General features: G+C 38.7%; 1 protein-coding gene across 1 annotated transcript; it reads left to right on the top strand.

Moving 5' to 3' along the window:
* Positions 1–31,615: 31,615 nt before the first annotated feature.
* On the top strand, positions 31,616–55,167 carry RAB32 (RAB32, member RAS oncogene family). Its single transcript, XM_039230906.1, has 3 exons — positions 31,616–32,043; positions 48,480–48,757; positions 52,748–55,167. Exons 1-3 carry the CDS (start codon positions 31,794–31,796, stop codon positions 52,895–52,897), a joined length of 678 nt encoding a protein of 225 aa, XP_039086837.1. The 5' UTR covers positions 31,616–31,793; the 3' UTR covers positions 52,898–55,167.
* The last annotated feature ends 16,922 nt before the right edge of the window (positions 55,168–72,089 follow it).

Here is a 72,089-nt window from a genome sequence, read left to right as displayed (position 1 = left end):
TGTCTTTCCTGAAGCTTTGACCTATTTGAGTTTCAATACAGTTTGCTTCTCGAAAGTAGAGAGATAGCTTATTCACTTTGGTATCTCCAACATCTTTGACAGTGACTGGCATGTGGAAAGTTCTCATAAACGTCTGCTGAACAAAAATGAATATTATTACCTTTGGAGCTACACTCTATAAAGTGAATCTCTTATCCACAGTCAGTTTTTCAAATATGGGAACAATGTTATATATAGAGAGAGGTCTACATCAATCTTGTCTGCCATAGTCTGGGTCTTCCCAGTTCCTTAAATCATTTTTCATTTGAGAAGCAGTGTGCCTGGCACAGAGGAAGCACTTGATAAATATTTGTCTGTTAAGAATTTATCCATATTTAACTTAAAATGGCAAATATGGATATGAAAATTTAATGTTAAATATAGTTTCAAAGAAATAGACTTTACTAGAGAGTATTGGTAAACAAAAAATAATGGTCAAAATGATCATTATATCCCCTAACAATATATACTATGCTAACTGTTCCATGAAAAGGAGACTTAACTGAATATATATTGCCAAAATCTTTTGAAAATCCATGTGTGTGTACACATACTCAAATATGCCCACAATATGAGATATTTTCATTTTGAAATACATTTCTCTAATTTTTGTGTTATGTTTAAAAATAATTAACAATGCTCCAGTCTTATTACTTGCCAACATGAAGTGTTTAGGTATAATTGGCCTCAGCATTTAACATGTCACAGGAGAGGATCCAGTACTCTTTCTTTATGAAGCCCATTTTTTTCCATTTTCTATTGAAATAGTTAGCAAGAGGAATAATTATACCATCCATTATTTTTACATAGAGATCTATAGAGGAAGAAATAAAGAAGGAGGAGAAACCAATGATTCTATGCAAGAATTAGAAGAAAAACCATGCTAGAAAATGGTAAAGTGAACATCTAAGTGCTAGATACACCTTAGTTAGGTTATTAAAAAGGGAGGTCATTATCAACATATCTTCAAAATTGCATACTATCTTTCAGCTCACTTACCAAACTGAACAGTATATTTGATCATCTATAGCCAGTAGAAAAACTAAGATTTTTTTTTACTACTAAATTATTATTTTTGAACCAGAAACCTTTGAAGTGGGATGAGAAACTTAACACTTTTCTTCCTCTTATTTAGAACCCATGTCAGTTGCTAAGATGGTATATTGACATGTTCGTTATTTAAATCTGACTTGAGGTTGTATAACAGTCTGTCATTTCTTTTTTTTAATTAATTAATTTTGCATGCACACACACATGAGAGAGTGGAGAAAGGGCAGAGAGAGAGGGAGAATCCTAAGCAGCCTCCAGAACTGTCAGTCAGTGCAGAGCCTGACATGGGGCTCAATCCCACCAACTGTGAGATCATGACCTGAACTGAAACCAGGAGTTGGACGTTCAACTGACTGAGCCACCTAGGTGCCCCTATCGTCTAACATTTTTATTGTTTAAGCAATATGAGTCAGGTGGGAGGAGAAACAATTTACTCTTCATTAAAATATTCATGTGGCCACACTACCAAACCATGACTAGAACGTTCAGGCATAATTCAATGGATGGGAAATGAAGGGGATTCCTCTCAGCAATATTCCCTAAAGGAAGCATGTATTCGTCGCATAAATAGAGGAAATTGCTAAAGAAATTTGGTTGCATCTTGGCTGTAGTCAAAGGGTTTATTATTAAAGACAAGAGTTTCTGAATAGAAAGCTCTGGTTTAGAGTGTGAGTGTGGGTGTAGACGGGTGGGTGGGTGTATTTACCCAGAGAAGGAGAGGACAAAAGGAGAGGGGGATTTCATCCATTGTCATGCTGGTGTCAAACCATATAATAGCTTAGCTCTTATACTGAGTTATACTGAGTTTCTGCACCACATGAAGTTGTTTCTATCTTTGTCTAAACATTTGCTATAACAAAGTGCCATAGACTGTGTGGCTTATAACGATGAAATTGATTTCTCACACTTCTGTAGGCTGGGAAGTCCAAGATCAAGGTGTCAGCAGATTGGGTATCTCGTGAGAACCTACTTCCTGGTTCCTCAACAAGTATCTTCTCTGATGTGTCCTCACCTGGTGGAAATAGGTGAGAGAGCTCTCTGGGGCCTCTTTATAAGGGCACTAATCACCTCCCAAAGGCCCTGTCTCCTAACTCATCACATTGAGGGTTAGGTTTTAACACATGAACAGCAGGGGAGACATAAACACTTGGTTCATAACAGTCTTTTCCCCAGAAAACCACAACAGCCAGCATGTGTCAGATTGTAGGGGCATCTCTAGGTTCTGGCTGCAGAGCATATGTTTATCTTCCCTAAGGGACTGAACATCAGTCTCCTTGCCCCTGTCCTCTCTGTCACCCTCATATTGGCTCTGCTCCACTTGTTATTCTTTTTCTTTTTCTCATAAAATGTTTACTTATTTATTTTGGAAGAGAGAGTGTGTGTGTTTGTGAATGTGTGTGTGTGCATGAGCAGGGGAGGGGCAGAGAGAGAGAGAGAATCCCAAGCAGGCTCTGTGCTATCAGCATAGAGCCTGACGTGGAGCTTGATCTTATGAATTGGGAGATCATGACCAGGAAATCAAGAGTTGGATGCTTAACTGACTGAGCCACTCGGGTGCGCCTCTCCTTTTTCTTAGATAGAAGATTTGAGCGGAATCCCTATAGTAGATTATAATAGGTTGCCAGAGAAAATGCTTCTATTTTAAAAGAAAAAGAAGATTCAGTTGGCTCTATGATACTCCTCCTAACAAACTGATGCTTAGAAGGCAAATCTATGGCTCCTGCCACCTGCCAGAGTATCTGGAAGACAGTTGTCGGAGAAAACCCCTGTACTGAAGATTTTTCTTTGCTAAAGGTACAGCGTGTGAGGAGTGGTCAACCTCCCATAAGAAAAAGAAGATGAGGGGTCTTCCCAGAACATTCTTGGGAAGAGACAGATTGGGGGTCCAGTTAAAGAGAAGATAAGAAGCCCTGCAGGCCATATGTCACAAATGATGGTGAGATTGAATTGCCTTCCTCTCATCTGACTCTCTCATGCAGTGTCAGAACCAGGAAGCCTGAGACACTTTGGAGTTTTATTTATTTGAATTGTAGCATTGGTTCAAACAATATCCCTAAACCCCTGACTGAGCTACTAAAAATAGCATGACTCCTGAGACAAATAATGAGTAATATCCTTACCACAGCCATAAGAGATAAAGGAGAATGCTTCCAGCTGAGATTTGAAAAAGAAGAATCAGTGATGGAAAGAGATTCAAAATGACTGCCAGAGCGGAGAGAAAAGATACTCAGGTCCTGTTCAGCTGTCTTGTTCTGTCTGCTCCCACAGACAAAACAAATGAGTTTCAGAAACACTCAAAGATATTAAAGACATCCTTTGAGAGTTGTCCTTGGATAGTTGAAGAACTAAATGAAATGATTCTCAAAACAAAAACATCATATCTAGAAGAGATGTACATGACCTTCTTGATTAAACCACAATTTATTCTTGTAAATCAGAAACACATTAATTGCAAAAGGCTTAGTTCTAATTCAAACAATTTGATAATGTCACTGCCATAAAAAACATGCACAAAAGTTTACCCTGGGACCTAGTTTCACACTTTTGGAGAAGCAGGGACAATCTAATCCCACCTCAGCCTATATTCTTCTGAGCACAGAGCCATGAAACAAAGCCCTTGGCTTTTCATCACATTGGGACAGTTGAAAAACTCTAGTATCTCCCTTATGTTCCTTTTGTGTAATTCTAAATTAAGTTCTAAATAAAGAACACGAACCATTGTTAATCTGGCACACCTCAAATCAGTTAAAATAGATGGGTTTATTTTGGCAACTGGCATAAAATGTTAGATCCTTAAGCTGAGGGTGCCTTGGTTACCAATTCCTAAATTCTTCCACAGTGACTAATTCAGATGATACTATACCAAATGATTTTTGAAGTTAATGTAATTCAGATGATTTTGCAAGTTAAAATAATCTTCATAAAAAGTTAATTTAATTTTTATAGTTCAGAAAAGTAAAGGAAAAAAGCAGTCTTTTCCACCCAAGTGAACAACAATGACTTTGAGGCCATTGTCTTCAGTCTTCAAAACGTAAGGATAAGAGCCTCCCATCCCCACCCCATAAATCAACTGTTATCTTATGCCTTAAAGCTTTCTCACCAAAAACCTACTATTTACTTGGCAGCTCTCCCAGAACATTCTATAAAGATTTATTAATTCCTTTTTATATTGTATTGAGATTGAAATTTGATATAATTATAGGAATTCTGCCTTTAATTTCAAATGATACTCATGAATCACCTCTCCAACACTGTTATTATTACTATTTACAGACAGGAGAGACGTACATTTCCCCAAACATTAAAGACTGATTTTTAAATCAATGCTCTACTGGTAAGGAAGTGATGAATACCTCTATCCAAGTATCAAGTGAGTGTTTCAAAGATCATCACGGAGCAATAAATGATGGACAGAATTTGATGGCCTCATCGAAATGTAGTCACCTCTACAATCTCATTTCAACAGTTGACTTGGGTTACAAACAGGTTGAGAAGGCTCTCTGTTAAAAGTTAAGTTTTAGGAAAAAGCCTATTTTCTATACAGTCCAAGATGACCTTCTCATGAATTCTGGTAACAAGAGAAGGCTAACTCTGACATAATCTAGAGCACCTGTCTAAAGCAATGATATTAAATTCTGTTTAATGGTGAATCCAGTGAGAATTTTTTCCATTTAAAAATAACCTAATTCTCCCTAAAATTGTGGCCTATGAGATAAGAGTTGTCTTATCTCCTAATCTCTAGTTGTCTTTCACCTAATCTCTAGATTACTTAAGATTTGGAGCTTGGCTCCCAACAGTTATACCTGCTGTGGGACACAAGGTCAAAATTAAAAGACCAAAAGTTTATCAAAATGTATCCAGATATTCTGGTAAGAAAATGTGGATCTCTGGATGAGGATTCTCAGTGCCTCTGAGACACACCAGTGACTTCTAGTGGATCTGCAGGAGAAGAAATGGGTTATTTTTTGCTTGGGCTGGAATACAAATCAGAATAAAATTAGACTCTATGGTCCATTGTGCCAAAATAGATGGGAAGGAAGGAAGGAAGGAAGGAAGGAAGGAAGGAAGGAAGGAAGGAAGGAAGGAAGGAGGAAAGAAAAAAAGGGAGGGAAGGAAGAAGAGAGGGAGGGATAAGAGAAAGAAATCAGATGGAGCAAATGTATATTCTAGAATTAATTTCAGCACCTCTTTAAAAGAGGCTAACCCAATTTTATGCTACAAACCTCTTAAGCACCTGAGCTGTATACTGTGGTAAGCTGAGAAGCAGAAAGAGCAAGGGCATGAAAAGAATAATAACTTAAATCTATCAATATTTAACAAGTGGAACATCAGGGAGGTGCTGTAGGAAACACCCTCTGTGGAGCCTGAGCCCCTGATGGGCCATGTAATGACCCCCCTTTCACAGGAACACAGGAGGTGAACAGGTACTGCCCACATGCCCCCTCTGGGAGCAGCCTGCCCATCTGCAGTGAGGGAAGAAAAAGGAACGTTTGCAACACTATGTAAAGATCTTCTGTTGAGAAATCATGCCTGCTGGTGCTTACAATTTTTTTTTAATATTAAAGAAAAGCTTGTTTCTCTGTAACTCAAATCAAGCAATAGGAAATTATAATTGTGTGTTACCAAGGATGCCAGACTCTATCCAGGGGAGGGTAAATACAAGTGAGGAGAAACCCTCTCTCTGCTGGAACTTCTAATGCGCTTCCTTGTGGGATTTAGCTGCAGAGTAGGGACAAAGCAACGCTGCATTTTCCAAAGCAGCTCCACCCGCTTTGAGGTCCCAGAAGCCTAGGAACCCTGAAGAATCCCACCTGGGGGGGGCTGCAAACATGGCGAGGACTAGCTGTGTGGTATTTAGCATTGTGGTTAAAGAGTAATAAAGGGAGAGCATAACCCTTCTATATTTTGCCTTTAATGTCCCACAATTTCTGTCTCATCGAAATTCAGAAGAATCAGGGGTGCCTGGGTGGCTCAGTCGGTTGAGTGTCCCACTTCAGCTCAGGTTGGGATCTCACGGTTCGTAGGTTCGAGCCCCGCATCAGGCTCTGTGCTGACAGCTCGGAGCCTGGAGCCTGTTTTGGATTCTGTGTCTCCCTCTCTCTCTCTGACCCTCCCCTGCTCATGCTGTCTCTCTCTCTCTCTCTCTCTCTCTCTCTCTCTCTCTCAGAAATAAATAAAACAAACAAACAAACAAAAAAAGATTCAAAAGAATCCAGGGATGGTCTCACCCACAGGCAGCACTTACAATGATGGAGTGTCTTCTAGGATTAGGGATTTACAGAATTCAGTCCTTGTCCTTAAAGGTGCTTCTTTTCAGGGATAAAGTCAATAAACATCTAACAGTAAGGCTGATAGATACCTAAGAGCTGAAAATCTAGTAATTAGTAATAGTCATATTTGATCACTGTTAATAAAAAGGAAAAAAAGGAAAGAAGCACACCATGTTATTAGAAGAAAAAGAAAAGAGAAATTATTTCTCAGACATTTGAAGGATAATCAATGATCACTGGATATTGAAATTAAGATTTTTTTGGTCAATACTTACATATTACCAAGAGAAGTGCAAAAACTAGGAATGAGATTCTAAAAGGGAAATAAAAACAAAATAAACTAGTCTGGTTATATTCTAGCTACATCTTAGTGAATAACTGAGTAAGCTTTAGTACACTCATCTGTAAGCCCAACATACAATGGGAAATAAGCCGGAAATAACCATTTCCTTCCTATTTAATGGAAAATCTTATAAGGATGTCTGAATTGATCCCAACATGATGGTTTGATCTCTTCAGCAGAAAAAGAGACAAATTGTATTATTGTAAACAAGGTGCTTAAGGGGGCACTAACACACACTGAATACTATATTACACTGGGCTGTGTATCTGAGATAAGAAAAGAGATGACTCTAGGGGTGCCTGGGTGGCTCAGTTGGTTAAGCGCCCAGCTTCGGCTCAGGTCATGATCTCACAGTTCGTGGGTTCGAGCCCCATGTCAGGCTCTGTGCTGACAGCCAGCTCAGAGTCTGGAGCCTGTTTCAGATTCTGTGTTTCCCTCTCTCTCTGACACACACACACACACACACACACACTCTCTCTCTCTCTCTCAGAAATAATTAAAACGTTAAAAAAAAAAAAGAAAAGAGATGACTCTAATGTATCCTGCTTCACATGAACAAGTTTGTGTTATGTGAGATTCTAGAATCTTTGGAAGTTTAAAATATGCTTTATAGAAGTCATAATACTTAAAGACTATTTTCTTAATGTCAACAGACAAAATTATGAGATGTTTCACTATAAGAAGACATTAGGTTAGGTGCTAGAGGTATAACAATAAGGAAGATATTTCTTATCCTCAAGGAGCCAACAAAAATCAAGTAAAGTCACAAGCTAGTTAATACAGTTAGATTCTGTAGAAGACATATGTACAGTGGGTATAATGGCAGAGAAGAAAAAGCAACTGAAACCATCAAAGCATTCAGAAAAGAGTTGACCAAGAAGGCGATATTGGAACTTAATCACACAGACAGATTTGCAGTTAAGGGGACAGAGCAAGGGCAGACCAAGCATAGGAAAAGACATGTAAATGTTCAGATCTATCAAAGAAGACACAGGGTGGTAAAATGTTCTACGCGGCTGGAGCTGAGGAAGGGATGAGTCGGGTAGTGGTAGCTAAATCAGGTCCCAGTGTTCTTATTGCATGGATACTCTGTCTTTTATTTAAATTATTTTTTTTTCAGGATCGCTAAGTCATCTTTTTTTTTTTCTGAAAAGATCTGTATATGGACTCCTTTAAACCATGACTTCTCAAGTGCTCTCACTTTCTGCTGGATTGGTGTCCTATGAAGCTCACTATCTAAGGATCAAAGTACATGTAGTTGTTTCCTCTATATATAGTTCACTTGACTTCATTGTTTATCCACATGCCTAATTTTGAGGTGATTAATTTGACACAGAGCCACAAACCACTGAATGCTGATAACTTGTCCCACCTGCCAGGGGCTTTGTAACTGACTATTTCAGACTCTCTGTTTTTTTTTTTTTGTTTTTTTTTTTAAATGTTCTATTTATTTCTAGGAGAGAGAGAGAGAGACAGCGTGAGCAGGGGAGGGTCAGAGAGAGAGGGAGTCACAGACTGAAACAGGCTCCAGGCTCTGAGCTGGCAGTCAGCACAGAGCCCGACGCGGGGCTCGAACCCACGAACCGCGAGACCATGACCTAAGCGAAAGTCGGACGCTTAACCGACTAAGCCACCCAGGCGCCCCTCAGACTCTCTGTTTAAGAGTTTAGCAAATATAGATACTAGTCACAACGAAGAGATGGGTACTTAATTTTCAGACTTGAAAGTTTTCACTTAATTTGGATAGAACAGAATGTGAATGAGGTCACAGGAAGCTCGACTCTCCTGCCCCAGAGCAGCAAAGGGCACTCAAATCTACAATCAGCTGGCTCACAAACATAAACCTTTCATCAAAAGGACTCTATATCAACACACTTGGAAATTAACAAATTATAAAATTCCAAGACTGAAGATAATTCAATAAATATTTACTGAGTGCATAATCTTTTCTGGGCACTGCTGTAGGAGACAAAGATACAGCAGTGAGCAAAATGAAGTTCTAGCCTTCATAGGTTTAGCTTTTAGATGGAAGAGACTGGCAAGATGTACGTACAGACGCATATATCAAACGGAAGGGGAATAGAGAGTGATGATATCAGTGCTATTGTATGTTGAAGATCAGGAAGCCCTCCACAGCCAGTTGATATTTTAGAGATCTCCAGTGTAGGAATATGCTAAGCCTCAAGAACTAAGGTCACATGTGGTGAGCTGTTTAGAATGTTTGGGAAATAGCAAGGAGGCTGGTGTGGCTACAGCAAAGTCAGAGAGGGCAGGGTGCTAGTGAAGGAATCAGAGCAATTGCAGGGCCCACATCATAGAGAGCCTTGTAGGTTTTGTTCCAGACTCTGGATTTTGCTTGAAGTAAGTTGAGACCATTAGAGGGTTATGTGCAGAGAAAAGACATAATTTGATTTATGCCTTTAAAAAAGGCATAGTCTGGGGGCACCTAGGTGGCTCAGTTGGTTGAGCATCTGAATCTTGATTTTGGCTCAGGTCATGATCCCACGGTTGTGAGATTGAGCCCCTGCAACCCATATCAGTCTCTGCCTGCTTGGGATTCTCTTTTTCCCTCTCTTCTGTCCCTCTCCCCCACTTGCTGTCTCTCAAAATAAATAAATAAACAGTTTTAAAAAATGACCACTCTGGCTGGTGTGGAAAGAAAAGACTATAGGGGGGCAGAGCAGAAGCTTGAGCTCCTGCCATAACTCGTGGAAAGGTGGGTGGCATTGTCTCTAGTGGTAACAGCTGGGATATGTAGGAGATTAAAGGTGACTTGATTGTTTTATTTTTTAGTTTTTAATGTTTATTTTTGAGAAAGAGAGAGACAGAGATAGAATACGGCAGGGGAGGGGCAAAGAGAGAGAGGGAGACACAGAATCTGAAGCAGGCTCCAGGGTCTGTGCTGTGCCCAACACGGGGCTCCAATTCACAAACCATGAGATCAGGACCTGAGCCAAAGTCGGATGCTTAACCAACTCAGCCACCCAGATGCCCTGATTGTCAATCTGTTTTAAAGTCACCAGAACCTGAGCGCAGGACTTTTGTCTGCTTTATTCTCTCTGTGTCTACAGCTTTTAGAACAGTACCAGACACATAGTGGTCCGTTTTAAATATTTTGAAAACACTGAGTGAAGGTAATGGCTAGTGGATGAGATGGGGAGTGAGAGAAAGAACAGACCAAGGATGGCTCCAAGATTTGGGGCCTGAACAATAGGAAAGTGGGATTGACACTTGATGAGATGGTGGAAACTTGGAGAGAATAACGAGTCGCGGGGTGGGGATTGAGAGTTTGCTTTAGGCCGTGGAAAGTAGGCGGCAGGTATAAAAGTCTGAAATTCAGAGCACAGGTCAGAGGTGAACACTTTGAGAATCTACAAAAGACATACAATATATAAAAGCATAAGATGGGGTGGTTTCACCCAGGGAATAATGTAGATGAAGAAGAGACCTGGGATCCTTGGGGACACCCACACCTCATATACTGAGGATGATGGAGAATCACAGAGGGAGTCCAAGGAGAGCAGCCAAAGAAGAAGGAGAAGCAGGGAAAATGAAGAGTTTGTGTGGATGACGGGGCTCCTCCTCTGTGCAAATGCAGTCAGGGGGTCAGTGAGGAATGCTCAGGGCTGACACTGCAGTGGTCCTGGGGGGATTACTGTTATCCCTACAATGGAGAAAGGGAAGAACTGAGTATAGACAACTTCTGGCAATAGGGCGGGGGGAGGGAAAGAAGAAGCAAGGTTGTAGCTGGAGAAGAATGTGGGGTCAAGACAATGGTCCACTAGTGAGGAAATACCTGGTGATCTAGAATAATAGAATAATAAAATGAGCTAGATAAATTCAAGGTCAGCTGACAATGCAATATTTCATGAGCAATACAAACACTGATATAATAGTCCTTTGAATCTCATAATCCTTCTTTACTTTCTTATGTTTTCACTGAAACTAAATAGAATTCAAATATACCTGATGACATACATTGATGGATCTCTCCAGCAATGCTTCTGAGTCTGAAAAGTGTCCATGCCTGTGCAACATCTTCTCTCTTCTTCCTCCCTCTTCCTCTTCATTAATATGTAGGTCAGAACTGAATAATCCAGCTGAGTGCATTTGATGTTGCGTTTGATGATGACATTGATCACCAGTCTTTTGCTCATTCCTGGTTAGCACCAGAGCATCTGTGGATCGGCTGTCTCCTTTGCTGGGGAAATGACCTGTTCTCTGGACCTCTACCTCCAAGCCCTTTCTTTCAAAGAGGCAGAGGAGGCTTTTCTTTGTTGCTACTACTTGACAGAAAGAAACCTCATAATTATCAGCCAGAATCAAAAGGCGGTGGTGGCTAAATTGTTACATACTTTTACAGAATCTAGTATGAAGGATGAATTATTTAAAGCCAAGAAAATTGCTATGAAAATTTCAAAAGTCAGGCTATTATTATTTCTGAAACACCGTCAGCAGAGACACCTAAGCATATTAATTGGAATGGCTCTACAAAATAAACTTATCATGCAAAAAAAGCAATAAACCTTAGGATATTTGGTAAATTAGAATCTAATGAGAGAGCATCTTCAATTTAATTTATTTCACTGAAGCTTACCTTGTGCAAGGCAGTATGAGGGCTTGTTGAATAAGAAATAGTTCCATCATTAAAAAAGGGAAAATCCAAAATCAAGTATCAAGTTATAATTATTTATAGCAACCCGCAACACAGGCACAGCCCCTAAATTCCTCTCCAAACACATCAAGCATTTTCATATTTAGTCTTTCTGCATAGTTATTCCAACTCCCTAAGGCAAACTTCTTCCAATTCTCTGCCTTTGAAATTCTCATCCTTCAAGATCAGCTTCCTGGGGACTTGTGGGCCTTTACAATAAGAATTAACCCCTTCCTCCCCATCTGCAACTGGACCATTTTCTTGTTAATATGTATATGTCTGCTCAGTCCAACAGACTGTGACCACTTTGAAGACAGGCCTTATTTTTTAAATTATTTCTAAGTAAGTGCCTTCCCTTCAGCATCTAGCACAGTGCCTTGACCATAATAAGAATATGATATAGTTTTGTGGAAAATAAATTATTTCATAGATCATCACCCCAAGAAAGCTCACTCAAAGACAAAAAGCCAGCATACTTGCTGGAGTCTTGATAAAATTGCTGGAATTTATGGGATTTAGCCTATGCCAGAAACTATATTAAGATATATATATATATATATTACATAAATATATGTAATTACATAAATATAGATTATGTCCTTACTTTAGTCCTTATAAAATATCTCTTTGAAATATATTTTATTGATCCTCATTTAAAGATGAGAAAACTGAAGGTCCTAAAGGTTACCTAGGGTGATCAAGACAGCATGCTTGCAAGGGGCAGGTCATAATATAATCTAGGTCTAAATCAAACTAGACCTGAATCTAGTTTTGTCTGACTCACAGTCTCAGCTTTTATCTAGTACTCCAGCTGTCCCAGCTTCACCCCACAGCCATCGGCGCCCCCCACCCCATCATTCTGACAGACAAGAGAGCTCGTCAATTATGGAGAGCTCTCCTGTGTCAGGCATCACACAATTCCATGTGTTTCATTTCATTAGATGCTCACAAAACTTCCATGAGAACGACTCTAAGCTTAGAGAATGTAAGTAAATTTCCCAAGATAACTTGGCTAGAAGTGACGGAGCTGAGATTTCTGCCCTGGCCTCTGCCCCTAACTCGGACACTGTAATAAACCTTTTAGACACTAAAAGAGTTATGCCAGAGACCCCAATGGTCACCAAGTCCCCTGTGCCTCCCTGGATTATTTTTACTGCTCCTGGTGCCACTTCCTGTGCTCACTTCCCACTTTGCACTTCTTAGAAAAGCATGTTTTTCCAATCCTATGTCTGTAAACTGTAGCCCCTTCATTGCCAACTCCTTTCAGTAGCCCAAGGGTTTCCCTTTTCTGGATGCAGAGGGAGCCTGTCACCCAGTGACTTCCCAGGCACCCATGAGTGAACCTTTGGGGGATTCAGCCCAGAGGAGGCTGCCCCTCCTGCACTAACTACCTTCACCACTCCTTACCCAAGTCACAAAGACACTGAAACTGCCTCCCCATGTTCTTTCCCCAGATTCTCCACCTCTATTTAAACAATTCTTCCTCCCCTAGATCTCTCCAATTTTTACTCTTGAAGGTTTATCAAAGCGAGTTTACAGAAGCTATCCCTGCCACTCTTTGTGTTTCCTTGCAGGGGGCACCCGGGGAGATTGGGTGGGGGTGAGTCTGAGTGAGGAATCCTTGCCCTCCAACCACACAAGGTCATGCTAGAGCTGCCAGCTGTGACCCACGGAGAAAGAGCAGAATGCAAAAAGCGGGGACTAATTTTAATGCCCAAGGTCAGGCAAAGAGGTGGGATTTCAAACGAGAGGTGGGCAGGACCTGCCCAGAGGGCAAAGTGAGCCTGATGTGGTGAGATAATAGCAGGACAAGAAGGAGGCATCACTATTTGTTAGTTGTCAAGGTGGGTAACTGAAGGAACAGAGCAATATGGGTAAAGGCTAAGACAGCAGTGAATCGATTCATGCCGTAAAGAACACAGAGGACCTAGATGCCCCTGTGTGGGAAAATAGCCTTTGCACCCTCTCTGGTTTTCAAAACAAGGAATTTAAAACACGTTTTGCTCAACCATTCCCAGGATCCCGAGTGGGAGTTTAAAGTACATAGCCCGTCTTTATGTAGTGCCTGGTCATGTAATTGACTACTTTATGTGGTGCCTGGTCATGTAATTGACTATTTTATGTAGTGCCTGGTCATGTAATTGACTACTTTATGTGGTGCCTGGTCATGTAATTGACTATTTTATGTAGTGCCTGGTCATGTAATTGACTACTTTATGTGGTGCCTGGTCATGTAATTGACTATTTTATGTAGTGCCTGGTCATGTAATTGACTACACTGTTAAATTATGCATTGGCCGACAGTCACCCTTATGCTAATGAATCTCCACAGTTTTGAAACCTTTCTCGAGTTGAAAACTGAGTGAAATATTTAAATATGAAGACACAGTCAACCCCAAAGGCAAGACGAGTTTGTTCCTAGTGACCGCAGTTCATCCCTTGCGTAAATGAACTGCCCAGTGAGCTTCCAGCAGGTCACACTTGTGTCTGTCATCTGTATGTGAGACCGCTCCTTTTAACCTATTCTCACTCATTTACTTTTCTTCTGCTTCAGAGACATGGAATTTGAGCTTTTTTTTTTTTTTTTTTTAATTTTTAATGCTTTTCTGTAGTGCTAAATGGGACTCATTTGAATCAACATTACAGAACACCTGGGATGTGTAGGGTGTTTGTGTGTCTGGCAACTATTCAGACAACACCTGCCTGCAGGTTTGGGACTTAGCATTTTTCACAATTCTTCCCTCTCACGGCTCAGACTATTGCGCCTTCCTTTCTTTTTGATCTGCTCAGTAGTGCTCTCTATTTCAGCTCCTTTTCTCTGTGGTGAGTCAGAAATGAAATTCAACATTCTCTTTGTTCCGTTGCCTCCTATCATTCCTTCATTTCTATTGCAGCGTCTCCACTGCTTGCCTGATAGTCCTGCAGGTGAAGTGTCTCTCTCTACAGCACTGGAAGCCTTTCTATCAGCACTTAATTACCGCCGATGTAATTTTATGTTAATTTGCCTCTTTCATCCACTAGATTCAGAGTCTCCTGAGGGCAGGAACCGGACCTTTTATGTATGTATCCTCCAAAGCCACAACTGTGCCTGTCCTACAGGTGGTGCTCAATAAACTTATGAATATTTATGAATCCAGAGTGAAAGGTTTTAGAATGAGTTGTCTCCCTGCCATTTACTAGCCTTCTGAAATGGACAGAGCATTTTACCTTTTCCAACTTGATTCCTTGTGTTAAATATAATAATACCATTCTTTTCTAATTATTGTATTGATTGAGGTGAAGCCATGTAAAGTGTTTTATAGATTGTAAAGTATATATGCATAGGCATAAGTTACTGTGTCAACTCGAAGGCTTGGTGTTGAAAATTAGAGGGAGGATATTTCAAACTAGTGGTTCTCAATCCAGAGTGATTTTGCCCTCTTGAGGACATTTGGCAGTGTCTGGAGGCATATTCGGTTGTCACATCTGGGTGGGGACGGGTGTTGGCTACTGGCATCTTGTGGGTAGTGACCAGAGATGTTGCTATACATGATACAGTGCACTGAAAAGCCCCCTACAACAAAGAATTCTCCATCCCAAATTACCAACAAGCCAAGGTTCAACTCTGGTCCAAGCTTAAAAACATATGATGGGCAAAACACTTCCCTTAATATATTTGTCACCAGACAGTTGTCTGAGTTTTAACTTTCTATGCTTCAATAAGAATCATCATATAATGCACTTATAACTATTGGAATAATTCCTTATCTTTCACAGTATAAATGCTTTTGTTTACTCTCTGTGTAATCTTCTAGAAACAATAATATAACATACGGGAGAAACTTCTGGTATCTTCTCCTTCCAGGCATATGGTAGACTTCTAGTTTTCTAACCCCCATATATGTAGGCAGGCTTTCATGACTAGTACTCACCAATGCCCTTTAAACAGAAGGTACGTGTGTCACTTGAGGGCTAAAGCATTTAACAGTTGGTACAAGACTGTTGAGTCTTCTCTTGCTCCGGTTTATTGATTACACAAGCAGAAGGTGATATGGTGATGACAGCACCCCATGGAAGCAGCCCGGACCCCAATCATCACATGGTGGGCAGCTGCCTGGAGCCTTGCGTAGGTCCACACAGGATTCTCTGTGAGCAAAAAGTAAACATGTTCTAGGTTAAGACATGGCAGTTTGAGGGGTTTTTGTTAATGAAGTTTAACTTACACTTATTAATGAAAGTAAAACACTATTGGTTGCACTGACATTTCATATTCAACCTGAACAATTTCTGGGATGGAATCAATAAATATGTCAGTGTAGAATTGGTGGGAGACAGGAAAAGGAAATGATTGACCCAGTATCTTGCTTTTGAGAGTATTTCTATCTAATTATGACACTATGCTCATTCTGGCCTCATGTTTTTGTTTTCAAAGAGCCAGAGTCTGGAAATTTTGATTAAGTTGTTTTGTTATAGATCACCTTTCAACCACACACATATTTAATTAATATGCAGCAAATCTTGAAACTCTTTTGATATTGTCATTGACTCAAAATGTCATAATCATATATATTGGATAACCCATTTCTGACTGAGACTTCATGGCTTTTGATTTAAGGAAACTCCAAGGCAAATTAGTCATTAGTGCCAGGACTTTTTCTGTCACTATTCAGCATGATTGAATTTGCAAAGCTTGCCCTCTTGAGGCCAAACAATTCCAATCCACAAATTATTATACCTGGATAATAGAGAAGAGTCTACTTGCTCTTGAAGCTACTCACTGATGAGTTCGGGAATAGGCAGCAACACAGAGTGAAGAGTAGGGACCCTGGAATGAGATATCTGACTTTGTGTCTGGGACCTTCCCCCTCTTATCTGTGACATCTTAAGCCCATCACCTCATCTCTAAAATATGAATAGTAAAAGTACCCATATTATGGGGGTGTTCAATTAAAGGTGTTAATACATGGATATTACTCAAAATAATATTTACTACAGAGCAAGTGTTCAAACAAAGTAAACTTACGTTGTCTGCGGTGACTCTGAACTAGTATCTGCACACAATTTCCTCAAAGTGTTACATATATTAACTAGAGAAGCAGTTACTATTCTTTGAGGGGCTACATGCTTTACCAACTGAACATTTCAAAATACAGTCAAAAAAGATAAATTCAACAGTTTAGAAATATGACATAGTCTGTGTTGAAATGTCCTGTTTTAAAAAAATTTCCCCATCAAACCATGAAGACCTTCCCATGAAGACATTTGGATTTTTTAAACATCAAGATTTATAAATATACCTTCACAAATGATGTTCTTAAATGGTTCTGAGAAAAGAGGTATTTGTTAAATGTTCTATCTTTTTAACATTTCCTTTTAAAGTTTTCAGGCAATGGGGTGCCTGAGTGGTTCAGTTGGTTAGGCGTCCGACTTCAGCTCAGGTCATGATTTCACGGTTCATGGGTTTAAGGCCCGCGAACCGTGCTGACAGCCAGCTCAGAGCCTGGAGACTGTTTCAGATTATATATCTCCCTCTCTCTCTGACCCTCTCCTGATCACGCTGTCTGTCTCCCTCAGAAATAAATAAAACATTAAAAAATCTTTTAAAAAAATAAGTAAAGTTTCCAGGCAATCAAATCAACATTGCAATGACTAGTTTAGACATGACAATCACATTGCAGATTAAAAAGGAAGATAAATTTACTTTAAAAAATGGCCTTTGGTGGATTCAAAGAGGAGTTTCAATTCAATATAGGAATCAGTCATAAAATTGATTACTGTACATTTTCTGGAAAATGGTGTCAATCAGCTCTGTGAAGAAATAGTTAAAAGTATATCCTGCCCCCACACAATTGCGGGCCCTCCAGGCCAAGTCTGCCACACAAAATACAATCTCCTACAAACTAAGATGTTATTATTGTATTTGGCTCTTTGATCTCATGAATATTAGATTATCCTGCACAATGTAGAAACAGAAGGCCATAAAGAGAATTGTCCAAATTGGCTAGAATTTCATTTATATTTTGCCAAGCTGTTCTACTTCAACTGTGGAAAATTATATGAAAATGAAACATGGAATTAAAATTATAATGGTTAAATAGGAATACATAACCTATGGTAAAATATTGGGAAATTTAATTGTCTGATACTTTAAAATATTTAATACATTTGTAATTACTTAAGATTATGTTGATAATGGGGGCACTTTGTGCTTATGTTCTTAATCATATTATATTACTATAGACACTTAAGAAAAACGAGAGGCTAATAAATTAAACAGAAAGACCCACAGAAAACCCTCTTACACATGCACAGCAAAGGACTTGCCAGGGAGCACAGTACTAGGTACTCAATAGCTATTTCAAGCATGATTGATTTTTAACATCTTTTATGTGTTTATAAAATGAACTGCACATTTATGAATATGGTCTATATATCGCTTTGTGCAGACAGCAGGGCATATATCTGAACTCCATTGAGAGGTGCAAAAATGGAGATTGGAGAGTTGATCTCTTGCGATCACATAAGAAATGGCAGAACCAGAAATTGACCTAAATATGCTAGATATGCTCTTTATCTAAAGATACAGAGTTGGTCAATAGAAGAAGCTAGCCTGTGAACTCAGATCTTTGATTTAGACCCTAGTATTCATTTGATATTCATTCATCACATTTTTAATGACTACCTACTACATAGATATTGAATGTTGATGTTCTTAGAGTGATGAGGACCAACTCCCTGATTAGACTTTATAATGCAGAATGAGACATGCAATACTAAATATACATCATATGCAGTGCCAAAGTGAGTGGGATAACACAGAATGCTATTGCAGAGGAAATAATGGGCTTCATTCCTAGCTTGGGGGAAGGGGAAAGAGCAGGTGTGGTTTAAGCTGAAAGTTGATGGCTGTTAGGAGCTAGACAGAGGAAGGGAGATGAAGGGGAATTCAGAGTAAATGCCCCAAGATAAAAGAGAACATGGCATCTAAGGAAAACAGGATGAATTGCAGCAATGAGCAATAGAGATAGTATGAGTATGAGTATGAGAGATAGTATGAGATGTTGAGAAGCAACAAATGTCAACTTACAATCTGAACTTCGTGTGGAACCACTCATGATTTTTAAATGGGGTTGAGACATAATTTGGTTTGAGTTCTGGTTAAACATGGCATATTGAATGCATGTGTTTATTTCCATTTGCTCCTAAAAGTCCAGTAACATGACAATAGATGAATTTAAAAGTTAAGGGGCACCTGGGTGGCTCAGTCAGTCAAGCATGCGACTTCAGCTCAGTTCATGACCTCATGGTTTGTTAGTGTGAGCCCTGTGTTGGGCTCTGCGCTGACAGCTCAGAGCCTAGAGCCTGCCTTGGATTCTGTGTCTCCCCCTCTCTCTCTGCCCTTTCTCTGCTCATGTTCTGTCTCTCTGTCTCTCTCTTTCTCAAAATTAAACAAACATTAAAGAAATAAGTCAAATACACTGAGAAAGGGGACAAGAGGAAATGAGAAATGGCTACAAATATTTTGAAAATGGAAAGCATACAAGGAGTGGTAATTGACATAATATAGTTGAGAATGCAGAAATCTAGACACTTGTAAGAGAGATGCTTACAAGAAACTATGCAATGCATAGGGCAGACCTGGAAAAACTTAGGAACCTGGAGGTAAAGATTCTTTTGAGGGCAATGAGGTAAATTCTGAGCCGTTAAAGTTAGTTTAATATCACTTCAAAGTTCAATTACTTGATGAGATCCTCTCTGCAAACCTGTACAGCAGGTTACCATTCACGTGCCTACAGAATACATAGGGTTTGTTATCAGGAGGAATTGGAGGGATGGGGATACCACGCATGGTGTAACGAAAGGCAAAGTGACGAGGTGGGTGGGTGAACATCTGCAGGCTGAATATTGAGACTTCTGTGCTCTCTAACTAGCAATCAGGCTTACAGTTCTTGGAAAAGAGACTGAGAAATTATTTTCTGGAAAATATTTTCTGGGGCAGCCAAAGAGAAAAGTGCTGCAGACACTGACATGGAGAGGGGCAACAAAGTAGTAGATGGTTCTCCCATCCAATCATCCAATGGTGAAACTCACCAGTCAATAGTCCCTATTCATCCTCAAAGACTTCCATTTAATGATAGTGTCTCATTCTTGAATGATTGAAATATCAGGAGACATTTAAATATAGCCTCCAATATGTAAGATAGAGACATAATAAAGATTAAGAACACTCCAAGAGAAATTTAGAAAATTTAGAAAAAAATTTGAGAGAGAATTAGAGAAAAAAAGATCGATTTTATAGGTAGGTATGAGAAAACCTTTTTGTTGTTGTTTAAAATAAAATGGTGCTATTAGAAAAAAAGAATAAAGAACAAGAAGAATTCTTGCAGATAAAGAAATAATTGCAAAAAAATCAACAAGATATCGTTGATGAAGAAAAATCTACTAAAAATGAAATATGAGTGTAGTAAGTTGGATTATTTTTCAGAAAATATTTCCTCCTTTCTCCCACTCCGTTGATGTTGAGTTAGAACTGGAAGGCCAACGGAGCACCTGGGTGGCTCAGTCGGTTGAGTGTCAGAGTTCAGGTCAGGTCATGACCTCACGGTTTGTGAGTTCCAGCCTCGCATCAGGCTCTGTGCTGACAGCTCAGCCTGGAGCCTGCTTCAGATTCTGTGTCTCCCCCTCTTTCTATCCCTCCCATGATCATGCTCTGTCTCTCAATGTTAAGTAAATGTTAAAAATTAAAAAAAAAAAAAAAAAAGAACTACAAGGCCAAAATGATGTAAAGTGACAGTGTGTTGTTTCCAAACCAAAGTCTTAAGCGGCACATGAGTTTCTATTTAGCTTCTTGAACATCTGCCTATGAGAAGTCACTGGTCCAAAAAAGAGATGAGAAATACACATGGCAAATAATCCTGATCTGCCAAGCCCAGCTGACTGCAGCCAAACCTTGCAGAGACCCAGCCAACTATAGACCAGTGAGCAATCAATCAATCAATAAACATTTTTTTCTGACACTGAGAATTTTGTTACACAGCCTTATTGCAGTAGTAACTAACTAATATAAGACAAAAATATAAAAGTCAAAACAAACAAACATGACTCAATCCAAGAGTTTAAACAGCCAGATTATAGATATTTAACAAACAGAGAACCAGATAATAGAAATTTCACAGAAATAGAATCAAAAACATTTTAGGGGAGAATGTAGGAAAGAAACAATACATGAAAAATTCCCAGGATTGAGTGACATAAATTTCTATGTTAAAAAAACCCAATGGGGGTACTTGGGTGGTTCAATCAGTTAAGCATCGGATTTGGGATCAGGTCATGATCTTACGGTTCCTGAGTTCAAGCCCTGCATTGGCCTCTGTTCTGACAGTTCAGAGCCTGGAACCTGCTTCAGATTCTGTGCTCCCCCTCTCTCTGCCCTCCCCCATTTGCACTCTGTGTCTCTCTCTCTCAAAAATAAATAATAAACATTTAAAAATTTTAAAACATTAAATAAAAGAGCCCAATGAATACAAATAGATCTACACAAAGGCAGATCTGACGAAATTTCAGAATATCATAGATAAAGAGAAGGATTAAAACTTCCAGACAAAATAAATAGGTTACTTATGAAAAACTGTCAATCACAATGGCATTGGTCTTAATAAGGTAATGCTGAAAGCAATTTATGTTCCATAAACAAATGCCTTTGAAATTAAAATTGAGAAGGTAAATATTCTAAACTAGAATCATGAAACTATTCAAACATTAAATCAAATATGAGGATAAAGTAATAGTATTTTCAGCATGTAAGCACTCAAAATTATTTACTTTCAAAACCTTATTTTCAGAAAGTTATTAAAGAATATGAGAGTAAGATGAGGTAAACTTGAGATCAAAGAAGGAAAAGCATATGAGAAGAAAAAATTCAGAATAATGGCAAAAGAAAGTTCCAAAACAACAGCTGTGCAGCCAACCCAAGATTTCAGTCCAAATTAGAGAAAGACAATGAAAGCCTTTAGGAGGAATATATTCATGGAAAATAATAGAGCTAATACCCTAATAGTTTACCTGATATACTTGACTATCTTAGGGGAAATTTTATAAGTTTTTTTGAGAGCTTATGGGACATAAAAATAAAGCAAAAACATAGGCAGAAAAAGTGAAATGAGACATTATTTTATAGGAAAAAACAAGATCCCTTTGAAGGATTGAAGTTTCCATAAAGTACTTTTGTATGCATATGGTATTTTTTCCTGCATATTTGAATTATATGTACTACACGCCTTAGTCTGGATTTCCTCAGAAGCTGACTCAAAGATAATGTTTCAAATGTAAGTAGCTTATTTGGGAAGTAAAAAAATCACTGCGAGGAGAAAGGGGAGGTGAGAGTAAGGAAAAGAAGCTCCCAAAGTAAGAGGGAAACTCAAAGGCAACTGCAAATTGTTCTCCATACCCATAAAAATAATTTTGAAACCTAGTTTTTTCACTCAACATTATATTTTAAAACTATCTATACATATCCATGTAGTATCTCACTTACTTTTATCTCCTGTATGTTATCCCACTATCTAAGCAAATCATAGCTGAGGTACCTGAGTGGCTCAGCTTTTGGTTTCAGCTCAGGTCATGATCTCATAGTTTGTGAGTTGGAGCCCTGCTGTCAGTGCAGAGCCTGCTTGGGAGTCTCTCTCTTCCTCCCTAGCTTCCTCTCTCTCTTTCAAAATAAAGAAACCTAAAAAATGTTTAAAAATAAATAAACCATTGCTTATTTACTCATTCTTGTTGTTTCTGCATTTCCCTATTACACTGAATGATGCAATATTTTTGTCCCTGACTCCTTGTGAATGTTTGTAAAAGTTTGGGCTTTTTTTTTTTTGCTTTATGTTTTTAGCGCTGATACTGGATTATTAGGTGCAATGGTTAGTTCTTATTTATTTAGGTAGATAGGTAGTTAGGCTTCACACCCAGTGTAATGCCCAACATGGGGCTTGAACTCAAGACCCTGAGATCAAGACCTGAGATGAAATCGAGAGTCAGATGCCCAACTGACTGAGCCACGAGGTGCCCCATAGGTATGATGGTTAATTTTATGAGTCAATGTGCCTAGGATACAATACCTGGATATCTGGATGCTGCTGTGAAAGTATTTCTTGGGTGAGATGAACGTTTAAATCAGTAGACTGAGTAAAGCAGATTACTCTCTATAAGGTAGTTGAGCCTCATTCAAGCAGTTGAAAACCTTAAGGAAAAAGCCCTACTGCCATCAGCAGCTAGTCTTCAGACTTGAGCGGCAACCTTCAACTTTATCCAGGTCTCTCTCCTGCTAGCCTATCCTCCATATTTCTGAGTTCTAATGTTTATAATCATTGTATAAACCATTTCTTTAAAATAAAGGAATTCCTCTCTAGCTTTACAGATTAGAGATTACAGATAGGTGTTTATATTTACATAAACACTGTCAAAAAGCAAAAATTACCTGTCCCCTTCAAGGTCCTTCTAGCCAAATTAGAATCAAATTTACATGAGACAGTAGAAAATCAAATTTGCTTTCATATTCCATGAAGACATGGAAATTCCAAAGACAGTCAGGCAAAATGAGATACGTATGTCATTCTGAATGAAGGAGAGTGGGGCAGGGGTCTGGGATTTCAAAGGGAAGGAATGAAATTTACAGGAAGATGAAAAAATAAATGTTGGTGGACAAATGTTTGCTGGGTCACTTAGAAACAATGGGACGTAGAGGACTTGAACAAAACAGGCCTTGCTAGGTCCCTCCCTGTCTACCACACCTAGTTCATAAGATAATGTAATTATCAAATACGATAGCACTCTTCTTGGAGCATGTCCTCTGTCTAAATTCTTTTTAGGCTGTTGTGGGAAAGGTAAAGAGTTTTTCTTGAATCTTCTGGGTTTTGATTGCTTCTTAACTCAAAATCACCTTCATGCCAAAGTAGCCCATGTTGGGGCACCCTCCATTGGCCCACATAGCACATGCATATCCTACTGAGGTTATTTCTTTGGAAAACTCTTCCAATACATCTAGTGAGTACACATAGAACATTACTGGATATTGCCAAAATGTTCTACAGATATTCTAGGATTTTTACATTCTCATCAGCAGTTATGAGAATGATCATTTCTTCACATTACTACCAGTATTTAATTTTGTCAGATGATAATAGTTTTGACCAATGTGATGATTGTGAAATACTATCTTGTTATTTTATTTTGTATTTTTTCCACTACTATTATTTCTTGATTTAGAAACTTTTCATATATCCCATTTGGTTATTCACATATAAGCTTCTTTTAAAAAAACACATTAAAATTCTTTTAAATAAACTTTCATTAGTGTTTTAATGTACAAAGAAAAAATTACACAAGTGAAAAGTGTAGAATTTGATGAATTATCACTAAACAGTTCCAATATAACCATCATCTAGGATTTAGATTCCAGATTTAAAACAATCGAACATTGTCAAAACCTAGAATGTTCCTTCTAAATACTCCACCCTTTCTTTTCCCCAAAGAATAAACACTATCCTGAACATTAATATTATTGATTATTGATTAATATTATTGATATATTGATTATTATTATCAATTATACTATTGATTTTATAGAAGTGGAACCAAACCACACAAGCTAAATTGAGTTTGGTTTCCTTTCCTCAACCTGTCTGTGAGGTTAGTCCATGCTGCAGAATAAAGCTATATGTCATACTTTTCACTACTGCATAGTTCATTGCATAACTACACACAAATGTATTTCTCTAATCTGCTGTTGCTTAACATATGATGCTATTAGAAAACTTACTGCATGTTTTTCAGTGCACACAATATGTACCTATGAGTAGAAATGTGCACCTTTAACTGTGGCAGATGTAAGTTCTCCATATGGGGGCGCCTGGGTGGCTCAGTCGATTCAGCTTCTGACTTGATTTGGGCTCAGGTCATGATCTCTCGGTCTCTGGTCCCTGGGTTTGAGCCCTGAGTCGTGTTGTGCACTTGACAGGGTGGAGTTGGCTTGGGATCTCCTCTCTCCCTCTCTGTCTCTCTATTTCTCTCTGTCTCTTTCTCTGTCTCTCAAAAATAAATGAACTTTAAAAAAACCTTCTCCATATGGTTGTACAAGTTTACACTCCCAACTACAGTGCATGTGAGCTCTGGGTCCTCCATAGTTTTGCCAACAATTGGTATGGTCAGCCCTTTATCATTTTAGCCAATCTATGAAGTGTGAAAAGATATTGATTGTGGTTTTTTCAATGTTTATTTATTTTTGAGAGAGTGACAGAGTACAAGTGGGAGAAGGGCAGAGAGAGAGAGGGAGACACAGAATCTGAAGCAGGCTCCAGGCTCCAAGCTGTCAGCACAGAGCATGTGTGGGGGGCTCAACCTCACAAACCATGAAATCATGACCTGAGCTGAAGTGGGACGTTTAACCAACTGAGCCACCCAGGCGCCCCTGATTTGTGTTTTAAATTGTCACTTCCCTGCTGACTAATGAGGCTGATCATATTTGCATATGTTTGTTGGCTATTTAGATTCTTTTTTTAAGATTTATTTTGAGAGGGAAAGTATGAGTAGTGCATGAATGGGGATGGGGGTGTTGGGGGGGAAGAGGCAGAGAGAGAGAGGGAGGGCAAGAATCCAAGCAGATCCCTTGCTATCAGCACAGAGCCAGATGCAGGGCTCCATCTCACCAACTGTGGGATCATGACCGGAGCGGAAATCAAGAGTGAGAAAATCACGCGACTGGGCCACCCAGGCACCCTATTTAGATCCTATTTTCATGAAGTATCTTTACAAGTAGCCTTTTTCTCCCATTCTTCTTCTATTTTGTCATATGCATGTTCTTAATGAGTTTTATAAATCTTTACATATTTCAAATTTGAGCTTTTTGTTTTCATTGTGTAGCAAATCTATTTCCCTGCTTTATTAACTTACCTTTTACTCTCTTACTGACTTACTTAAGAGAAAAGTTTAAAGGTTATGTAGTTTAACTTAGCATACTTTCCTTTATAATTATCAGTTTTTGTTACTTTTAAAAAATCCTAACTTATCATGAAGTCATAAAGGTATCCTCTTTTGTCATGTTCTATAATGGTGCTGTCTAAAATAAGTTCTATTTATCTAGCATGGTATATTTCTAAAGGAAATGGAAACAAGGTATATTTCTGAAGGAAATGAAAAGACATATTTACATTTATTGTAGTATTATTCAGAATAGCCAAGATGTGGACATAATCCAATTGTCCATCAATGGATGATTGGATAAGATGATGTCACACACACACACACACACATACACATTCAACCATGAGAAAGAAGCAAATCTTGCCATTTGTGACAATATGGATGGATCTTGAGGGCATTATGTTGAGTGAGACAGAAAAAGACAGAAAAAGACAAATATTACTTGGTATCATTTATATATGAATTCTAAAAAAAGCCAAACTCCTAGAAACAGAGTAGAATAGTAGTTATGAGGGGGTAAAAAAGTATAAATTCAAAAGGTATAAACTCCCAGCTGTATGACGAATAAGTCCTGGGGATCTAACATATAACATGATGACAACTATTAACAATACTGTATTATGTACTTGCAAGTTGCTAAGAGAGTAAATCTTAAAGGTTCCCACCATAGGAAAAGAAATTGTAATTATGTGAAGTGATAGAGATGTTACCTAATGCTATAGAAGTAATCCTTTTTCAATATATAAATTTATCAACTCAGCACATAATATATCTTGAACTTACAGAATGTTATATATATTTTCCCTATTTTTGTTTTAACTGGAGGCTCAGGTGGCCACAATGTTATATGTTAACTTTATCTCTGTAAAAGTGGGGGAATTTCTGCAATAATAGAAATGATTTTTATCCAAGTCAAATTAATACCATAGCCATTAAACACATATGGCTGTTGAGCCCTGGGAATATAGCAAGTGACTGGGGGAATATTTTCAAACTTTAACTTTAATTAATTGAAATTTAAATTGCTACATATGGGCAGTGGCTGTCATATTGAATAGAAATCATTCATTTATGTTCTCAGACTATAGTAGGATTAAACTAGAAACCAGTAACATAAAGATAGCTGGGAAATCCCAAAATACTTGGAAATTAACATAATTCCTAATAATACATGGGTCAAAGAAGTATCAAGATAAATTTAAAATTTACTTTGAATTAAATTAAAGAAACTCCAATTTATCAAACTATGGAATGCAATGAAAGGAGAGCTTAGAAGTAAATGTATAGTATTAAATTCATGTTTGAAAAGAAGAAAGTTCTAAAACCTAATCTTCTACCTCAGCAAGCTAGGTAAAGTAAATTAAGCCTAAAATAAATAGAAAAAAATGTAATAATAAAAACTACAGTAGAAAACAATGAAATCAATGGAGAAAAGTAAATAAAACCAAGTTGTTTTCTTAAAACGAACAAACAAAATCCATACATAGAGCCTCACTAACCAAGGAAAAAGTAGATAAATGGCTGATGTGATAAATGAAAAAGGAGTCATCACTATCACTATGGAGCCCATGAAAAGAATAATAAAAGAATATTATAAACAATGTTATGGCTACAAATTTGATAGCTTAGATGAAATGGACCATTTCCTTAAGCCAACCCTCACAGTGGGATAATTCAATAACCTGAATATCTCTCTATCTATTAAAGAAATCGAATCAATAGTTTATTAACTTCCAAAACAATAGAGCACCAGACCTATGCAATTTCACTGGTGAATTCCACTAACTGTTTAAAGAAAAAATAATACAAGGTCTTCACAATATTTTACAGAAAATAGAAGCAGAGGGAACACTTCCTATCCCATTCTATAAGTTCAGAATTATCCTAATACCAATCCAGATAAACTGATATAAAGAAATGAATGAATAAATAAGTGAGAGAGAAGAGTCAGATATTCTGAGAAAATTCCAAAGAATTATGGAGCAATTGTACCCTCAGGGAGGTGGCACGTAACTCTCCACTCCCTAAGTGCTGGCTGTTCACAGTCCTTTCATTCCAAAAAGAACACTATGGAAAGAGAGGGTGTGGGGAACAAACAGCTTTACAGTGGAGAAATCTGACATATGTTACCTCAGCCAAGTGATTGAGATCAACATCGACAGTGATGACATGTTGATTGTATATATATCCTTGATGTGATATGAGAGGGGCACTTCTTCTCTGTGGTTTTCCTCCTCAAACCCATAACTGTAGTCACAAAGAACAAGTCAGACAAGCCCAACTGAGGCACATTCTACTAAATACCTAGCCAGTACTCCTCAAAATTGTCATGGCCATCAGAAACATGGGAAGTCTGAGAAACTGTCACAGCCAAAGAAGCCTAAGGGGACCTGTTAATTAAATGCAATGTGATACCCTGGATGGGATCCTAGGACAGAAAAAAGGCATAGAGTCAAAACTAGGACATCTGAATAAACCATAGACTTTATTAATTGTATAAGTGTTGGTTCATTAATTGCGATAAGTGTACCATAATTAATATAAGATATTTGCAACGAGGAAAATGAGATATGAGGTATATAGGTACTCTCTATGCCATCTTTGAACTTTTCTGTAAATCTAATACTATTCTAAAACAAAAAGGTCATTAAAATAAATTAATGGGGATATGTTGAAAGCTTTCTCTCAAAAACCAGGTTGCCTACTATCTATCTCCATTTTTATTCAAAATCATATTGGAAATCTTAACCTGTGAAATGAAATATAAAAAAGGAATAAAATATATAAGAATTGGAAAGTAAGAAAAAAAAGAATGTTTCTATACATAAAAAATGCCAACTCTAGAAATTAACTTTTAGAATTATCAGTCATTGAAACTAAATTCATTCTTCACAAATCAATTTTATTTTTATTCTTATAAACCAACTATAAACAGTTCAAGAATTTGTCATATTATTGAAAGATATTAAGACCTAAACTAATGCTAGATATACCACATCAATATTTTTGAAGACTGGGTGTTTTCAATTCTCCTCAAATTAATCTATGAATTCAATGTAATTCCAATAAAAGTTCCAGCAGGTGTGTTTGTGAAAATTGAGATGTCAATGCTAAGATGTATATGGAAATGAAAAGGAACAAGGATGGCTATAACAAACTTGAAAAAGAATTACAAAATGAGAGGATTTGATTTTCCTGAAAAGATTTATGATAAAGCTACATTAGTTAAGACAGGTAAGAATGGGTCCAAGTATAGACACATAGGCTAATGGAAGGAAAGAGAAAGTGGAAACAGACCCATTTTTTAATGCTTATTTATTTTGAGAAAGAGAGAGAACAGGGGAAGGGCCGAGAGAGAGAGAGAGAGAGAGAATCCCAAGCAGGCTCCGTGCTGTCAGCATAGAGCTATACATGGGGCCAGAACTCATGAACTGTGAGATCTGAGCTGAGCCAAAACCAAGAGTCAGACGCTTAACCCACTGAGCCACCCAAGAGCCCCAAAACAGACCCACTCTCATATGGGTACTTGAATTAAGATCAAGGAGGTGAATATTTCTGAGTCAGTTGGTTATTTGTGTGGGGAAACAAATACCTACTTGATACTTACTTTCAATGTTTTCTTTAGAATAGGCCTGCTGATTAGAGTAGCTTTTTAAAAAAATGTTTATTTTTGAGAGAGAGTGCACGCAAGGAGGAAAGGGGTAGAGAGAGAGGAAGACACAGAAGCTGAAGAAAGCTCCAGGCTCTGAGCTGTCAGCATAGAGTCTGAGGTGAGGCTCAAACCCATGAACAATGAGATCATGATCTAAGCTGAAGTCAGAGGCTTAATGGACTGAGTTACCCAGGTGCCTCTGATTAGTGTAGTTTTTATTCTTCATTCAATGGTCACTTACTACGTGGCATTTTCCTATAATTTTCTTTGTAAAATCTGTACCAATCTGAAATTCTCATTTATTTGATTGCTTTTTAATATTTTACTTTGCTTCCACTACAAGATAAAGTCCTTGAGAGTAAGAATCTTATCCATTTTGTTGATGAGTCATTTATGCAGTCACAAGTCTCAGATTACTTGTATTATTTTTGCTTCATTTTATAGATGAAAAACACTTGCTTCCACAGTGAAATATCAGCCCAGGATTCTGAAGACTTATCCATTTGCCTAACCCAACTCTCAGCCTTTTCCAGTTTGGGGCTCCATGAGCAGATGTTATTCAGCACTTATTTCATTACTTGGTATTATTTTTAAGTCACTAGTTCTGTAAGTCAAGCTCACGCCATGCTCATCTAGGTTTTTTTTTTTTGTTTGTTTGTTTGTTCTTAAATATAGCTTCCTGGGCTCTCCTTCTGAAAGATTAAAACAGAATGTCTCGGTAAGGTTGCTAGCTAGCTCCCCGATGTCTTAGTTTGGGCTGATACAACAAATTACTATAATAATTACTCTAACATTAACCTAGAGTCAGTGGCTTAACAACAAACATTTCTCACAGTTCTGGAATCTAAGTCCAAGTCCAAGGTGTCAGCAGATTCAGTTTCTGGTGAGATCCACTTCCTGGTTTACAGACCTCTGTTTCCTTTGTGTCCTCACTGGGTGGAAGGGGAGAGAGCTTTCTGAAGTCTCTTTTATAAAGGCACGAATCTCGTTCATGAGGGCTCTACCTGCATGAGCTAATCACCTCTGGCCCACCTCCCAACACCATTATATTGGGGGTTAGGATTTCAACATACAGATTTTGGGGATCACAACTTAATCCATAACTTCAGGTGAACCAAATGCAGAGCAAACGTGGTAACTACTAAGTTCTCATCTAAACCCATGCTAACGAAAGTGTGGTCCACTCAAACCATTCACATCACCGGGGAACTTATCTGAAATTCTGAATCTCAGCCCTCACCCCACATATACTGAATCAGAATCTGCTTTCATAAGATCCTAGATGATTCATATGAACTTTTAAGTTTGAGAAGCATGCACCGATCTAAAGCACCGTGCTCCTAGACTTGAGGCATCACTATCACCTGGGAACTTGTTCCAATGTAAATTAGCTGGCTGCACCCCAGTTCTGGGGGATCAGAACCCCTCTGGGGGTAGGCATAGTCATTTGTCTTAACAAACTCTTAACACTCAAGTTTGAGAAGCATTGGATTCAAGCCATTATCCTGCTTTTAGTTGTGACCATTTTTAACTTTAAGCCGTTTGCCGCCTCTGATTTTTAGCACCATGATTCTATTTCTAATGTCAGTGGGAACCTAGGAGAGTCAGAGGAGGAACCTGTAAAAATCTATGGCGATATGTATGTATGAAACAATATGCTCCACTTATGGCAATAATACAGGATTTCCTCTTTCCTCAAGCTGGAGACATATTGGAAAGACTTTCTACTTGGGTGAACAAAAAAGCCATATGCTGGCAGGCCATAAAACTTGTTTAAAGACATATCTATGCGTTTTCAATAGCTATTTTAGTAAAGGTTTTACTCCCACCTTGATATCTAAATTTTAAAACGCCTCCACCTCTGAAAAACATTTTTCAAAGATTGTCAGATTATAGCAGAGTGAACAGCCTCTTTAGTTTATTTAAGGATGCTGCCAGAGTATTTATTATCAGCTCCAGGTGTTTCTAAATATTACGGGGCGAGGGCATCCCTAGATTTTATCAACTGCAAGGCAAGGCTTCCTATCTTTGTTTGTTTGTTTTTAAATAAAAGTCCTCAAAACCACCTCTTACTTTTTCAATCAATTCCCGGGGCTTATCTCACAGCCTCTAGTAGCTGAAGGCTTAGATAAGATTGCTTTACAGATCCTACGTCGTCTTCTTCAGACCCCCGCCTTTATTTAAATACTAAAGCGCTATCAGCCCTTTGCCAAGTTCAGAGTCGACCTGACATTCCCTTTCCAAAGTGGCCGCTGGAGAGAAATCGAAGGCGGATCTCCAGGTGTTAAGCCCTCCCGGGGTCTTGGCTGGAAGGAGGTTTAACCTCAGGCCAGCGCCGCGCCCCTGGACCCCGGCCCTCCGCGCCCGGACCCAGGCTCGGTGGTCGCAGCCCTTTTTCAGGCCCAACCTCGAACCGCCCGGGTGCCCGCAGCTCCGAGCCGGCTCCCGAGGGCCAGCAGGGGGCGACCGGGCTCCGCGCGCCCCGGCGAGGCGGGGACCCGGAGAGAGGAAGTTCCCGACTCCGGCCCGCCCGCCCGTGCGTCCCGAGCGCAGGCCGCGGCTGGAAGCGGCCTCCCCGCCGGGTCCTCCCCCGCCGGGTCCTCCCCCGCCGGCCAGTCCCCGGCCCTCTCCCCGCCCCGCGGCGGCGGTTCCGGGTCCTGTGACCCGCCTGGCGGTGGCGCGGGCGGAGGGCGGCCGGCCTCCCGGACATTGCGACGGCCGACGGGGGCTCCGCGGGCGCGCGGGGAGGACGCGGCTGGGCGGCGACCCCGGCGCGGAGCCCGAGTTCGCGGGGAAGGGGGCAGCCGGCCGGCTGCAGCGGGGCCGGGGGCGCTCATGGCGGGCGGGGGAGCCGGGGACCCGGTCCTGAGGACGGCGGCGGCCGCCGCGCCCGAGACCCGCGAGCACCTCTTCAAGGTGCTGGTCATCGGCGAGCTCGGCGTGGGCAAGACTAGCATCATCAAGCGCTACGTCCACCAGCTCTTCTCCCAGCACTACCGGGCCACCATCGGGGTCGACTTCGCTCTCAAGGTCCTCAACTGGGACAGCCGGACGCTGGTGCGCCTGCAGCTCTGGGACATCGCGGGTAAGCGGCGGGCGGCGGCCTCGGTCGCGGGCCGACGGCCCGTGGGCTCCACACGGTCTCCTGCCCTCTTGCTGTGTCCCGAGCCTGCTGCGCTCGCCTGCTCAGCGGGAATGAAAGAGACTAACTCAAGTGGCCACACGGGCAAGGGACGTGGCTGGGTGTACTCCGGTGGGATCACGACGATGGAATGGGCAGTAGTAGTTGAAGGATTTAATTAAAAGCAGGACAAGATCGATAAATGCATCAGTAAAAATCCCTGGTTAGATTACTCTTAAGTCTGCAGAAAGCATGCATTTTTAAGAGGTGGAAAAGCGGCCCTCCACTCCAGTGCGTGCGCTCCGCCTCCTCCCTCTCTCTCGCTCTCCCTCCCTCCCCCTCCCTCCCCTCGCCGGAGGTGAAACAGCCTTGGGGGCTTTTCCTGGAGTTTTATTTATTTATTTTTTTTAATGTTTTATTTATTTCTAGGAGAGAGAGAGAGAGACAGCATGAGCAGGGGAGGGTCAGAGAGAGAGGGAGTCACAGACTGAAACAGGCTCCAGGCTCTGAGCTGGCAGTCAGCACAGAGCCCGACGAGGGGCCCGAACCCAAGAACCCATGAACCGCGAGATCATGACCTAAGCGAAAGTCGGACGCTTAACCGACTAAGCCACATCTGAACGGTGACAAGTTATAATACCGGAGGAAGAGTTAGGAGGAGGGGCCAGCGCCTCTCAACCAGATTTAACATTTCACAGGTGAGCACACAAGTTGAATGATTTCCCCCAAAGCAACCCTCCTACTTAGTGACACAAGCCGACTTAGCAACCAGGTTCCTTTTCAGAATGTTTTTCATCCCCCACCTTGGATCTGAGACCCTTCTTTCTGAGTGAAATTCTGTTCTTCAGGTAGGGTGATCATCTCCTAGGTGAGTCCTTAACACCCCCTCCCCCAGGTGAAGGTTTGGGAAAGTTACTCTTGAATCCTCTCTCCCTCCTTAAACCAACACCTAACCGCACTCCTGGCCCCCGTCCCATCCCAATATATTGTTTCCCTGGGATTTGCTTTCAGTTGACAATTTGGGAGCATAATATCCCTCTTTGAGGTGGGGAGGGTGTGCATATTCTCCTTGCCCTAATTTATGAGAATGTGAGCTCTGTCTGGTGGGGTGGGTGGAGTGTGGCATTTAAAAAGACGCTATCTTTTGGAAAGTTTACATATGGAAGCGATACCAAAAGTTGCCCTGTTCAATCATTGTTGGTAAGAAGCTCAGTCTGCAATAGAGAATTTGGATGGGAGAATGTTCAGAGCGAGAGACCATCCTTCACGCTGGTGCACGCTACAGATGCATCAAATGTAGAAGATATGGTCACCCTGCTGGCAACTGTGGGGGGGGGGGAGGGGGAACAGATCTGTCTGCTAGGCAATGTTCTTTTCACCAAAATAGCTTATTATGTATGAAAAGTATTGAAGAATTAACCTATGTATATTAACCTATATACTCACTTATTCAAGAACAGACTTTCTGCCTCAGATATGCTAATAAATTTATGTATGTCAGTGCCTCAGAGAAAAGAGAATAATCTGCCCTGGGCTCAGCGCCCCCCCCCCCTTTTTTTTCCTTTTTGGTTACAGAAAACCAAAAGTCCGTTTGAAAAGTCATCTTTTGAAGTCAGGCTTATTTTGAAATACTTCCTGCTGTTTCACACAACACTTATGAATAGTAGTATTGCCTCTTAACAAAGTCATAAATTCTAAAGGTTGTCTTTCCATGTGATAGTCATTCTGCAGGAATCTTCACTGTCCCTGCAGATTTCTATGAAAATTTTACACTCCCCCACCGAGGAAGGTTGTTGACTTTGCCTTATTCTTCTTGCGAAATAATATCATATTTAGCTATTAAATTATGATTGGATCTCACTGCAGGTAAATAAAAGATTTGGCACATTTGTGTTTTTAAGCTTCAAGCAAAAATGCTTATATTTGGAGACTCGGGAAAGCCAAATCATGAGTAATTTTCTCCCTGGGTATCACTTCTTTTTTTGTCCACCTTGAACAGACCTATGCAGTCAGGAAGGAGACATAATCTGTATTGTCAGACTCTGGTACATATTGGCCTAGATGGAATGTGTTCACACTTTCGCCTAAATGCAAAGGTTGAGCCTTGCCAGGACAGAAAGCAGAATTTTAAGATCTCTAAAAGGATTCCTGGATGTTCAATACCATTCAGCAAGTACACACCAGCTGTTAAAATGATTAGAGGTAAACTAATGAGGTAGTTGGAAATTACGAGGCCCACCTTATAAATAAGATTTTCAGAGACGGAATCTTAATATATAAGGAAATTCACAGAGAAATAATTTTGCTTTCACTTGGGGCTTAGGAAGCTACATCATTAACTATGTTTGCTTTTCATACTTGACCTATGAGTGAATCCTAGTTCATACCATTCGAATTAAGTAGTAATGATGTAATGAAGGCAAACTGAAGGCCACTCCAAAAAGTTCCCCGTGGCTAAACATATTTGCCTTATGTAGTTACAACACTGAATCATCTTTAATTCTCAAAGTTTAGAAATACTCCTAGATTGTGAAACGGTAGGTAGAGCTGGCCAGTTGATATGACTAACTTAAGGCGCGGCCCTGTTACTAGTTTTTTTGTTATTGTGTCAGAGATGAGAAGGATGGTAAAGGACTTATGTTGGGTCTCTATACTTGGAAACTTTGGCAAGGGGAACAGGGAGGAGTTGTTCAAATGTTTTCCATAAATGTGGCTAGACAGTTGATGCTAAACTTTTCATATTAGAAACCAGAGAGACTCTGGGGTACAAGCCTCCCAAATGCTTTCCAATTCCATCAGATAAATGTAGCTGCAAAATACCGGTGCAGCTTGATACAATTTTTGTGTTAGGCAACTGTCTCTTACCTCATGCCTGTTTGAAGATGACTCTTAATACGGGACTGAAATATACTATGCTACTGAAGTCTTCAGTAAGCTTTTAAGAAAGTTTAATAAATTAAGAGGTAGGAAGAGATGTCTCTGATCTTCCTTTTGTTGTTACATAAATAAACCCATTTATTATAGGCCAGCGATGTATTAAATACTGGTCTCTCGGGGCGCCTGGGTGGCTCAGTCGGTTAAGCATCCAACTTCAGCTCAGGTCATGAACTCATGGTTCGTGGGCTTAAGCTCTGCGTTGGTCTCTGAGCTGACAGCTCAGATTCTGTCTTCCTCTCTCTCTTTCTCTGTTCCTCCCCCACTTGTGTTTGCTCTCTCTCAAAAATAAATAAATAAAACATCAAAAAATATTTTAAATAGTGGTCTCTCAATGCCTTCAGCTGTCTGGCGGCTGTGATGGTAAAAGTGGTGCTGTAGGGCCAGGCATCACCAGCTTCTTTTTGCATAGGAACGACAGTGCTGGATCCCACAGCCCATCTTTTCATCTTGGTTGCCATGGAAGGAGCAAGTGTACTTGGCATACTGGCTTCTATCAATTTTTCACCATATTCCTGACGGGTCCTGCATTTACGGATGATTTCAACCTTCTCAGTGCATTTAGCCATGTCACTGCAAACTAGAACGTTTCCCAGAGCAGAACCTGATCCACCTTTTAATATGCATTATAGATGAAGTAGTATTTGGCTTACTACTTATTATAAGATTATTGGCAAGTATAGAATTTTCCAGGTAGGTTGAATGACTGGTTGAGGCTATGTCTTTAAAAGAAAAAACAAGTTTGGGGCACCTGGGTGGCTCAGTCAGTTAAACATTTGACTCTTGGTTTTGCTCATGATCTCACAGTTTGTGAGTCCGGGCCTCACGTGGGACTCTGTGGGCAGTGTGGAGCCTGCTTGGGATTCTTTTTCTCCTCTCTGCCCCTCCCCTCAAAATAAATAAATAAACATTAAAAAAAAAAGAAAGAAAGAAAAAACAAGTTTGTCCATTTAGATCTAATATAATCCAGTCTTCCTGTATTTGGTGAAGTGATTTGTTTTTGTAGGGGAGACAAAACTATACCTTCTTAGAGTTTTCAGCAGAGCCTGAAAATTAAAAAAAAAAATTAAATCCTAGACAGATTAACAACAGAAATTTATGTCACCTAAGATTTACCGGACACAGGAGTCTTCATAAGAAAATGAACATCCAAAGAAATGACAAAACCTAAGTGTTTATACCAAGTTGAACAAAGAGAGGGCATTGTGGAAAAATAAGTAAAATATATGGGGCGGCTAAAGGAAGATAAGTTATTTTGTAACGTCTGTTTAGAGAGAATTCTCCCAGCTTCAGCTCCTGTCCCTGGTGATAAGATGTTTCTTTCCTCCTGGTAGAGAGAGGACATCTCTCACGTGGGGGTTTTCTCATCTGCTTTCAGGAAGAAAAAAGAGAGATGAGAGCCCCATTCGGGCACCTGCTCTGTTTTAAGTATCTTTAGTTAAAAATAATCCTTATGCCAAAGTGGTGTTTTGGGGGGCTGGTCTCTTCTGCCACCCTTCACTTTTTTAGGATTAGTATTTCCGTATAAAGATCTGAGTAAAAATCTTCTGTAAAAAACAAAACAAAACAAACTTTGGACCAAAGAACAAATCAGGAACATTCTACTCTGAAGTTCACGTAAATAGTATTTACCAAAGTATAAAATGCATGGTTGGAAGACATTATCAATTATATAAACTATACTTAGATTCACTTTAGTTTTGATTCCCATCCTAAATTAGAATGTTGGTTCTGCTTTTCTTGTTTCATCTTCCACAGCTGGCGGTCACTGTACCTCATGACCTCTTCTTGTCTTTCTTAACTCTCCTCCGGCCCTCATGAGTGAGAATCTGGAATATTTTCTCCAACTTTCTTGACCTTCAAAGTATCTATTCATCGAGAATTATTAATATTCAGGGTTTTTTTTTTTTTCTAAACATACAGAAGAAGTGCTCTGAGGAATTAGTCTATGGTGATTTGTAGTCTTCATCTTCACCACTTTCCAATTACTTAATAACTCATTTAAAGGGATTCCTACAATCTTCATTATGCCTGACTTCCGTACAGTCCTGCTGTCCATAGCCTTATACAGACTTAAATGCTGTGGTGCATTACAAACAAAATCTACCATTCCATTTTACGTCTTTTTTTTAAGTTTATTTATTTATTTTGAGAGAGAGAAAGAGAGAGAGGGGAGGAGAGAGAATCCTCAGCAGGCTCCCAGCTGAGCAGAGCCTGACGTGGGGCTCTATCCCATGACCCTGGGATCATGACCTGAGATGAAATCAAGAGTTGGATGCTCAACCCACTGAGCCACCCAGGTGCCTCCATTTTACATCTTTAAATCTCCCTCAGGTTGTGAGTTCTGAGACACCTTTGTGTGCTCCCGTCTGGATTTTGCATCCCTAATTGCCCAGGAAGGATGGTCAGCATAACAACATATTTTTATATGCCTGTTGCTTTTTTTTTTTTTTTTTAGTATAGTACCGTTTGTTCTCAGTTGTCTCAATTGGCCCACATAAGCTGAAAAGTGCCCAGATTATGGTAGAGAGAGTGGGACATTGATAAAAGTACTAAAATTTGACTTTCTCCCCCATTTTCCTAATCATTCCACTATTTGAATTGAACTATACAGGTTTTTAGAGATCCCATAGTCTAAATACAGAGAGGTATAATAACTTGACCAAAGAAACACAGATAATCAATGGCACTATAAAAAGACATGTGTTATGATTCTGAAATACAAAAACAAGCTTTTAATTGTTTAGTAAATTTTTGGTTCACTGGTGTCAAAACAATCTAAAGAGTGTCATCTAAGAATCTAACAGATTCTTGTCTAAATTAGCAAACGTTCTGGTCAACTGTATAGTGGTGCACATGATTCATATTTTATACTCATAATAATTATCATCTCTATGTTATTGGACTAGAATTTCCAGTTATTATACTCTTCTAAATTATAAAACACTGAACTTCCTATGTAGATACTTTTGATTGGCTCTATCACTTTGGGGACATTTTGAAAGACTCCACACTGTGGACTTCCTGAAGATAACAAAGCTGTTTTATTGATATATGCTTGATATATATTACCTGGAAAAGCAAGGTAATAATTATAGGTGCTTGCATGCTCTACTCTGTGATCTTACTGATTAAACCTGTAAACCATGCATTATTTCGAGAGGCAGTGTTACTTTCAGATATATTTTAGGAGAAATTTTATCCATTATGTATATGTTTTCTTGACCTTCTGATTTTCTTAAGCTTCTGATACAAAAATTTCAGTGATTCATATTCTATTTTAAACTGTACCCAGGATTTTTGTTTCTATCAGGTATGGTAAGGCCAACGCACCAGAAGATGATCGCCATTGAAAAGATGGTTTGTTACTCATAGATCCCAAGAGGAGGTAGCATCCATCCCATGTAGGAACACATGGGGAAGCACCAGAGTTGGTCAAGAGGCAGAAGGAGCAAGGGATAAGCACGGGCTAGAGCCTTTTTTGTGGTTTTTGCATGAAGAAACGGCCAAGGCAGCACAGGAAATTAGAGCAAGTTTAGGATTGGATAGTTCGACATAACCAATGGGCACTGGGCTACAGGAGTGGTCCCTATTCCTTTAGTACCTGGCCATGGGTGATATAGGGCAGGAACATAGTGTGTTAGACTTCAAGAGGCTGAAAAAAAGGAGACAGAGAGCTGGTAACGACTCTTGATTGGTCGGTTTGCCTCTTGAAGATGTACTTTCAGCAGGTTGTTTGCTGTCTCTAAGAACTAGCTAACCCTGGGAGAGGCAGGTTCTCTGCTGGCCCACAAGGCCCCAAGATGTCAAAGAATTATACAATAGAGAAAATAAAGAACATTATGAATACATATTTCTAGGCATTTGTTAGAAAAGATTGAGAGATAAAGAAAGTGCTCTTCCAAAGAAGAAAACTTTGAAGGCCTCAGATTTGTAGCCCAAGAGTAGCATATCTTGCAACTTATGATGATTTCACACTTAACCAACACATAAGAAGTAGAGTGTGGGCTGGGGTGCCTGCATGGCTTAGTTGGTTGAGCATCCGACTCATTTCAACTCACGATCTCATGGTGCTGAGATTGAGCCTCATGTCAGGCTCTGTGCTGAGCGTGGGGCCTGCTTGGGATTCTCTCTCTCTCTCTCTCTCTCCCTCCCCCCCTCCCTCCCTCCTTCCCTCCCTCTCTCTTTCTCTCTCCCTCCCTCTCTCTCTCTCTCTCTCAAAAATAAAATAAGTAACCATTTTTTCAAAAAGGAGAGGGTGGGCTAAATGGACAAGTTTAGGTTGTGTTTTGGTTGCAAAACCATTGGAGCTGGATGGTGAGATGAGTGCAGACATCAATGTTGGGGAATGCAGATTTCTGCAAGGTGAGGTAAAAATGCTTTAGAATTCTACTCAATTGTATTTTCAAAACTGCTTTTTGCACTTTTTGCAATTGAAGCTAAGCACGTGTACTTTCTTTACTCTTGTTTTGAGAGAGATGAACCACATAAAAATAAATAGACATTAAGGGGTTAGTTTATGGATCTTTATTGGTCTTTCTAGCCGACACATGGCCTTACATTCTCCTCTTCTGCCTTCTTTCCATTCACTTCTGCCAAGATATTTTCCTTAAGCATCCTCTGTAGTGACTTTTTTTAAATGACTTCTTGAAATTAAGCTAAATATATTGTTTTATGTTAGTGTGACTATCTGGAGTCTCCTCCATCAGTCTTATGTGAGGTGCTTAAAATGCAGATTAGTTAGCATCAACTGGGTTGATAGATTTGTTTCCTCTGACAAACATCACTACGCATCATGATTTAACAAAGAAGTTAACCCTCTCACCACGTAAGCCTGTGCCTGGGCAGTCCACAGCAGCTGAGCAGAACCACAAAGTCTCCGTGGACTAAAGCTGACATTGCACCACGCAGCCATTGCTTGGTCATATTCCTTGTCTTTGTGGTTCAATCAAATACACATGTCTTGCTGCAAGGGCAGCCAGGAAACCTGGGGCGGGGGGAGCTTCTTTTATTTATTTAATTTTTAATTGCACTCATTGCTTCTCCAAATAAAATTCTGTGAGGAGATATTGGAATAGGTACGTAGCAATCCTCCATAGCCACCAAATCAGAATTCCTAGAGGTAGGGCCTGGAAATTCGCAATGTCACAAACACCATGTGTGACCTGATTTACCCTGCAGTTGAGAAAAGGTCGTTCTGTCATTGGCTTTGCTACATCCTGGAGATAGATCCATCCTCTTCACCCCACTCACTGAGTATTCCACTTAATGGGGCAAACCTATCTGCTCTCCATGCTCCCTCATGCTCACCTTCCCTGACCCATGCGTTCTTCTCAATTCCACATCACCTGCTCCTCATCTGTGGGGCTTTCTCAAGAGCCTCCCTCTGCAGGTAGTATATGGACACAAGAGCATTTACCAGGTAGAGATGGTACATTTCTTGCTCTTGTTGAATAACTAGGTAAGAAAGGGAAAACCTAGTATCTTGAACTTTTAGAACTACTATGAATTTGAACACAGAAAGATATTTTCATTTTATTCCTTGTTTCAAATTGATCAAAGTCAGCTATTCTTTTTATAGTCACCACAGAGTAAGGCCTTACACAGTGACTGAGTACCACTGCAGACTTCTCTAACCCATTCTCTCCTGTCCTTTGACACAGCCCAGGAGCACTCAGCATCATGGGTATTCCCTGCATTTTATTCATCTACTTGTGGAAAGTACAATCTGAGAATAATCAAATTTTCTTGGACTGAACTTAGAATGGTTGATTGACTACTTCCCAGAGAGCATTCTTTATATTTCTTGTCTAAAATTAAGGAGAAGAAGAAAAAAAAAGTCCAAGTTCTACAGAGTTCCAGTGCAATTCTAATGTGAATGTGAAAGTCTTCCCCATTGGTTTGGTCCTTACCCCTTTTTTAAAATGAGAAAAGGCTAACTCCTGAGGTGTAGTGAAAGGTAAGTACTAGAATGCATCATTCCCATGGGGAGGACTCAGCACTGCTGGAAGTTGTATCTAAAGATTAAATACCTGAAGCTGTTTAGTCCTCTGATGGTGTGCCTGGCTCTGACTGGGCTGACTTGCTCGTGGGATCTGGGCATTGCTGCGGCTGCCCTGAGAGTCACAGTATAGAGGTGAAGGAATGAAGACGACTTATTTTCATGACAAAGAAGCATTTGAAAGGCATTTCTTGATAACGTGTCTTTCAAAACTGCTACTAAGATTAGCACACAGACCTCAATGAGTAACATCCCTTTGTTTAATACCACAATATACTTTTCATATCTCTGATTACACCTAATACACCATGGTTCAGTTTGTCTATTTCCTCAAATTGACTGTGAGCTCCTTAGGAGGAAGTCATATTCATTGTTTCGTGATGTTCACCAGTGTCTAGCACAGTACCTGGTACATGGAAGGAACTTAATACACATTTTTTAGTGAGATCAAATCTAGATATGACTTGGGGGCTGTATCAGTCAGGATAGATTAGGTTATGTTGAAGTTTTAACAACATTGAAAATGTCAATGGCTTGAAATAATTATTTCTCACTCTTTCTTCAGGCCCATAGTGAGGGCAGAGGCTGGGGTGGTGGTAGAGATGTGAAGCCGTTTTTCACTGAAACTGCCTGAAGGCTCAGACTAACGGAGGCTTTACCATCTCACAATACCCTCATCTCAAAGTTAGGGTTCAAGCCTGCTGCAGCAGGACAGGGACACTGGCAGCCAAGTGATTCTGCTTGAAAGTGACACTTCTGTTCACATTTCATTGGCCAAGACTAGTTCATAGCCGCCCCTAACCTAGTGGGGGCAGAAGAGTGTGCTCCTTCACACATTTAGAAGTGGAGAATGGAATATTCATGAACATTACTTTTGTTTTCCACTTTCTTTTTGGCAATAATAAGGGGACAGATAAAATTACCCAAGGAGAAATAATAACACAGTAATTGGATGCAGCTCTTACTCCAGTGGTTATTTTCCAGTAAATAACAACTGGAAGTGCTTAACATATCTATATATTTATTTATTTAAAAAAATTATTTTAATGTTTATTTTTGAGAGAGAGACAGAGTACGAGAGGCAGAGGGGTAGAGAGAGAGGGAGGGACAGAATCTGAAGCAGGCTCCAGGCTCTGAGCTAGCTGTCAGTACAGAACCCGACACGGGGCTCCAACTCACAAACTGCAAGATCATGACCTGAGCCAAAGTCGGACACTTAACCGACTGAGCCACCCAGGAGCCCCCATGTCTATATGTTTAAACCTTTGAAACCAAAATAGTTAAATCTAGGTTTTACCTGGTTAGGTGTTTTTGGAGAACAACTCTCAATTTTATGTTAAGATTATTATTTTATTTTTATTATATTTTATTTTTTTAAATATATTTTTTAAATTTATTTCTAGGAGAGAGAGAGAGAGAGAGAGAGACAGCGTGAGCAGGGGAGGGTCAGAGAGAGAGGGAGACACAGACTCTGAAACAGGCTCCAGGCTCTGAGCTGGCAGTCAGCACAGAGCCCGACTTGGGGCTCGAACCCACGAACCGCGAGATCATGACCTAAGCGAAAGTCGGATGCTTAACCGACTAAGCCACCCAGGCGCCCCTACATATATACTCTTTTTTTGTTTGTTTGTTTTTTATTTCTAGGAGAGAGAGAGAGAGACAGCGTGAGCAGGGAAGGGTCAGAGAGAGGGGGAGTCACAGACTGAAACAGGCTTCAGGCTCTGAGCTGGCAGTCAGCACAGAGCCCGACTTGGGGCTCGAACCCACGAACCGCGAGATCATGACCTAAGCGAAAGTCGGATGCTTAACCAACTAAGCCACCCAGGCACCCCAAGATTATTATTTTAAATGAATTCATTATTTCTCTATTCTCTAAAGATTTTTTTTAAGTTCATTTATTTTGAGAGAGACAGAAAGAGCAGGGGAGGGGCAGAGAGAGTAGAAGAGAGAGAGAGAATCCCAAGCATGGGATTTGCACTGCTAGCATGGAGCCCAGTGTGGGACACCACGTGGGATCTTAACTCAAGAACCGTGAGCCAAAACCGAGAGTTGGACACTTAACTCACTGAGCCACCCAGGCACCCCTCTCTATTTTCTAATTAAATGTTACATATTTTAGAAATTTGTGTGCTTTAGGTTTCTTGACCAGTTCAAGAATATCTCTGAAGGACTAATGAATTACTTCAGAACTTTTTAAAAAGATCATAAACTCAGTAAAATAGGAAGTATATTTCACTATTCTGTTGGAAAGTAAGATACTTTCCTAAATGCATGGCTTGGCCTTTTGATGCTGGATTTCTTATATTTGATCCCCACTGCTATCTGGATTCAGTGATTGAAGAATCTTTAGCAAATCTTTATAACATTAAAGTTATCACACAGAAACTGAAAACATCAGAAGGAAGAGCTGGGAGAGCTTAGAAGATCTGTAAAAACCCCTGAAGACACTTATTTAGTCAGACAGAGTTACTTGCCTGGGATTGTTTGACCTTTGGGTGCTTGGTATTTTAAAAACATCGTTTTTTAAAAATGTTTATTCATTTTTCAGAGACAGAGAGAGACAGAGCATGAGCAGGGAAGTGGCAGAGAGAGAGAGAAACACAGAATCCAAAGCAGGCTCCAGGTTTTGAGCTGTCAGCACAGAGCCCAGTGTGGGGCTCAAACCCACAAACTGTGAGATCATGACCAGAGCTGAAGTCGAACGCTTAACTGACTAAGGTGCCCCTGAGTGCCTGATATTTTGATTGTCTAGTACATCTGTACTTTCCTCAATTTCATTGTCCCCTGCAAACTGTTTTTACCACTACAGTTTACAGCATATAACTAGCTAATAGTTTAAGGTTTTGTTATGTTTAATTGCACCGTTTTATAAAGGCTTTCATCATGTAATACATTTATTGAGCACTTAATAATAATGCTAACATTTATGTAGTGCTTACCTTGAGCCTGACATTTTACTTTTTTGAACTTAAAGTATAATTTACATACATGCACCTTAAGTCCTTCAAGAATTTTTATATACCACTGTCAGTTCAAGGTGTAGACTGTCCCCTAACCCTCTAGAAGTAGCAGATACTTTAGGTTTTATGGGCCATTTGCTCTTTGTTGCGACTACTCAATTCTGCCATTGTAGAATGAAAACCGATGTAGAAATCCATAAATGGATGAAGGTGATAGTATTCCAGTAAAACCTTAGCCGGGTTTGACCATGAGCTATAGTTTGTCAGTTAATCTCTGCCCTAAAAGACTATCAGGCAGGCATTTTGCATTAAACCTTCCCAGTGACCATCTGAGGTAGATATTGTTTTTTATAGCTTTATTGATATATAATAGGCAATACAACAAATGTACCATTTGATGTTTGACATGTAAACATTAGTGAAACATCACTGTAACAAGATTGCAAAAGTATTTCCTCTTGCCCCTTTTGAACCCATCTCTCTGCCTTGCCCAAGACAATCACTGATAGGCTTCCTCGTACTAAGACACTATAGTTTTTATTTTTAAGGATTTGATATAAATGCATTCAAAAAACATTACCTGTTCCCTCTCTGGTCTAGTTTCTTTTACTCAGCATAATTATTTTGAGATTCATCCATTTTGTTATTTTTATCCATAGTTTATTCTTTTCCTCTCTGTTGTTATATTCCATTGTATGAATATACTTTATTCATTACTGTTTTGGCTATTAAAAATAAAACATCTCTGAGCATTCATGAGCATGACTTTGTGTTGACATGTGCTTTCATTTTCTTTGGGCAAATACCTGGCAGTAGAATGTGTTGGTTGTATGGTAGATGTATGTTTATATTTTTAAGAAACTTTCAAATCGTTTGCCAAGCGGATGCATTATTTTAAATTCTTACTCTTACCAGCAGTGTGTAAGAGTCCTTATTGCTCCACATCTTCATCAATACTTTGTAAAATCAGACTTTTTACTCTAGCCATTCTTGTGGGCATGAAGGGGAAGCTGGTTGTGATTTAAAGATTTATTTTTATTTTTAATTTTTTAGAGAGAACATGAGCAGAGGACTGGGTGGGGAGAGAGAGACAGCAACAGTCTTAAGCAGAATCCATGTTCAGCACAGAAGCTGAATCCCACAACCCTGAGCTGAAATCAAGAATTAGGCGCTCATCTGACTGAGCCACCCAGGCACGCTGGTTGTGATTTAAATGTGCATTTCCCAATAATTAATGATCCTAGGCATCTTTTCCTCTGCTTATTTGGCATTGTATGCATTCCTTTATAAGGCACCTATTCCAGTCTTTTGCTTACTTTATTCATTAGTTTTTTTTAATCTTACTTTGGAGTGTTGAGAGTTCTTCATGTGTATGGGTATAAGTCCTTTACCAGATAAAGGATTTGCATTTTTTCTCCCAATTTGTAGCTTTCCTTTTCATTTGCTTAATAGCATAATTGAAACTATTTTGAGTTGCCATATAGAGTGGTTTTTAGAAAGCACACTGTGAGGCTATCAGAGAGTTTTGAATCCTAACCTTAGAACCTAAAGAAAATAACTTGATATTTCTAAGCCACAGAGTCCACCTTGAAAATTCCTTGTCATACACATTTCTGATTTTCTTATGTGTTACCAGAAAGTTTATGTAAATACAAATTTGAATATGATTTAGTATGATAGTTTGAAAGAAATATTTTTATGGATATATAGATGATTCAGTTAACAAAGCAACAGTCACTAAACTGTAATCTTTATTTCTGGATTTCTGTACTTTTACTAGTTTGGCACCCTGCCGTCTTTTCTAAATTGAAGGGATAGTCCAAAAGAGTACTTTCTTATAATATGAAATAATCATCTAATCTGGACTATCTTAATGAGGCTAATTTCCCTTGTTGCCATAGTCATTTTGTACTTAATATTTAAATTTTATAAAAAACAAAAATTGGTAGTATGTGTTCTCTAGTTAAAATTGAAGTCAGAACCACTTTAAGGCATCTACATAGTTTTTTTTGCAGCATAGTGATATTGACTTTGATCCGTTGGTATACCCTCTGTGAACACATGGTGTGCTACTCTGAAGCATATATGTAAAGAAAATGGTTCATTGTTAACTTCTTATAAATGTGATCAAATTGTGATCAAATACCTATACAGTTGGCTGGGCAGATTTACATTACCAATAAAACATATATATGATAGTGGGGTTTCATATGTGACTGTTAGAATAAAATTCAGACATCTGAACTAGCATAGTACAATTTCAGATAAGCCCATATGAGGAGTTACAACAAACCAAATGAACTTCCAAGTTTTTCCATTTAGGCCAGCCTAATTATTTCATTAAGTAATATCTAACATTGTAGAATTTGGAGGAGAAAGAATACTTTTTGTGGGTAGCTTTGCATTTGTTACTATTGATGAAATGTAGATAGTGTTTTTTCATCATGTGTTTTAACAGGAAAGTGTCCTGTTGGCCTTGTTTTTAATCATTGATCAGAGTTTCATATCTTAGATTCGCATCGATTGCCAGTCATATTTCTTTAGTACTCTAGTCAGTAATAGTCAGTAACTTGACAGACTGAAGGTAAACGCCTTAGAAGTCAGGGCAACTGCCAGATAATTCAGAATGGCTGGCAACAGGGGTGCATGGGATTCAGAAGACCTGGGTTCTAGTCTTAGGTAGTCAGTGCTACTGTAATCCTGGCCAAGCAGTTCTTTGTGTGGTTTATCATCTGTCAGATGAAGATAAGGATCCTTCCTATGTCAAAGAACAGTGTGATACCAGATGGAAAGATGCAGGGGACCAGCCTCTGCAAGCCAGGGTTGGCCCGGAGAGTGATGGTTAACATCGGTGAAAGAAGACATGGAGCCAGCCTCTTCAGGTGGACTGCTCAAATTTATTTTTCAGCTTAGGGTTTTTATGTAGCAAATTCAAACAATCATGCTTAAACAATTTACAATTTTTGAGTACAGTCATAGGACTTAACATTTCTAAGTTTTCTTGGCAACAGTGATTTCATGGTATGTAATTTCCAGTTCAACCAATAAAATTTAACCAGGTAGTCATAACAAAGTTTTACACATTCTTTACTACGTATGACAGGGTATCTAAGGATAAGTGAAGCATATTGCCAGAATACATGAGATCACGGTGCCCTTTAATTGTTCAAATTCAGTGGGCATGCAAAAACAGGATATACTTGTACCCGCGGTTGTAGGTAAGAGGCTCTCACAACCCCTTACTAAGAAAGAACAATGTCAACGTTTATCATAGATGACGTATGGAAATGTTTTACGTGGATCAACTAGAATTTGGTCTCTGCATTTACCAATCTCATTCTTTGACCAGAACAATCCATAAATTGCCTTACAGGCTTGAGGTCAGCAGGCAAATATTTCTCTAACACTTTTTTGAGAAAGCCCTCCATAACTAGTAAGTCTTGTTTTTGTCTCTGCTTTTGGCATAATATGTATTCTTACTGGCAATTAGACTCATACAAGGAAAATGAATTCTAGGTCTCTTATAGACCCAATGCATACCGGACTGTCTCCAATTTTGTAATTGCTACAATATTCATTAGACAGCATCTGATTGAGGGGGCAGACATGATATTTAGGTGCATTCCATTTTGCAGGAAGGGGGGAACTTTGGGCGATTCTGGTTTCATATTAACCCTAGAATAGACTAACAGCAGAAGTGAGAGTAAAAGGTACAGACAAAGTAGAGAAGAAGAATTCTTCCGGGGGTTCTTCTGACTGCATTGCAGTCTCCTCCCTGGGCCTTGCCATCAGGGATGACCTGTGCAGTTTCGGTCTCCGGCAGAAAGAGAACACTTTGCAAAGTCCTATGTGGTATGTGAAGCAGTAGGATTATCCCCAAACTATTTAACATGTTATTTTAAAAGTATGATATTTGAAGAACTCTGCAGTTGATCCTTCTTTCAATCACACAGATAATTGTGCCACTTTTTGTTAGTAGGTTTGCACGCATCTGCCTTCTTAGAGGACAGCAATCTTGCAAGCAGCGTGTAAAGTGGGTACAGGCTAGAGATGAGGACGAAAGATGAGCTCCTTTATCTCTTATCCAGTCCTAGTCTTTTTGACTGCATTTTACCCACCATACTTATCTTCTTCCTGCAAGCTTCACTTTCTTCTGTTCTCGTCTCTTCTCCCCTCCACTCCCAGCTTTCTTTTTCTCTTTAGTACCTCTTCTCTTAGACTGGGGAAAGTGGGGAGAAATGCTGGGCTCTATAGTTTAAGGCACCATCATCTGGATGTTTATGGAGCCTGCGTTGTATAAGCACAGAATGTAACGCTAGTTAGTTGTGTACTCAGACCACATGACTGGCCACGTGGTTCTGTGCATCCTTCCTCCCACCAGTTTCTTTGCTATGGAATGGGACACTGGTGTTTACAGCTCTATACCTAGGGTCAGAGGGCTTTTATCTAAATATAGGCTCATTCTGAATTATGAGTTCTTAAACTCTTATTATATTTACTTCTAGGGCAGGAGCGGTTTGGCAACATGACCCGAGTATACTACAAAGAAGCTGTTGGTGCTTTCGTAGTCTTTGATATATCAAGAGGTTCCACGTTTGAGGCCGTCTTAAAATGGAAGAGTGATCTGGACAGTAAAGTCCATCTTCCAAATGGCAGTCCTATTCCTGCTCTACTTTTAGCTAATAAATGTGACCAGAAAAAGGACGGTGGTCAGAGCCCTCCCCAGTTGGACCAGTTCTGCAAAGAACATGGTTTCATTGGATGGTTTGAAACCTCGGCAAAGGTGAGGTCTGCTTCATGTTTGTATCTGCTCTGCTCTTAACTTGTAAATCTGAGTTATAGCTATAAAATATTTAGATGGGTTTATGTGAGTGGATTTGGGGAGCCTAATAAAAAGCAAAGCGTAGCATAGATATGTTATAGCTTCCTTTAGTGGGCAGCAGAAATGCTTTCAAAATTGGCTAGTGGGGAGATGAATAGAAGGACATGTTTTCCATCAGAATAAAAATTAGCTCTTATTTAGAGTAAAGGACAATGACATTCTCTGAGTTTGAGCCTTTAAATGGAGCACTTATGCACCTGGAGCTTATGGGGGATTAGAGATCTTGTCAAGCACAAGCATTTTTGATATTTTCTGAAGGCTTAACGAAATATAGAGACATAGATGACCCTGGTAAATATGTGGATCCTGTGCATTACTAACAAAAATGGACGTGAGAATGTCATTCAGATGACGTTTGAAGAGTTTCAGATTAATTGTGTATGAAAGACTTTGAACAGGAAGCAGTGTCAACATTTGTGATGTGCTTCTTCGTGAATAGAAGAAAGAAAATTCTTCCTTTCATCTATTATGGGATAAATATTTTTTGAAGAAAACCAAAAGCACTTAAGTCAGCTGTTAAAAATCTTGCCAGTCCAGATATACAAGAAAGCAAAGTGGAATTCACAAGCCCAAAACATTCCTGGGGAGGGAACTTGGTTATTCACGTTGGGAATTTCCCATTAGAGGTCAAATAACAATAGGACTTACATAAGAATGATGAAATGTTTGAGAAATTCTGTAATGACAAGCAAAATCCGAAACCAGAAGACTGGCATATCTTAACACAGTCCAGCATTTGGGATGCCTCTGTGGATTTCTTGCAGATTTTTTTTTATTATCAAAAATAAGTATAAAACAAATGTGACTGGATTTATCTACTGGTCTAAGTCCCTGCTTACTCTTAGGTTACTTTAAGCTTTGCTAGAAACCCACCCTCATTGCAGAAGACCATTGGGTGCCACTGATGACCAGAATAATGAAAGGAAAGCTATGAGAGATTGCACAGAAAAGCTGCTCTGGAGATAATTGATGATTTTGGAGTCATCGGCAGAACTAGTGTCTGCTGGAGGCAGAAGTTTTTGCTCCTAAACTAAAGGCTATCTGTTTTTAAAGATATTCTAGAATCTTAAAATTTCATTTCATGGATAGAAAGTAGCAGCAGAAGAAAGTTGCAGTGCAGGGGTGGCTGCTGCAGGAACAGCCCGGCAGGAAGGCAGAAATGGCAGAAGTGGGAGAGGCTACTCCTGGAGGCCCTTGTCCCGGAAGCCATCCTTCTGTTTGTGGCGTGTCCTTCGTGTGATTTGCTTTACTTCCCAGCTTTGTCACCAAATAATAATAATAAGTGGTATGTGTGATGTTTATTAGAGCATGAGATCTGGTGGAAGAGATGGCACATATTACCGATAAAATTTCTTCTCTAAGTTTCATTTGAATTAATCATTCAGGTAATAAATCCAGATTTGTCCCCAGAATCTAGATGGAAGATTCACAGATGATCATGTCATGTGACCTGCAGCTTGAGATTGTCATATTTATAGACAGGGGTACATGTGGAGGTGAGAAGGGAAGCACTGGTTAACAAAAGTGTCAGATATGTTCTGTGCTTTCCTACAAATATATTAACAACGCCTTCTGCAGAATTTCCTTAGTAGTAAACCAGGAATGTTCCAAGAGAATAACAGTAACATAAAATCCAGACTAAAAATTTTAGTCAAGCCTTAAAGTACTGCCCAAGTGTTACTAATGCCTGTATTTCTGAACTGGCTGGCGCTAACTTCACATCTGATTTCTGCTTGAATTCCAGTGATCTGAATTTTAATGGGAACACAACCAAAAGACAGTTTTGAATTTCTGAACTTCGTCTTTTCATCTTTATAGCAAGTAATGGATTTCCACCATGAAAATGCGTGACTAATTACAATGTGGAAGTTTCCGTTTCTAATCAGTTGCTACTAAATGCAGTTAGAGAGCATTGTACTTCTTTGGGATAACAGGAAGGGTGGGGACCAAGTGACATTTGGACATTCAGAGATCAATACTTCAATTAAAGAAAGCTTGTATTGATGCTGGAAAAAATACCTGAATATATAGCACAGATCTTGCAGGTTTCTCACTGTCTGAGAAAATTATAGCAAATAAGGAAGAAAGCTGGAATGAACCTCACGTTGTTAGATTGAAATTGAAGAGACCCATATGAACCTAACATTTTATTTATAAATATAAATATATATTTTTCTGTGTATATGTGTGTTTGTACATCTGCATATTTGCATAAATAGATAAATGTAGAAATAGATGTCTACATGTCTGTGAATGCATACATATATTTACTAGCTCTCTCTGCTCAAAGAGCTTAGGGCAATGATACCACAGATCCGGTAAGTTTAGAATTTGGTTTTTAAATACTGTTGTCCTGTAAAAAGAACAGGAGTTTTGTGGAGAAATGATTGATTTCAGGACTAGTGGGACAAGTAAAGATGCACCAGAGATATTCTGTGGAGCCAGAAACTAAGGAAACACAAATGATGGAGACATGTTAAATAGAAATGGGATCATACTAATAGAAGCTCCAAAAATGTAAAACAGTTTGAGCAACAAAGTAAGTCACTATTGCAATGGATCTAACCTATGGAATAAAATAATAATCCATGACATGAATAAACCAATTAATAAGTAGGAGAGAAGAGAAAACTCTTTCTGACAGTAGAATTCCAACTAATACATGTAGAAGGAATGATGGAATAGAAAGTCCTCTTTAATCACATGGTAATAAATATTTTAGGGAAAAATTAATTAATAGTAAAGTTAATGGATAAAAAACTCTGGTAAAAAACAGGTGATTTACATATTGGAACTTACTAAGTATAAAGGATAAATAGTAACTGTTCAGTGGAGAAGCCTGGCAGACGTGACTTTATGCAAGTGCCTCCTTGTGCACCGAGAAGGACATATCACTTCTTCCTGCCAATAATGCATAACTTGAGTTTAATGATATGAAACACCAAACAAGCACCAACTGAGGGATATTTTCTGGCCAGTAGTCTCCAGGAGTGTCAAGGTCATGAAAGGGAAGGTGACTTAAGAACTGTCCCAGGTTAAAGGAGACCAAGGAGACATGGACACGAAATACAGCTAGTCACCTGGATAACAAAAAAGGACATTGAGAAGATGGTGAAATTTGAATAAGGCTCATAATTAATGCCGACACTATTATCTAATTTCCTGATTTTATCTGGAAATCTGGATTTCCAAGATGTTGATATTTTAGGAAGATGAGTGAAGGATATGTAGAAATTTTACTATTTTTGCAATGGTTGTGTAAACCTGAAATTATTTGAAAATGAAGTTACTTAAAAAAATAAGCCCAGATTTTGCTATGTGTTACTCATGTGTTGAATGACAACTAATAAATCTGTCACGCAAATATTGTGATAGCTTGTGACTCAATAGGATATTTTTAATGGACATCACACCCACCACATTGTTTCAGGTTGATTTACACATGACAATTAAAAGTAATAATCTGCACTCCGAGATGGGGGAAGACATAATGCATTTATCATATTTCAATGTGGTATGAGGTGGTTGACATTCTTCATAATGTATCCTGAATAATTGACTTAGATGTTCAAGGGTAGGAAGGTTTTTATCTCAGTGCTTTCATTTATATGAGTGGCAACCCAGTGTGGGATGAAGATTGAATCTCAGCGCCAAGAAGTTTGAAATAGGAACATTGGAAAGGGTGATCATTTGTGAAGAGAGTTTCCTAGCCACATTACTCAATGGCATTAAACTCGTAGGGTTTAACCCTTCAGTACGGGAGAAGAAGATGGTAGCTCGTGTATTATAACGCCCCCTCTGACAACTCTGCTAGTCCCATTAATACTCTTAACACTTACTGCTAAGCATTAATCCTAAGAATTCATCGTGTTCATCATTTCTGCATTACAGGATAATATAAACATAGATGAAGCCGCCCGGTTCCTAGTGGAGAATATTCTCGCAAACCACCAAAGCTTTCCTAGTGAAGAAAACGACCAGGACAAAATTAAACTGGATCAGGAGACCTTGAGAGCAGAGAGCAAGTCCCAATGTTGCTGACATGGCTTCCGGCCTTGCACCTTCCAGCACCTTCTGCACCTTCCAGCGTGCAGCTTGACTGGGCTGGAGCCAATCCCGAGAATGGATAAGGTGGCGGCTGTGCTGCTCTGTGGATCTTCCCAGGGCTGCACGTAAAACGAATGCACCGGTTTTCCTTCAGGTTGTTGAGATGTTTCTCCTTGTACAGAACAACTGCGATGGCACCCCGGGAGCCCACGCTGACATGGGGCGTGTGGTCAAGTGGCTCTGCCGGCGACCCCACACCTTAACGCAGGAACACTTAGGCCCCTATGGAGGTTGCCATGTAGTCAGGATGATGTTTACGTCTTCTTTAACCTCTTTTTAAAATGATGCTCCCTCAGGATTTGGTAAGACTTTCTAGTTGTGCCTTTTAGTGGAAGCTCTGTGTTGGTCATGAAACCCGACCTGAGGTCTTCCTGTAATATTATGGGCTTGTGTTTTCATCTCCACGTCCCATGCTCTCCAGGGAGGCTGTCGGCTCTGTTAGTCACAGAAAGCTGTTTTGCAGTTCTTTTTCTACTTAAAACTTTGATACTTCCTGTAAAATTGTTATCGTCACATCTTATAATATCATTAGTCCTCGCTAGCGTGGTGTGCCCTGGCTGACGACACAGGTGCACTGGCGTCCTTGACCTCACAGGCGCACTGGCGTCCTGGCTTCTGGTTGCTGCCAGTTGGAAACAATATAAATGAACATCCCTTCTCTCCTTTTACTTCCTTGTGTTTATTTTTGTATCTGAGAGCCTGGCCGTTGTTACTGCTGCAGTTCTAACTGGAGCTAGTCTTTTCAAATCTCTGTTAGTTATGGTAACAGAGAAGCTACATCAAAGCATATACAATTAAATATGAGATTCTCTAAATATGAGTTGTGAAAGAAACTAGACCATGTGTAGTTTTTATGTAAAGTTTTGGACATTTAAAAGTATAACACATGAGAAACTTAGGGCAGCCTCATCCTATTTGTATTACCATTTAACCCAGTTAAGGAAAAGAATAAATATTTTCACTTAAACCCTTTTTTTAAATTAATGTGGTTCTAGAAAGGTAAATGGAGTATACTTTTCTGCCTCAGAAAACTCCATGTCTGTTCACATCTTCCTTTTGTTTTTAAGGGATTGATTCCTTCTGAAAGGTCCAACTTTTTTCTTTCAAAAAAGGAATTTTAACAGTGTTTGTGACATAATCTAAAGCTAATGCAGATGAGGCATTGACCAAATTGTCTTATACATTATTATGAACACAGGATAGGAAAGATCCACGCATTTATTGACAGCAAGAAATTAAAAAAAAAAAAAAAACTGGCAAGAATTGCCTTTGCTCTGACAGGTGTATTCTGGGAATAAATAGTTGACATGGGCCATAAAATGTAGTTTGCTTTTCTCATTAAGTCTAAGTTTTGCTTAGGAATCACAAAGGTGTTTATATGCTCTGCATTTAAGTCCATAAGCTCTTTGATATTTTGGGACAGGTATTCTATATAGGATCAGATTTTCTGAAGTTAAGGAATACAAAGAAGACCCTTACTTAAATATTACTCATCTTAATAGTTAATGTAGTCCATGTTAATTTTTTAAAAAGTATTGCATTAAATCTTTCTAAGAAACCAATGTGTCTAAGATGTTTAAACCTATACTCTATACTCTAAAATGTTTTCTCGTCTTGGTACCAAGTACAACTTCTTCATCTTTCTTTAATTCCAAAGTCAAATAGTATTAGCAGTATGAAAAAGTTGGTGCCAAACCTAAATGTTAGAAATATAAAGCTCATTCTGAGTGGTGGCTGAAAGCGACAAGAAAATTCTTGGAATTTTCTTTTTTTACATATTGATTTTCATTTTTATAAGCAGTTCATGTTTAAATGAGCAGCAGATTCAAAATCAGGAGTATTGGACTTTGTCGGATTTGTTATCTTAGGATAATGATAAGGATTGAGCGTACCTTATGTAACGATTTCTGGATAAACACTTAGGGTTCCTTATGTCAATGTGTGACAGTGTATTCTGTTTATCATTTCTTACACTTTAGAAGTAAAGCTGAGGATTTTGCCTTACTCCTAAATTCTCACTGCAATTTGTTTTTGTAACTTGAACATAAAATTTGAATTTCGGGTAAGCTACATAAATGGCCAGAGGAGAGAAGAGAATATTTTGACTTACTAATTCACTTTAATTGCTCACTGAAAATTCCTGAACCTCACTTCAGACTTAAATAGTTTTCTATTTAAATAATAAAATGTTATTGAGATTGAAATCTATAGCATTACCTAAAACATGAACATTTTTTAAAATATAGCACTTTTATCTCCGATTATGTATCAGTGTTAAAGAGTCTAGACACCTGGAGCACCTGGGTAGATCAGGAGGTTAAGCATCTGACTCTTGATTTCAGCTCGGGTCATGATGTCATGGTTTGTGAATTCAAGCCCCAAGTCAGGCTCTGTGCTGATGGCATGGAGCCTGCTAGTGACTTTCTCTCTTTCTCTCTGTCTCTTTCTTTTTCCTGCTGTCTCTGCCCCTCACCTGCTCACACATTCTCTCTCTCAAAATAAATAAATTAACTTAAAAAATATCTAAACACTTTAAACTATGGACAAACAGTATAAATCTGCTTTCATCCACTGAAAAATATGGAGGCATAAGGGTTCTGAGTGGCTGGACTAGTCTCTAAGTAACTGTACAATTGGCTAACCTTTGAAAAAATAGATACATTTGGTTACATCAATGTCATGTCTAAGAAGAGGATATAAGCAAAATTCTAACAAGCAACAGAGAAAAGAAAATACTTGCAACCCATTTAATTGGGTGAGAGTCAATAAAACAGGATCATAAAAAACTCTAAAATCATGAGTAAAAATGGGCAAAGAATGTAAAACCAGAATTTTCAGAAGAGACAATTAATGTGTCAAACCTTGGCTACCAGGAAACATAAAAAAATGAAGCAAAGTATTTTCATATTCCGTAAGAAATGTGGAAGTTTGATTATATCCCCACTGCTGGTGAACATACAGGAAAATAGGTGTTCACCTTCTATTAGACCAGTTTTGGTTTGAAAGATTCCTCCAAGTTTCCCTCCAGTGTTGCTGTGCCCTTGATACTCTGTGCCCACATCTTGCAGAGAGGCAGAACTGCTGTCGTTGAGGAAATGACATTGGAAACAAAGTCTCCCATCCGGAAGACACAAAGGTGGAAGAGGAAGAAAGCCATGCTATTGAATAAGTGTGAAGCCAGAACGCTGCACCAGGGGCCGTCTCTAAGAGATTGTAAAGCCCCTTTGGTTTAGTCCAGCAGATACAGCCCACTGCATGCTTGTTCCATGGTAAACCAGGTAAACTAGGGTTTGTCCTCAGGTAAGGGGACTTGGCAGCACCATTTGTCACAAGCAGTTTATCCTAAATGCACTTGATAACCGGGGTGACCCTCTGTATTAGCTCATTGGCTTTATCCAGCGGGAAAATAACTTTTCGTGTCTTCATGGCAGGAGGTAGTTGTGCATGTTGGTGTGAGATTTCTCCCCGGCACAGAAATTGGGACATAGGCATGCTATTTCTCTTCATAATTCCATTCCAAAGAGGCTCTCAAAGATGTCCTTGAGGTCTTCATTAGCTTTAAAAAAAGATTTAGGTACATATCAAAGAGACAGAGAAAGAATGTAGGAGTTTTCAAATGTAAACACTCTAAGAAAATGAAGGAGAATTAAGCTTCTTATTTTAATTTGTATTTGCCCTTACTATCCAACCTGAGTAAACATTTGCTTATGTAACAAGGAATAATACAGAGAAGACCGACCGTTTACTATAGCATTGTTTGGATATGCATGCATACATGCATACAAAAAAAAATAATAACAGTAATCTATATACTTTTCTATAGGGTAAAATAAAATGGAAAATTGTATACCCATATAAGAGATGCTGTGCAGCAGTTTGTAATATTTACAAAAAAATGTATTCACGGAGCACCTGGGTGGCTCAGTCAGTTAAGTGTCCGACTTTGGTTCAGGTCATGATCTCACAGTTTGCAGGTTCAAGCCCCGCAGCACCTCTGTGCTGATAGCTCAGAGCCTGGAGCCTGCTTCTGATTCTTTGTCTCTCTCTCTCTCTCTCTCTCTGTCCCTCCCCTGCTCACACTCTATCTCTCTCAAAAATAAACATTAAAACAATTTTTAAATAAATGTATTAAGAATTTATGGGGCGCCTGGGTGGCTTAGTCGGTTGAGCGTCCAACTTTCGCTTAGGTCATAATCTCGCGGTTCGTGGGTTCAGGCCCCGCGTCGGGCTCTGTGCTGACTGCCAGCTCAGAGCCTGGAGCCTGTTTCAGAGTCTGTGTCTTCCTCTCTCTCTGATCCTCCCCTGCTCTCTCTCTCTCTCTCTCCTAGAAATAAAAAAAAAAAAAAAGAATTTAAATGCTGCATAAGCCATTCAGAAAGGTAAATACTAAGTTCCTAATTGTAATTCCTGGCAGTAAGAATTGTGGATGTCAGTTAAGGCTGACTTGAGCTTTTTAGATAATGTCTACATTTTTATGGTGCAATTCATTTTACTGTAGTAAGTATATGTCTTACACTATCACTGGAATCAAGGCGTATTCCCATTTGGAACACAATACTTTAAAAGATAATAGGGGCTTCTGGGTAGCTCAGTCGGTTAAGAATCAGACTCTTGATTTCTGCTCAGCTCATGGTCTCAGGGTCATGATCTTTTGCTCCACCCTGGCTATGGAGCTTGTTTAAGATTCTCCCTCTCCCTCGCTCTCTTCCCCTGCCCCACTAACACTCTCTTCCTTAAAAAAAAAAAAAAAAAGAAAAAAAACAAAGAAAATAAAATTAAAATAAAAAACTTTGAATTCTCTTTATACTACATTTATTTTTATTTTTAATTCCTTTTTTAAAGGTTTATTTATTTTTGAGACAGAGACAGAGCACGAGCTGGGGAGGGGCAGAGAGAGAGGGAGACACAGAACCTGAGACAGGCTTCAGGCTCTGAGCTGTCAGCAAAGAGCCTGACACAGGGCTCAAACCCACGGACCTGAGCCCAAGTCAGATGCTCAACTGACTGAGCCACCCAGGCGCCCCTACTTTTTGCTACATTTAATAACCATCAATGATTTTGTCCTTCTCAGATATTACATATACATGTTTACTCCCTAAATCATTTTACTTTCCTAAGATTAATAGCTTGAGTTATTTAGCTCAGAGTTAAAAATGTACATTTGCGTGGGATAAATTTTAGTTGATATTCATTCTAGCCAGTGTGCAATAATAGACAGGAACAGGCTTCATAGGCATGTGAAATCGTATCAACTACCCATTTCTTTTATCCAGGATTTTGTTTTGAAAGATGAATCTATGAAGCCACCATTCTTATTTCTGATTCTTCCCGTTCTGTGTGCCTGGTGGGAGAGGAGGTAGGATTGTGGGTAATAAAGGTTCAAGTTGCATATAAAATACTGCTGGAACTGTGCACATACTAGTCATTCAATCTCCTGTCTCCCCAAAGTCACCTGAATGCCATGTGGTATTGTCCTGCAAGTCTGTGAATGTTTCTCAAGCCAAACCCATTATCTTTCAATCTTCCCACTGCCAAACCCACTCTAGAGGCTTAAGTGTTTATAGATTATAATTTAAATAAATTTTGTTTATGTTCATTCTAAGTTAACACGCAGGGCTATCTTTTAGTGGTAGGATTATCTCGCTGATGTTTTTGAACCCCACTATATTTCTAGCTGTCATTTTCCTCCTTTTATGAAAACTTTGCTTTTGAGTCTTTAGTGTAGCTTTAGTCGTGCTGTTAAATTGTGATTTGAAAGCTTGCAGAACTTTAAAGGAATACAATAATCGCTTTAAGTAAAGTCTTGTAATAATCTGGCTTCAATTTCAATTCAACATACTACTTCACTGTCTATCTGAGGTTTAAGGATGAAATTCTGTGGATTTCTTTTCTTTTATTGATTACAAACTTAGGTAGTCTCCAAAACTTTTCTCTTATGGAAATGTAGTAAAGTGCTAAAGTACTTTCATTCTGGTTTGCTTCAGAATGATTTTAACAGCTGGGAGTGGGATCTAAGTTTTCAGAGTATAACACCTTTAAAAATTGAATATATTTTTTTACTCTAGACTCCTTTTTTGGTACTATTGAGCATATGTCTATCCAGTCCTATTTAACAGGAAGACGGTTTAATATAAATGCAGTACACATTCCTAATGACGTGTAGTTTGTATAGTTGACTCTATAAAGAAATGAATTATGGTTAAAATAGGAACTGATGACAGGAAAGAAGTGTAAGCCATTCTTCAGGCACACATAATACTAATCATACCCTGTTCTGAAATAATAGTCACTGCTAACCAGAAATCAGTTTATGTTCAAACATTTAAAGACCTGTCACAGTATAACATAAAGACTGAACATTAAATTGATGTTAAGTTGAAAATTCTGTGTTCTGGTAGTTTAAATTTATATATGAAAATATTCCAATATTTTCTTACCATCCATTTCTACTTAACTATAAACAGAGCATGAAGCGGATACTTTACTCTGTAGCAGGCTTTTAAGGCACTACACAACTCAATGAAAGACCCTAAAGAAGAATTTACTTCATGTAAATTTTAAGATGGCTCTAGGCTGAATCAAACTCAGCTGAGAGTATATGAAATCCACTCCTGTACCCTACTCCTTGAACTCATTATTATTTAAGATTATCCTGAATTGTGGGTGCCAGACTCTGATGTCATGTGATAACTAACCCTTTACTAAAAGTGGTGGGCATGCATAGGGATGAACTACCATTGAAAGGTTAGCACCAAAATCCTGTCCTTAGGATTCAAGAGAGGCAAGTAAAGGCTTTCCTTCTTCTTTAATTCTCCATGTCATAAGTCAACAGATAAAGAAGGGAAACTGAGACTTTATTTCTTCCTTAACCAGTTGGAGAAGCTTCCAAATGGCTACTGCTAGTAGTGATATTTTTGGAACTCCTTAATATAAAAGAGTGAGTCTCTCTTTTAACCTTTACTAAATAATATGTTTGTAAGTATGTTTTGAAGCCTTTTTGTTCTTTTCAAACCAAAGTTAATGGTGAACTTGAGAAGAAAATGAAGCAGGTCTGTCCAACAGAATTATCTATGAGCTTCTGGACCCACTCAGTCTGCTTTGATTAGAGAATTAGCTAACTCCCACCAGGTCCTTACATGTGATTGTTTATTCTGTTTCCATCCCCAAGTTTTAAATAAAATGTCCAATATATCATGGTTAGTGAACTCTGTCCTAACATTGGTTTTAGGAAGTCACTTTAAAATGTTGGAGTTCATTATTTCTAAGGCAGCATTTGTATATACCCTAAATAATGCAAAATTAACATTACCTCTTTAAAAAAAATAAGTTTGAAGTAAAGATGAGGTTTTATGCACTGAATTCAAAATCATTTCCCTATTGAACAAAAATGCTTCTTAAGAAGCATTTTGGTGTATAATAAGATCACTTGCATTTTTTAAATGAGAAATGACATTGTTAGCTATATTTCAACCTGATAATCAGATCAGAATTTATACAAAGATAATCAGAAAGAAAAAAAAAGAACAGGACCCCAAAAATGACAAACACTTCACTGGGAAACTTTTACCAAAGAACAGCTATGTCAATTGTTTTTAAATGAAACAATTGTTAAAATACAAGAGACAGGTCAGAATAAGGAATGTAGGTAGATGTACCCTGTTACAGGTTGAATGGTGTCCTGAAAAAACATGTTGAAACCCTACCCTCCAGCACCTCAGAAGGTGAATTTATTTGGAAATAGAGCAGTAGCAGAGGCAATTGGTGAAGATGAGGTCAGGCCCCTAAAACCATAGGACTGATGTCCTTATAAGAAGGTGGCTTTGTGAAGACATGGGGGATGCCATGTGAAGTCAAAGGATTGAGTTATGGGTCTACAAGTCAAGGAACGAACACCACAGTTTGCCAGCAAACCACCGGAAACTAGGAGTCAAAGAAGGATTCTTTTACAGTTTTCCCAGGGAGCATGACCGTGTTGACAACTTCTTTGCAGACTTCTGGCCTCTGGACTGTGAAACGATATATTCCTGCTATGTTAAGCCACTCAGTTTGGAGTTCTGGTAACTGTAGGAAATGAATACACACTCCAACATCAGTTCTGCTTCTTTTAAGGTCAGGGGAGAAAAATTGTAGGATAAGATTTTAGGTGAGCTTTCTTCAATCAAATGTGAAATAACATAAGACAGACCCTCTGTGGGGAATAAGCTTAGGAATTCCCTGAGCTGGCACTGATGGGTTAACAAGGCGTAAAGCCACAGAATGTTAGCATCCAAGATTAGGTGAACAGGGCAAAGGCCCCCAGTATAGGACAAAGATATAGGAATAGAAAAGCCTCAGGATGAAAGCATCAAAATGAGGTAAACACGGTTAGATGTTCAGGGCGGAAACGCCCTCCAATTTAGTACAATAGCAGAAAGCTACTTTCACAGGAAGGAAAGACAAAAAGCAAACAAACAAAACAAACCAAGAAAACAAGACTTTAGCTCTCTGCAGGGCAAAGTTTCCTAGAGCAGAGCTAATTAGCAAAAGAAAGGTGCCTCAATGACCCTGAGATAGCAGGCTCTGTCTTTCTTGTCCCCTAGGCCAGTTCAGGTAAACAGAGGTGGCACCTCAGGTTTGCTGTAAACAACCTTCTGCCCAGCACCAGAATTGTGTTTTTGTATTGACTCAAACCCCTAACACCACATTATCTTCAAAACTCCCTTTCCTCCGTGACCTTGAGTTAATGTTCACAGTTTCATTGTCTCTTTGTGCACGCCCATCATGCCCCCTCACGCTTGTAAGCCTTCTGATCCTAATAAAACTGGAGCAAGGACCCATTTTAACCCTGCGTCCCCTCTCTTGCTAGACTAGAGAGAATTCCAGACCCAGATCTAAGATAACCCTCTGCAAACATTCACACACTCCCCACCCCACCCCGTAGGAAATAGCTTGTTTTCTAGAAATCATGGGAAAATCAATCACAAGTCACCTGGACTAGCCATAAAGAAACCTCAAATTCCTAAAAAGAAAAAAAAGAGTTGACAACATTTATAACAAAGCAATAAGCTTAAAAAATAGCCGAAGGCACACAACCAAGCCAACTAAAGAAAAACTAACATGGACGCATATCTTAGGCCAAAGAGAAAATCGAGCCTAAAATTACAGAATGTCAGGAAATTCTATGAAGACGATACCATATATAGAGGCCACTGAGCTGCAGATAGCAATCCCAACATCAAAACACTTACTTCTAAATGATTAAGGAATAAAAGAGAATAGAATAAACCTGCAATACAAGAATTTAGAAGACCAATGAAGAAAGAAATCAATGCTAGCAGAAGTTTGTTTACTAGAAAACATATTAACTATTGTAATTTTTGGAGGGAGAAGATGAAACAGATAAACTTGAAAATTATGGTGAAAAGAAAATAATCACATTTACATGAGAAAGTTAAAAAATCCTAATTGAAAACTTCGCTCAACACTATGCAAATTAATTCAAAGGAAAACATAAATTTCTTAAACAGCCCCAGGGAGAAAAATAATCTAATTGTTATATTTGAGAAGCGAGTGGTCAAAAATCTAACTTTTGTCCAGCTCAGCCCTTTTTGTAACCACAACCATCAAAAACACATGAGCTCTAGACTAGATTACAGGGAACTCGATAAAAATATGTAAGGAATTGATCTTCCCGATACCATTTAAATGGTTTCAGATGTGAAGCATAGGAAAATCTCCTTTTCAAGGAAGTTAGCTTGAAGTATAACAGACACCTCCTTGCTTGGCGAGTTGCACAGCTGATGACAGTGACTTACCAGCCAGTTCATGGGTAAGGTCTGTCATACTGTAACTAAAGGAAGGCTAGTTACTAGCGAATAGGGATCTGAGAAGTGCTTTGGAGTAATTTTGGGAGCACAAAGAAAGTGAGTCCCAACGCCTCCAGGGGCCAATGACCTGTGCACACACACACTGTATTACCAGGTTAGAGGCAGAAGAAAGGAGTAGACTTTCCATAATGAAGGGAAAGAGAAGCAAACTGAATTTCATGACCTCAGTCTAGCTGGTGTCTCATCATCCCAGGCTTACTATCAATAATGAAACGAGGCACCTGGGTGGCTCAGTCGGTCGAGTGTCTGTCTGACTTTGGCTCAGGTCATGATCTCACAGTTCGTGGGTTCAAGCCCGGCATTGTGCTCTGTGCTGACAGCTAGCTCAGAGCCTAGAGCCTGCTTCAGATTCTGTGTCTCCCTCTCTCTCTGACCCTCCCCTGCTCATACTGTCTCTCTCTCTCTCTCTCTCTCTCTCAGAAATAAATAAAAAAAAACATTAAAAGATTTAAAAAATAAACAAAACAACAAACAGTTGTGAGTCAGTGATTACACTGAAATTCTTAACCATAAAAAAAAAAAACGCTATTTGCTAGGGATAAAAGAGCGTTTTATAATAAAAATGACCAAATCATAAGGTTTTTCTAGGATTTAAAAACATACTAAAGGAAGTTAGCATGATATTTATACTGGGAAGGCTGCATAAAAATAGTAAACTAGCCCCCAAACTTACAGCTATGCAAAAACCTCATACAAATAATTACCAAATGAAGCCAAGAGCACAATAAAGATCAATGTAAGATGCCCAATAGGGGCTTATCAAGTTGTTTACTAAAACTAGGTGATGGGCATTGAGGAGGTCACTTGTCAATGTGAAAACTGGATGTTGTATGGAAGCTGATTTAACAATACATTATATTTAAAAAAAGATTGTTAGGAAAGCTAAGAAAACTTTGGCATGAAAAGAAATCAAGAGGACAATGTAATTTTTCCATAAATGCTATATAAAGTAATTTTACAAAATTTGATTGTGACAACAAAATTTGTGGTAAGTGGCTATTATTTCCTGAGTATGAGTTTTTAAAGTTTATCTGTTGTGCCCAAAAATTAACATCCAAGGAAAATACTAACATTGGTGAGGATCCAATATACCTGAGATGCAGATACAAATTGAGACAATTTTATTATTTTGAAAAATGGCATATTTCCTGGAGTTAAAAGATTAAATGATTGTTAAATATCATATAAAAAATATAGGCATTCTAGTATATTTGGTTACTTTTTCAGAGGGTTTCAGCAAACTAATTATATTCTCTGCAAGCAAGCATTGACTACTAATACAACATAGTCTACTTAATATTTCAGGATTTTTTGTGATTTTCATTCAGCTTCCTTTTTAGCATGTACCAGCTTCCATTTCGTCTTGTTTAAACATCTCATATTTAGTGTATAAAAAATTGTAAGAACAATTTTATATGTAAAAACAATTATTAATAAATGCCTTTAAATACAGAAATACACTGACAGCTAATACCAATATTAAGAGGGTATGTTTATATAGCAGGGTTGTATCCTTTTAAAGTAATGAGTGTTTATAGAAATGTAAGGCAGAAAAATTAGTAATGTGATGTTTAATCAAATTCAGTATAAAACTGAGCAGATTATTGAAAGGAAAACGTTAACTGCTGGTTTGGTAGTTTTTCATCTAGCCTCGCTGATGCCTAATTTTACTCTTGGTCATTTACTTCTTGAAACATTAACTCAAAGAATTGTTAGAATGTGTGCCTATACTGGATCCAAGATAAATCAGACTCAGGCTGAGGACCATGTAGGAGAATGAGCAACCAGACTTCATGGTCAATGTTCTTCATAAAGAGTAACCAGTACTGATCAAGCAGCCACAGGGAAGCATGAGGTCTAGTAAAGTAACTCTGGAGAGGGTCATATGACTAGGTTGCAGTCAAGGCTGAAGGGCTTTCTGAGATAAGATGGAGCAGGTTCACCTAGCCTCCTCTCTTAGGATCCAATGAGTGCTGAGTGACTGGGATAGTGAAAACTTTCAGGGAGTTACAAGACCATGACCTTGACCTTATAAGCACTCTGGGTGCTTACTTATCCTACATCCTTTCTTAAAGCTACAGAAACTTAATGTTATTAAAAACCTATTCTGTCTCACAATTTCTCTATTTGGACCCAAGAACACTACTGTTAGTAATAGATGGGGTTTCTCAACTGTAGACTTCTGATCATTGTGGAATTGTTTAACCAACTGGTTAGTGTTCATAACATTAATCAACTAGCCTGTAAAGATTGAATTTCACTTTTAGTTGTTTAATTCCTTTTAGGACAAAGGTCCTTCAATAAGAAGTTCCTCTTGAGAAATCTTTAAGTCTGGTTAAGATAAATTAATACAAAAAAGGTTAATTTTGCTTTTTGTGTAATCGAGATGACAAAACTTCAAAATCATGTACAAGATCTGTGACAGATTATCCTTCAGACAGACATAATGACCCATCCAGGAAACAATAAGAAAAAATAAATCTTAGAGAAAAGCAAAGTATTCAAAACATATTTCCTTCCATTGCTCAAATTTCAAAAAAAAAACTTGGTTAGGGTACTATAATGAGACAATTTTCTGTTTGGTGGCCTATGGAAACTAATAATTTAAAGAACAATGCCACTGAGAAGATTGCTATGGGCTTACAATAATTTTTAATAGATGACGAGGAGAATTTTTTAGATTTTCTCAAGTTATGAATTGTAGTAAAAATTCCTTTTAGAAGTTGAAAAACATTGTTTTTCCTGAATTACATTTTGCTTCAAAAAATATTTTTTTAATGCTAGTGATGTTAAGTGTACCCTTCTGAGTCTTATTTCAGGCATTTGGACATGCTGGAATAGTAAGTTTAACAGCATGACAGATTAATAATAAATTCAATAATGCTTGTCTTACTTAATTGCAGAGAGATTTCTAGGTCTCACTCTGAAATCATCACAGTGAGATAGGAATGAAGATATGTTTAAAGAATGGAAAGCCATAAAGAAGAGCCATAAAATTATCATTGACAACAGAACAAGAATGTTGGATACTGTGAGTTTTAGTGTTTTGTTAACACTCTTCGTTTGGGAACTGTCTGTTCTGAACAGAAGCCATCATATGTGAAAGAGAATCTAAATAAAAACTACAAAAAATCTTTCATTATTAAATAATATACGTTCTTTAGATCATCAGTAGTTGCTTGCATAGGATGTAATTAGTTCTCTGCAACCTGTTAATGAAGTAACCAATGAATATGCCCCAGAGTGCATATATTTCTTAAGCAATATTTGCTATAATAGAATTTCATCATTCAATTCCAGGGACTTTGACAGGGAATGTATATAAACTTCTACATCAGACTTCTAAATATGGCAACCAAAATATTTTTTAATATTTAATTGGGACCTTGGGGCGCCTGGGTGGCTCAGTCAGTTAAGGGTCCGACTTCAGCTCTGGTCATGATCTCACATTTGTGGGTTCAAGTTCAGCGTCAGGCTCTGTGCTGACAGCTCAGAGCCTGGAGCCTGCTTCAGATTCTGTGTCTCCCTCTCCCTTTCCCCTCCTCTGCTCACCCTCTGTCTGTCTCTGTCTCTCAAAAATAAAGTAAACATTAAAATTTTTTTAGAATAATAATAATTTAATTGCAACCAGTAAATTTTTGATACAGATTTCTGTTTGCTTCTGTAAAACCAAAAAATTCCTTCTGTGATGACTATATAGGCTTAGGTCACTCAACATTCTGCCCAAGTACATATTCTGTGTACTTCAACACGTAAAATAATTTGGTATTAGCTTAAGAATAGCCAGATAGATCAAAGAACCAAAAAAATAAAAAATTGAATGTAAGAGAATTTGGAAGTGTAGAATATGAAGAGGTCTTATTTCAAATCAGCAAGCAAAATTTGACTATTTAATAAGACATGTTGAGAAAAGTGAATAATCATACAGGGAAAGGTGTTGACTCCCTACCTCTCATTATTTATTCAGACTAATTTTAGATGAGTAATAATTTATATTTAACAATTATTATGGAAAGCATGGGACTTTTAAAAAACTTTGAAATTGAGGAAGCCTTTCTAAGGACAACACAAAAACCATCAACTCTGACTCATAAACTCATGCATTTCAACTACACAAAAATAAATAAATACATTGCCAAAAGCCACCATAAATAAGCTCAAAAGGTAATCCTGGAAAAGTAACCCATATTATAATTAAACTGCTATTGTCCTTGAATTTTTTAATGTGAGTTTTTTTTAAATTTTATTTATTTCTGAGAGAGAGAGAGAGACATCATGAGCAGGGGAGGGTCAGAGAGAAGGGAGACACAGAATCCAAAACAGTCTCCAGGTTCTGATCTAGCTGTCAGCACAGAGTCCGACACAAGGCTTGAACCCATGACCTGAGCTGAAGTCGGATGCTCAACAGACTGAGCCACTCAGATGCCCCTATTGTCCTTGACTTTTAAAGAACTCTTAAAGTCAAACAAACAAACAAACAGCAGCTGAATAGAAAAATGAGCAAAGAATAAACTGAAACAGGTCACCAAAAAATAAATACAAATGATTATTATCCAGATGAACAGATGCTCAAATATACTCACAAAAATGCAAATTCAAAACCACACTGAGATACCATTTTTCACCTATTAAGTTGACCAAAACTGTATTTGCTAAAATGATTAGTTAGAGTTTGATGAAACAGGGTCTTGTGCTGCTGTAGAGGGTAGAACATGACAAAACTTACATGAAGGACAGATGGACAATACCTATGAAAATTATAAATGTCATTTTACATTGACGTTTCTTCTACAGGTAGGCCTGAGCATTTGCAAATATAATTCATGTTGGAAGGATGTTCACGGCAACAATGCTTTTAAGAGAGAAACTACTAGAAAGAACAGATTAGAAGCAGAATGGTGCTGTGGTCTTCCTTCCATAATCAAATCAAATGTGGATAGGGGCGCCTGGGTGGCTTAGTCGGTTGAGCATCCGACTTTCGCTTAGGTCATGATCTCGTGGTTCGTGGGTTCGAGCCCTGTGTCGGGCTCTGTGCTGACTGCCAGCTCAGAGCCTGGAGCCTATTTCAGAGTCTGTATCTCCCTCTCTCTCTGACCATCCCCTGCTCACGCTGTCTCTCTCTCTCTCCTAGAAATAAATTAAAAAAATTTAAAAAAAAATCAAATGTGGATATAGACAAGGTACAAATCCTTTATATAGGAACATACCCATTTTCATAAGTTATCCAAAGTCCTTTGAAAATTAAGTGCTAAAACAATTATAGTCTATTTGGCATAGGTAGAAATAAAATGTCTTATGCAGTATATGTCCTTGATTTGGCAATAAGGGCTCAGTGATCATTGTGGTTATTGTTGTGGCTATGTGCCAAAAACCGTGCTGGGCACTTTAAAAGATTATTTAACCTGCTTTTAATAATATGTTCCCATAAGATGACTTTTCTAATGCCAGTACCTCTATGTAGTTTTTTTTCCCCCCAAGAAATTCTTTAAGACACATAGACACTCTAATAACTGCTTTCTAGATTATGATTCTGTTACTAAAATGCTAACCTTCCTTCTACTCTATTGGTTAAAAATAGTTCCCTCTGCTCTGAAAAGATGATTAACGTTTTCTCTGCCAGTTCTGGTGCAGGTAAACAAACAACTCAGCCCCATGCTCACACTGGAAAAGCAACAAACAAGTAAAAACAGTCAAGTGCTACCCTGTTCCAGCCATGGAGCTACCCAAACTACACTACAAAAATGAACAATTTCCTGCTTCCAAAGAACTTATGAGACAGATACTTTCAAATGACTAAAACAGAATTAACCATCTTCCCCTTTCATTTGTGTGATGTAGCTCTTAATAATTTAGAAGTTCACTCAGATGTTAGCTAACTTTTAATGCATTTTCAAACTGAGCATATAGATACATAAATCAATAATTCACCACTGGTGAATGCACTGGTGCATGCCACTCAGGCATGGTTATGTTGCAGAGGCTTACTGCATAGTCAGAAGGAAGCAAACAAACACACTCAGGTGTTAACTACATGGCAGGCACTATTTTTATTTTAAGTGTGTGTATTTGTATGTATTTAATCCTTACTAGTTAATAAAATAGGTAACATCAAACAACCTACATGTAAGAAAGCAGAGGCTCAAATAGATGAAGCCATTTGTCAAAGGCAACTCAGTATGTGACAGTTCTGATGAATTCACTCATTTACAAATCCAGTAAATGATTACGGCTAGTGCAATTGTTGTAAAACAATTGTAGCTCTTGTAGTATTTCATCAAATGTGAGATATAAAACACATCATTCTGTGATGTTCCTCTGAAAAAAATACTACTTTGCAAATCACACCATAATATACACATTAAACCATATTATCCTCTACCAAATGGCATGTGAATAAAAGGATAACAATGTTTCTGACAATTTGATGTCTGATGTCTTGATAATCCTTCAAAAATTGATCTCACCAGCTTCTTACTGTCTTGGAATTTCTACTATTCTGAGGCTTCAATTATATAAGCAATCTTTTTTTTTTAAAGTATTTTAGGAACAAGATACAGCACAGTTTCAATTCATTATGAGTGTCTTCCTTTCTTAGGTAGAATAATAAAAAGAAGAGAAAGAAAAAGGAAACAAAGAAATTGTTATTCCTCAAATGACATATCTTGTTTCATCAGTACCAATCTTATGCCCCATTGTTTTTGCAATGCATTTTTTACATACACAGTAACCTTTTATTTCAAAGCTAATTATGCTATAACCTTTCTGAAGACATATTAAATAGAGGTAAATTCAGCACACTTAGTAGCAACGACCCATTCAACGTGGATATAAATGAGGAAATCCTGGAGAGCTGTGACCATGTTCTCCTACGTTCAGGTAATGACAATGATGACCACCTTGTGTGATTACAATTACATTAATTGCAAGACTTCATAAATTATATGTCTTGATTTCAGGTATCTTAAAATGTAAAAAAATAAGTTAAAATATATGAAAAAGGTTTGTGTCGAACACAGTGCTTGGAACTGGAATACCAAGAAGTAATAGAGTCTTATCCCTCATGCTGCTCACTGTCTAGTGTGGGTAGACAAGTAAGTCAACAATTAGGATTCGGTGTGATGACAAAAATAATATATATTATTTATATATACACTTTATGTGTGTTAACCTATTTGATCTTTATAATAATTCCACAAGCCAGATATGTGATAGAGGTATGAACCCGTCTGGATACCCAAAAAGAGTATCTAAATTATCCTGTGTATGTAGGAAGCCTTTTGTGGGATGTACCGCATAGGTGTGAGTAGTGACGGAGGACAGAATTGAAAGTTCAAGCAATAGCACTCCGTTAGCACAGCTAACGGTGGGACAGAAAGTGGGACAGAGGCAGAAAGGTGGGACACCTGGGGAACACCCAGGGTTGAGTACTGAAGACACTGTGGCTCATGAGATGATGGGGAAGAGTTAGGAGCAAGGCTTACCCCCCTCTCACCGCACCCTCCCCACCCTCCCTGCCCCATGCTAAGGAGTTTAGACATTGTCCTGCAGATTGAGGACTGCTACAGCTGGATTGGAGGGAGTTGTATTGGGACCAAAGAGGCCAGTTAAGAAAACTATTTTAAAAATCCAAGTAAAAATAATAAGGATTTAGATTAGGCCAATAGTAATTTGCGAAATACTAACTACTAACATTAAAAAGGTGCAGTCAGCAAAAACAGCCTAGTAAGGAACTCCAAAGTTCTGCCCCTCCACAAAAGGAACAAAAACCTGGTAAAACTATGAGAATTTACTTTTTTTGGAACCCTGAAAACTAAGCAAGGGCTTGTAGCAAACAGAGAATCTTGAAAGTAGCAAGAGAGAAGCGATCTCACTTGTAAGGGACCTTCAGTAAGTTTAATGGTGGTTCATTATTAGAAACCATGGAGACCAGAATACAATGGAATGGCATTTCAGAGGATTGAGAGAAAAAAATCTTTCAACCAAGAATACTATGTCTGACAAAATTATCCTTCAAAAATAAAGGAGAAATTTACACGTTCCCAGATAAACAAAACTGCAAGAGTTTGTTACCAGCAGACCCAGCCTATAACAAGTGCAGGCCATTTGTTTGCTAGAGCCATTCACCCTGAAATAAAAAGATATCACACAGTAATATAAACCCACACGAAGAAATAAAGAGCACTAATAGAGATAACTAACTACATAGGTAAACAAAACACAGTATAAATGTATTTCTTGTTTGATTCACTTTTTCTGTCAGATTTTAAAAACATCTGAATAAATCAATAATTATAAATCTGTGTTAACTGACACACAATATATAAAGATGTAATTTCTGACAATATCAGCATGAAGGTGAGGGGGCAGAGATATGCAGGAGCAAAATTTTTATATATTATTGAAATCAGGTTGGTATTATTCTGAACTAAAGGAGAAATATAAAATCTGCATAGACTTTATAACAAGATTAGAGAGATGGAGTTAGTAATCAACTTCTAAAAAAGAAAGGTATAGGACCAGATGGCTTCGTTGGTGAATTCTACCAAACATTGAAATAAAGAAGAATTAATGCCAATTTTTCACTAACCTTTCCAAAAAACAGAGGAAAAGGAACTCTTCCCAACTTACTCTATGCAGCCAATATTACACCAATGTTAAAGGCAGAAAAGGAATCACAGGAAGTGAAAACTATAGACCACTATCCTTTATGAATATAAATGCAAAAATTCTCAAGAAAATACTAACCAACCAAGTCCAGCAGTATGTAAAAATAATTAGACACCATGAAAAGTGGAATTTTTTCTAGGAATGCAAGATTGGTTCAACCTACACAAATAATCAATATAATGCACAATATTAATAGAATAAAAGAAGATATACAATTAACAAAATACATGCAAAAAAAGCATTTGACTAAATTCAACACTGTTTCTTAATAAATATGCTCAACAAACTAGGACTAGAAGGAAATTTCCTCAATCTCAGAAAGGTCATCTGCTGAAAATCCACAGTGGAGCACGTAAGTGGTTCAGTCGGTTAAGCATCCAACTCTTTATTTCAGCTCAGGTCAACATCTCAAGGTTTGTAAGTTTGAGCCCTGCATAGGGTTCTGCCCTGACAGTGTGGAGCCTACTTGGGATTCTCTTTCTTTCCCTCTCTCTGCCCCTTTCCCTCAGGCATGCTCTCTCTCTCAAAATAAATAAACATTAAATTAAAAAAAAAGAGGGAGAAAATTCACAGCAAACAAGCATCATGTTTTT

This window comes from Hyaena hyaena, unplaced genomic scaffold (assembly GCF_003009895.1).
Source record: "Hyaena hyaena isolate Hyena2069 unplaced genomic scaffold, ASM300989v1 scaffold_52, whole genome shotgun sequence".
Classification (NCBI taxonomy): Eukaryota; Metazoa; Chordata; class Mammalia; order Carnivora; family Hyaenidae; genus Hyaena; species Hyaena hyaena.
This window is presented reverse-complemented; position numbering and strand designations above follow the sequence as displayed.

Coding starts and splice junctions, on each gene's coding strand:
- RAB32 (XM_039230906.1), top strand. CDS start 31,794: ATGGCGGGCGGGGGAGCCGGGGACCCGGTCCTGAGGACGGCGGCGGCC. Junction 32,044..48,479: donor GCAGCTCTGGGACATCGCGG/GTAAGCGGCGGG, acceptor ATTTACTTCTAG/GGCAGGAGCGGTTTGGCAAC. Junction 48,758..52,747: donor GGTTTGAAACCTCGGCAAAG/GTGAGGTCTGCT, acceptor TCTGCATTACAG/GATAATATAAACATAGATGA.